The sequence below is a fragment of the Nomascus leucogenys genome, chromosome 4, assembly GCF_006542625.1.
Source record: "Nomascus leucogenys isolate Asia chromosome 4, Asia_NLE_v1, whole genome shotgun sequence".
Lineage (NCBI taxonomy): Eukaryota > Metazoa > Chordata > Mammalia > Primates > Hylobatidae > Nomascus > Nomascus leucogenys.
Genome location: NC_044384.1, coordinates 106,390,014 through 106,461,453, shown reverse-complemented (window position 1 = coordinate 106,461,453; position 71,440 = coordinate 106,390,014). Strand labels below are relative to the sequence as shown.

Below are 71,440 nucleotides of genomic sequence, written 5' to 3'. Positions count from 1 at the left end.
ATTAGAAGCACAATTAGGAAAATGTTTTATGGCTGTCATATCTGTTAATTGCCTGCTGTAGTTCTTGCTATTTTCCATGTAAATTTTGATATCATATCCAATAGTGCTTTAATTAGAGAGATGCCATGCCTAGAGCTGAAGTATATATTCTAATGCTGCTAACTTAAATATAATTTGATTTAGAAAATAGTCAGCTTTTCAGTCACCCAGCCCCACATCCAGCTCATTTCTTACTGTCTTTCAAAACTCACCTTCATTTTTACCTCCAGGACACCTCCCCACCCCAAAGCCGTGTTAGAAGCCCTTCTGCTTCTGCAGTCCCTGCTTACCTTTACCAAGGCCCAGCCACACACTGCAGTCGTCTCCCCACACGCTCTTCCCTCATTTCCATCTTACCAAATCCATGCATGCACATACTTTAAAGCAGAGATTCTCAGCCTTTATTATTATTATTATTATTATTATTATTTGGGGGGACAAAGTCCCACCCTGTCACCCAGGCTGGAGTGCAGTGGCGTGATCATGGCTCACTGCAGCCTCAACCTCCCAGGTTCAAGAGATTCTCCTGCTTTAGCCTCCTGAGTATCTGTGAAACAAAACAGCTATTTATATGTACAGATTTATGTATGCAGATTAAGAGAAAAAAGATCTGGAGAGAAATATGACAAATCCGTGACTGTGGTTACCCCAGGGGAGGAGCCTGGGATAACCACAATAAAACATGCTCTGTTCCATTGCTCAATAATGTGCTCTCTTCCATTGCTGCCTGTGGATATTTCAGTTTCAGGCACTGTCTATTGGCTTCCCACTCAGGAAGATGTGGATTTCTCCTCCTTCACCCCACAGCCCCTCCACACCCCACACCCCCACAACACAGCACAGACTAGCGAACACTCACACCACACACACTTCCCATTCCCATTCCCCCATCTTCCTGATAGTTAGCATCATATTTTCAGCCAGATCTTCATTCTGTGTTTGTGTAATCGTGACTATGTAATAATATTAACAGTGTTTAGGTAGTCATACTATATTGCATACTATAATTATTTTTCCTTTCTGCATGAAATTTTGTGTTCCCTGTAGTGAATTATTATCATTTTAATCATTTCCTTAGTTTCTAGGTACTTATCAGTAATTTGATACCCAAACTCTCTTCCACTTGTATAAATCTCCTTTCAATAAATTTGAAAACATTAGGTACTTCCTCAACTTCTTAAGAAATCTCTCCAGAGCCTTTTCAATGCTCTAATCTAAAGGGGCTGCTGTTGATGCCTGGTGCCCAGGTGTGGTCCTGGATCTCCTTCACTGTCATCATGGGATTCCCTTTGCTTCTCTCTTGGACTAGATCCTGGGCTTCCTGGATCCGTCTTTTCTTTCTTTCTTTCTTTCTTTTTAATTTTTACTTTCTTTTTAGGTGGATTACAGCCTTCAGGTGCTTCTTGAGAAAGTATATATAGGGGTAAACTTTTTTACATCTTGTAGGTCTAAAAATGTCTTTATTCCACCTTCACACTTAATTGTTTGGCTTGGTATAAAATTCTAGGTTGGAAATAATATTCCTTCAGAACTTTGAAGATCTTGCTCCATTGTTTTATAATACCCAGTGTTGCTGATAAAGTTGATTGCCATTTGGTTTCTTCTTCCTCTGTATAAAACTTTTTTACCTCTTCTCTAGAAGCTTGTAGGGTCTCTGTGTCCCTGATGTTCTGAAATTTTACAATACCATGCCGCGGTGTGGGTCTATTTATATCCACTGTGTTTGGTGGTCCCTTCCAATTGGCAACTCAAATCCATCAGTCCTGGCAAATATTCCTGAAATACTTTGTGATGATTCCCTTCTCTCTATTTTTTCTCTCTAAAACTCCATCTATTTGGATATTGGGCCTCCTTGACTGGTCCTTGAGTTTTATATTTTCTCTTTCTTTCTATCTCGCTGGCTTTTTCTTCACTTCACTTTCTGGGAGATATCCTCATCTTTATCTTTCAGCCGTTTTGACTCTTTCATTTCTGCTAACATATTTTTAATCTCCAAGAGTTCCTTTGAACTCTTGGAGATTAAAAAGGAGCTTTCTCCTGAAAGCCCTTTTTAAAAATTACAACCTGTTCCTTTTACATAAATGCAGCATCTCTTCTTATTGAGAGTCTTGATAGCTGATTTTGTTTTAATTCTTTCTCCCTCTATAGTCTCTGTTTCCTGCAAGTGGCTTTTCTTGTATTCATTTGTTGTGGTCTTTGTATTTTTCATTAGGCTTCATCAGATGTCTGGGGATCTATACACTGCCCTTATTTAAAGTGAGGCACTAATGCCATTTGGAATAGCTCTGCTTGTTGACTGGGCTTCTCAGTAGGATGATATGGCCAGATTGCTTCCTGGGGAGCCCATAACATCAATATCTCTGGGTCTTTTCTCTTAGGTTGGTCAGATGCCCCCAGAGAAGAAGTCATTCTCTACCGAAGGGAAGAAACACACCCATGGGTACCAGGGAAGGAAGGATGAGCCTCATGCTCAGTACTTCAATTTTACTCAATCCCCTGTGTTCAGCCTAGAACCTCTACCTTCAATGTGACTGGGACCTTTGGTTCAGGGACTCTCATCTCAGGAAAAGAAACTGCTCTCTTCCATCAGCTCAGGGAAGAACAGTTGTTTGGCTGCTTGCTGTCGAGGAGATCACCTGGGGCTCTAGTGGCTCTTCCCACCTTAGCCCCACATTTGCCTCCAGTTCTGGAGGAGACTTGCTGCCAATTCTTGAGGCCTTGCAGGATAAAGCAGATTTCTTCTTGGTTTTTCCCACTGTTGGCTTAGGATTCTGCCCTTTCACGTCTGCTGGATCAGTTACCACCTTTCTACTCTATGAAATGTTATGATATTGTTTCCTTTCTATTTCTCTTTTTTCCTTGAATTTTATGCTTTCAAAAATGTAAAAAAATTGTACCTTACAAATGTTTTAAAATGCTTTAAAAATGTTCTAAGAAAACCCATTATAGTAGGGTGCATGAAGGGAGTAAATCCATCTTTAATGGGAAGTCATGATTTTCCTTTTACTTGTTCATCTTTCCCACCAGAACGTGAACTTCATGGCTCCCCATAACTGATATATGGTAGAGGATCAATTACAATGTTAGGCTGTTCATCCTCATGATATCCTTGAGAGGGAGTGTGTAAATCAGCTGAGGCTAAATTATGCTGCAGCAACAAATGATCCCCAAATCTGAATGGTTAGAATAACAAGGGTTTATTTCTTGTTCACTTTACATATTCACTGTGAGTTGGCTGCAGCTCTGGCTTATGTCTTCTGAATTCCAGATCCAAGTTGAAGAAGCCTCTATTTGTGACACAGCAGTCTTGTGACAGAGTTTGAAAACGTGAACCACATGATTAGTGCTGAGCCTTCTCTCAGAAGTGGCAGGCTCACTTCTGTTCACATCTCATTGGCCAAAGCAAACCCACATGGCCAAGGCTGTGGGCAATGCAGTACCAAGTCTAATCCTCCCTCAGCACGCATGGTGAATATTTTAGAACAAAACTGCAATCTAGCATAGGAGGCATTATCACTACCATTTCTCGGACAGAGAAACTAAGGCCAGGAAGTGGTGAGACTGGCATTGAAGTCGACATCTTCCTAATTACAAAGCCTGTGCTCTTTCTATGATGTTCACTCTTTCCTTGGATCCAATTACCTCTCCTCTAGCCTGGTGGCTGCACTGAGGAGACAAGAAATTGTGTGGGCCCTGGGACTGGCTTCATGCAGCTCACTTATAGATGGCACACTCATGGAAAAACTCTGCCAGCTGCCATCCAGTTTCAAGATGACAGTGAAGCTGTTCCTTAATGTGCTGTAGAAGTGTATTAAATGTGGTCATGTGCTGGGTGCAGTGGTTCATGTCTGTAATCCCAGCACTTTGGGAGGCTGAGGTGGGCAGATCACCTGAGATGAGGAGTTCGAGACCAGACTGGCCAACATGGTGAAACCCCATCTCTACTAAAAATATAAAATCAGCCGGGCATGGTGGCACATGCCTGTAATCCCAGCTACTCGGGAAGCTGAGGCAGGATAATCACTTGAACCTGGAAGGCAGAGGTTGCAGTGAGCCAAGATCACGCCACTGCACTCCAGCCTGGGCAACAAGAGCGAAACTCCGTCTCAAAAAAAAAAAATGTGGTGATGCTTGGTTTGGTTTAGTTCAACAACCGTTCATCAAATATGTACAGAGGGCCTGTTTCTACTTTCAACACTATGCTCCAGTGTTGGTACACACAATAAATAGACTTTTCCTTAGAGAAGGTTGCAATTTAAATTTGCATTAGGTAATACTGTTTTTATTATCTTCATTTTTTTTTGAGATGGTGTCTTGCTCTGTTACCCAGGCTGGAGTACAATGGCGTGATCTCAGCTCAGTGCAACCTCTGCCTCCCAGGTTCAAGTGATTCCCCCGCCTCAGCCTCCTGAGTAGCTGGGATTATAGGCATTCGCCATCATGCCTGGCTAAGTTTTGTGCTTTTGTAGAGACGGGGTTTCACCATGTTGGCCAGGTTGGCTTTGAACTCCTGACCTCAGGTGATCCACTGCCTCGGCCTCCCAAGTGCTGGGACTACAGGCATGAGCCACCATGCCTGGCATATCTTCATTTTATAAAATACAAATTTAAAGCTTAGAAAGGTTAATAATTTGCCCAAACTTACACAGCAAGCTAGTGGATGGGACCCAACATTCAAACATACCATCTTAACCTTTTGATATATATCTTCCTTGATTAAAAAAAAAAAATTATTTGCTAGGCATGGTGGCTCATGTCTGTAATCCCAGCACTTTGGGAGGCTGAGATGGGCAGATCACTTGAGGTTAGGAGTTTGAGACCAACCTGGCCAGTATGGTGAAACCCTGTCTCTACTAAACAAACAAACAAACAAACACAAAAACATTATTATTTTGAGACAGTTTCATGCTGTCAACTCTGTCACCCAGGCTGGAGTTTATGGCTCACTGCAGCCTCCGCTTCCTGGCCTCAAGCGATTCTCCCACCTCAGCCTCCCTAGTAGCTGGGACCACTCCCTAGTAGCGCATGCCACCACACCCAGCTATTTTTTATAGAGGCAGGGTTTTGCCATGTTGCCCAGGCTGGTCTCAAACTCCTTTGGACTCAACCAAATGTGCCTGCCTCGGCCTCCCAAAGTGTTGGGATTACAGGCGTGAGCCACCACACCTGGTCTTGATTTTTTTTTTTTTTTTACAAATAATTTACACATAATAAAATAACACAGATCTTAAGTGTTCAGTGTGATGAGTTTGTACAATGTGGTTATATCCATTGTATCAATCACCCAAAGAAAGATCTAGAACATTCTTATCCCAGAGTTTCCTTTGTGCTCTTTTCCAGTCAGTTTCCCCCAACTTCCCATCCCCTAAAAGGCAACGATTTTCTCATTTCTATCACTGCAGATTCTGGCTTCCCTGGAACTTCATAGAAATGGAATTGTACAGTACATACTCTTTTGTCTCTGGCTTTTCTTCTCTCTGCAGAATGATGTTTTTAGGTTCATCCATGTTGTTGTGGGTATCAGTCATTCTTTCCCTTGTTATTCCTGAGTAGTACTCCATGAACGAGCATATCACATTTGTTTATCCATTCCTCTATTGGTGATTTAGATTGTTTTCAGTTTTTGACTTTTATGGATAAGACTGCTGTGAATATCCTTTTACAAGTGTTTGAGTAGACATATAGTTTCCTTTCTCTTGAGTAAATACCTAGGTGGGTCATAGGTAGGCACTATGCTTTGAATATGGCTTGTCTCCACCCAAATTCATATTGAGGTGTGGTTGGTCCCCAGTGGGGCAATGTAGGGAGGTGGTGCCTTTAAGAGGTGATTAGGTTGTTAACATAGATTAATCTCTTTCTCACAAGACTGGGTTAGTTCCATGGGAGTGGATTAGTTTTCACAAGAGTGGGCTGTTATAAAGCTAGGCTGCCTCTCATCTTTTTCACACATGCCCGCTTTCATCTTTTTCACACATGCCCGCTTTCATCTTTTTCACACATGCCCGCTTCCCTTGCCACTCCTCTACTATATTATGGCACAGCAAGAGGCTCTCACCAGAAGCTGAGCAGATGCTGGTGCTGTGCTTCTTGGACTTTCCAGTCACCAGAATCATGAGCCAAATAAATCTCTTTTCTTTATAAATTACCTAGTGTCAGGTATTCTGCTATGGCAACACTAAATGGACTATGAGAGTAGGTGTAGGTTTAACTTCATAAGAATCTGCCAGACAATTCTCCCAGGTGGTCACACCATTTGACACTCCCAGGAGCACTCCATAAGAGTTCTGTTGCCATCCATTCTCACCATCATTTTATGTTCTCAGCCTTTCTTGTTTTAGCCATTCTAGTGGGTGTGAAACACTATTGTGGTTTTACAGTTTATATTTCTTTTGAAAATTATTGTATAATAATCAGGTGGACTGTGGTGAGACACCTCATGTCCCAGCTAAAACAGAAGCGCAGTTTATTGACTCTGGGGGCAAGATAGACCTCCTGTTATGAGGAGGCTCTCTGTAATATCACACTTCATTCCACTTTCTATTTTGCATTTGTACCTCATTCATTAGTCATTTTACACATGTTCTTTCCACACTTCTTTTGGCTGGATCTCAAAATAACCTGAGGAACCTGAGGGGTAGACACAGTGAATTTCCCTGCTGCCTACAGAATGTTTTCATATATGACTTCAGCAGGCAAAACAGGGTGGAAATGTGCAGCCCTCACCTCTCACAGATGGGTGTTTTAAATGTAAAATTACCTATTAACATTCATAAATCTATGGAAAGACAAGACAGATCTTTACTCAGTGTGTTCTGTGTGCTTTGACAAGTTGCCTTATCTCACCCTCACAGCATGGGAAGGATGAATGACTATTGTTATTTTACAGCTGAGAAGGTTGCAAATTAACCGCTCAATGTTCCCTAATAAAGGGGCAGATCTGTGATCTGGACACAGTTTCCTGCCTTGAAAGAATCTCATAGTTTTTCTACAAGATTGCAGATGCCTTCATATAAAAAACATTTGAGGCTGGGTGTGGTGGCTCACGCCTGTAATCCTGGCACTTTGGGAGGCTGAGGTGGGCAGATCACCTGAGGTCGAGAGTTTGAGACCAGCCTGACCAACATGGAGAAACCCCGTCTTTACTGAAAATACAAAATTAGCTGGGCGTGGTGGCACATGCCTGTAATCCCAGCTACTTGAGAAGCTGAGGCAGGAGAATCGCTTGAACCCAGGAGGCGGAGGTTGCGGTGAGCCGAGATCTTGCCATTGCACTCCAGCCTGGGCAACAAGAGTGAAACTCTGTCTCAAAAAACAAAACAAACAAAAACATTTGAGCCTGATGTTTAACCCCCACCCCCCACCAAAAGAAAACCCTTCACTATTTAATAGTTATTGACACTGTTTTAAAAGCCACACTGGGGACCTTTGAAGGGATTGGGTTACTGACCGATGTTTCATAAAGGCCCCTAATCATTTTTGTGGCATCTATAGACAGACATTTTTTTTCGAAATGGACTCCATGGGAGTAAGTCAAAGGCCATCATACCTATCAGCTCAGCAGGACAAATTTAAGACTCATGGAGCACAAGTTACCCAACAAAAACAAAAAACAAGACGCAAAAACAAATCCAATGATTATTTAAGGTTCCAGGTGGCTTATGGAGGTTGTAAAAGCCAAAAAAGGAGCAATGTATCTGCTTCCACAACCAGCATTCACCCAGAGTGGTTAACAAAGCGTCCTGTGTAACACACTGGAAATGCACATCTGCTTGTCATATGTGACTCATGATCACCCAGAAGCCCACGGGTTTTGAAGATAATAGTTTGTTTGGTATTTTCAGGAAAGCAAACAGATTTTCCAAAAGCTAGAAGAGGATGCATAAAGCAGTAAGCTAGTAGGCTAGAAGGCTCTCCCTAAAGCCTTATAGATGGGTAGATATATAGATGGGTAGAATATAATATAGATGGGTAGAATACTGTACCATTAACTCATATAATCATTATCAGCAGGGCCACTTGAACCTTTAGAAATTATACAAAGAGAGAAACAGGCTGCCTGGTGAAAGTGGTAATAACACCAGGCATGACATGGTAATATTGTGATATCAAAAAAGAAAGGAGGGGGTGCATTGTGGAGCACTTAAAAACAAGATTTGTTTGGTAGAGGTGAACATGAACTGAGCTCTCAGACATCCCTGGTTTGCACATTGTGGGCAGCTGAAGCCATCACTGCTTACAGATGTGGTCACGGATGGCCACATCAGTTATTCCTCAGTGCCTGGGTAATCATGACTCAAAACACAGGATGTTTGTGGTCAAGCCATGGAAAAATACTCCCTACAGGAGTTCTCTGGGTCTAGTTTGAACCCTACCTGATGTTTCTCAGCAAAGTAGAGAGAGGACTGACAGTAGATATTTTTATTTTGTTTTTTGGACAATTATATTCAAGGTAACATCTGTCTGTTTTTTTGTAGCCTGGGCCTACTGTGCTCAGGTCCTGCTGTGGATAATGAGGGGTTTGGGCTGGCTGGTGCCTCTCACAGCTTTCTCCACCCCTGCTGAGACTCTGGCTTTCTATGGTTGCTCTTTGGCATGAGAAGGTCTCTGGGCTCTGCCTTTGCTCTTATTTCTGATGCCCTTCTCCTTGTCTGCCCCCCCACCAAGCAGCTGCTCTCATGGGCGCCCCACTTCACTGTATCTGCCTTGCCCCTTCAGATGGGCTGTGGATTCTTATGGCGCATCTGGCTCTTAAGCCACTTTGGACAAGATGCTGACTCCTGAGATTGGTGCAACACGGATTTATGGAGGGCCTGGAATGTACCAGAAGCTGTGGTGGGAATAGAAAGAGCAATAAGATAAGATTCCTGACTGGGAGGAGTTTAGTGAGATGCAGACATGGAGACAGATAAATCCATGTTGTATGAAGAATGCAAACCACCCACATGTGCACTCCTGGAGTAGTGGCTTTGGTCTGGGTAGCTGTTCCCCTGCTTCTGGGGACAAAGGAAGGTCAAGTTAGGGCAAAGCCTGGGTTGGACTCAGAGAGGTGCAGCAGTGAAGGGGTCGAGGGGGAGACTAGCCCCAGGAGATTTTCCTCTAGCACTCACAGGAGAAGCAAGGGCAGAGGCTCTGATCCAAAACTCAGTCACCTTGAGGCCCCTCTCTCAGCTACTTTCTCACCTCCAAGGCTAAGAAAGCAGGAGAACATAGAGCTCTTCCAGTGATCATGAGCAGCACACACCATTGGCACAGATGGGGCCTCCTGCACAGCCTGAGAAGGGCCAGACTCCATCCAGAGTCTCCCCTTGGTATTCCTACCAGCTGCGGTCCACTCTCCTGCCTCCAACCTCACCACATGCCATTGGAACTCCTTCCATGATTGACTTGCTGCATCCTACCGATCATTTCTGGGGCCACAGTCTAATCTCTTTGTTTGGACAAGTGTTGTGTCTTTCTTTCCTTTCTTTTTTTTTTTTTTGAGATGGAATCTTGCTGTGTTGCCCAGGCTGGAGTGCAGTGGCACAATATTGGCTTACCACAACCTCCACCTCCTGGGTTCAAGCGATTCTCCTGCCTCAGCCTCCTGAATAGCTGGGACTACAGGTGCCTGCCACCATGCCCGGCTAATTTTTTGTATTTTTAGTAGAGATGGGGTTTCACCATATTGGCCAGGCTGGTCTCAAACTCCTGACCTTATGATCTGCCCACCTCGGCCTCTGAAAGTGCTGGGATTACAGTCATGAGCCACCGTGTCCGGCCCATGTTGTGTCTTTTCTAACCCTGCATGCCTGCCTTGACCTAGAACCCTGCAGGAAACATTTAAAGAGCACTCACTATCTGCCAGGCACTGTGCTACCTCACACTGTCGTCACAACACCCCGATGAGGACAGTCTTACCACTTCCACTTTACAGATGAGCAACTGGGTCACAAAGAGGTGGAGTGACTTGCCCATGGTCAAAGTAAGTGGGGGGAACCAGATTCAAATCCATGCAGGCCAACTCCAGGCCATTGCCCTTAATGGGGCTATGCTGCCTGCAATACAAGCTGCCTACAAAAAGTTAGCAAATGAGAGAGAATAAAGAATGGGGGCTGGGCGCGGTGGCTCACACCTGTAATCCCAGCACTTTGGGAGGCCAAGGCGGGCGGATCACTTGAGGCCAGGAGTTCAAGACCAGCCTGGCCAACACGGTGAAACCCCATCTCTACTAAAAATACAAAAAATTAGTTGGGTGTGATGGCAGGCACCTGTAATCCCAGCTACTCAAGAAGCTGAGGCAGGAGAATCCCTTGAACCTGGGAGGTGGAGGTTACAGTGAGCTGAGAGCCGAGATCACACTACTGCACTCCAGCCTAGGTGACAGAGCAAGACTCTGCCTAAAAAAAAAAAAAGAATGGGCCAGACAAACATGTGGGGGCACAGGACTGGCGTCCTTGGGCTAGGCCTTGAAATTTAGGGTCCACATAGGGGTTCAGAGGATCAAGATGAAGCTGCCCAGAGATCAGAGTTCTTAGTCCAGCCCAACCTGAATTTATCCCCAAAGATATTTCTGCCGCCAAGTGCACTCACCCTGCTGGAAACACTGCAAAGTTAGAAGCCTTGACACTGCTAAACAGCCCTCAACGGCAGTTATTGCCCTTTAATCTCAGCACTAAAGCCACGTCCTTCTTGATGCTGTTTATAGCACATTTAACAATTTGATTAGTTTTAGAAATCAACCCAGCTGATGTTACAGTTAGCAGAATTAATCAGAGCTTCTAAGCAGCATTCCACCATGACTGAGGTGATAAACAAATCACCCTGTCTTCTAAGCCCCAAACCCACTCCATTTCTAAATCCTTTTGTGGCTGTTTTCAACATTCTGACTGTACAATTGTGACAGTGGAATCATAAAAATGTCTCAATGGATACATACACACACACTATATATATATGTGCATGTATACATATATATATATATATATATATATTTTTTTTTTTTTTTTTGAGACAGAGTCTCACTCTGTCACCCAGGGTGGAGTGCAGTGGCCCAATCTTGGCTCACTGCAACCTCTGCCTTCTGGGTTCAAGCGATTTCCATGCCTCAGCCTCCCAAGTAGCTGGGATTACAGGTGCGTGCCATCACGCCTGGCTAATTATTGAATTTTTTGTAGAGACGGGGTTTTGCCATGTAGGCCAGGCTGGTCTCAAACTCCTGACCTCAAGTGATTTGCCTGCCTTGGTCTCCCAAAGTGCTGGGATTACAGGCATGAGCCACCATGCATGGCCCCATGTATACATATCTATACACACATTATACATACATACATATGGACGTTTCCAGGGCAGCACCAGTTGGGCAATCCCTCTAGTGGATCCCACACTTCTACTTTTCAGATGCTTATCAGCCCTACAAAAATCAGCAGCGTGCCATTCCACACTCCCACTTAATTTTTCTGCCTGGCTCTGCCTACTTCCTAGAAGTAAATAATAGTAAAAACAAGAATGAGAATCAGCCCTCTGGACAGCGCCCGTCCTCAGCACATATCAGAAATGTCCTGGTTCAAGACCAGTTGTCACAACTCACTCCTTCACATCATACATGAGCCCCAGGAAGAGCCACTCTGAGTTCATTTTGTATCTTTTATCTCAAAATCTGCACTATACCCCTCAGGGCCAAGACTGGGGTGAGGCAAGCCAGGCACCCAGGGAGCAAAATTTGAGGAGGTGCTCACTCTCAGGGGCTGACCTTGCAATTATATGACCCTGAGAGTGGGTACCTGCTTAAATATTGCACCCTGGGCACTTTGCCTTACCCTAGTCCTGGCCTTAACGCCGCTCCTCTATGTTCATGGCATCTCAGCAATGTTTGTGGAATGATGTCCAACCTAATTCTCATCACCCTAATTGGGCTTCAGTATGGGCCAGAGCACAGGCTCAGGGTTCTGAGCTTGCTCTGCTCTTGACAAGTTGTGTGATGTTAGGCCAGTTCCATAACCTGTCTGAACCTTCTGGTTTCTCATTAGTAAATAAAGATAATTCCCACCTCCCCTACAGAGTTGCAATAAAGATTAGCTGAGACTGTGTAAGTGGCGTGCCCAACCCAAGATGACATGCAGAGTATGTGTCCATAGTAGGGGTGCTGAGCCATAAAACTGTCAGTTCCCATCATCATCGCTGATGGTGTGGGTGACATCCTCATTCACATTGCAGGGTCAAGACATAAGATCTAGAAAATGACCTCTCAATGCCTTCGTTAAAAACAATTTAGCATCTTGAATGCAAGATTGCTTTTTATTGTGCTGAAATGGAACTACATACCAGGTGTTCACCAACGAGCCCGTCTAACTGCCTAGCAACCCACTTCCTGAAACTCTTACCGGGTCCAGAGTCTAAGTGTTTCAGAAGCCACAGATGAGAAACAGGAAGGGAGCCTCACCCCAGGCAGACTACCCAGGAAACAACGAAGGTGCTGGAGGAGGAAGAAAAAGGAAAGTGGGGCTCACTCACTGCTTTCGTTTTGTGGATGTTGGACCAAAACTTGGAACTGCAGCCGGAGGATCCCTGGACTTTGGGCATCTTGGTCACAGCCTTGCAGAGAGAGGTTGAAGTTCCCCGCCATGTTCCCAGGCTGCTTGTCCTCCAGCTTGAACACCTCGGGGTTGGTGGTGGAGCCCGGGATGTAGTATTCAACCCGCTCCTCCTTCCTCTCGCAGTTGGAGAGGTTGAAGTTGAGGAAGGAGACGCTGGCCCGCAGGTGTGCAGGAATGACAAACTGCCACGTCATGAGCTCATCCTCAGGGAAGCCTTCTGGGTAGTTGGCAGACATTAGGGTTGCTGAGCCTTCACCCTCAAACACAGACTCGATGATGCACAGACCTATTGGGAGTGGAACCCAAACCAGAAAGAATAGGGAGCCATTAGACCCTGTCCTGGTTGTCCGCAGCCGAGGGGTGGGGGTATAGGAAAAATGACTGCAGTTCTCAGATCCTGAGCAGTGGGTCTAGATACTGTATATTTGGACTCAAGGCAGAGATTGGGAATGCAGACACATCAGTGGTGTGCGAGTAAATATTAAAAACCGGTCCAGTGGTGGAGGGGAAAGCCCTGACTTATAGCGTCTGCCCACTTCCATAGTGGATGTAAATAATCCCACCACAGCTGATTTCAAGCTACCAACACCAGGTGACTGAATGTAGAGTTGGGCAGTAGCACACCTTTATATTATTCCCTCCATACAGATACAACAACACAAATAACCCTGAGAGCACAGGCAACAGTAAAATAATTAGGAAGTGATGAGTTTTGAGTATTTATTACCTTTGTTTTAAAAATTATGTAATTATGTTAATTTAATTCTATTTTTTATAACGGATCTGTTTCACATCAGCTCACAAAATGCCTGAACACTTAACAGTCAGCTCTCTGCCAGGTGCAGTGGCTCATGCCTGTAATCCCAGCACTTTGGGAGGCCAAGGCAGGAGGATTACCTGAGGTCAGGAGTTCGAGACCAGCCTGGCCAACATGGTGAAACCCCCCCCCATCTCTACTGAAAATACAAAACTTAGCTGGGTGTGGTGGCACACGCCTATAGTCCCAGCTACTTGGGAGGCTGAGGCAGGAGAATCGCTTGAACCTGGAGGTAGAGGTTGCAGTGAGCCAAGACAGTGCCACTGCACTCCAGCCTGGGCCACAGACCAAGACTCTTTCTCAAAACAAACAAAAACAAAAACAAAAAACAGCTTTTATGAGCCAGTGTGAGTGAGCTCTGCACATCACTGATACGTTTACAGAAAATGTGAAAGAGATGGAAGACAAAGAAGTTAGAAATGAAGGAATCAAGGTGGGTCTGTAGAACCAATCCCTTGTCATTTTTTTTGAAAACAAATATCACATGCAAAAAGGACAAAGAGAATCACCCCCTGTTTGTTTAATAGAGAAGAGGAGGTTCACACTAGGAATGAGTGACCCTTGTCACTTATAGAAGAGCAAGATCTTCCTTTATGGTTTTTAGATCGAGTATTAGAGATTTGCTGACATTTGACCATTTCTGACCTAGAACAATGATGATCTTGTGTGTTTTAACCTAATCAGACAGTGGGAAGGGGCTTGCTCACGTTTTATAGATGAGCGGTTTGCAATGCTGAAGCCAGAGACATTTCTGGGGTGGAACCATGGTAGGTGTAAGGCCATTTTCACTCCTTCTTGCATCTTGATCCGGGACACAGTGCCATTGCTGCAGAAGGTTCCGATCCTGACCACGGTGGCATCGATTCGGCCGCTGATGGAGTGAGTGACTCCGTCTGGGCAGCTCTCACCCGGACCGATCTGCCTCAGGCGAGGGACGGAAAACTGCAGCTCTAAACCAATGCTCTTATGAGCTTTGACATCCCAGATGAAAGTTCTGTTGAGGGTAGGCAACAACGATGTCGAGGGCTGAAGCTGAACCTCCCCAAAAGGACATGGGCCCGATATACAGTCTGAAAAACAGTCACAAAAGCAATTTTGATCACAGATGCTCCAAGGCCCCACACCACTCCTCCGCCACTCAGCCCCCTGTAGTAGACTCTTTGGGGCTCCCCCAAGGTGGCCTTTACCAGGCAGGGGCACCCAGGCCCCAACTGCTGTGAGTCTTAGTGGCCAATGGCTCACAGATGTACCCTCCTTCGGGGAAGTGCCTCAGCTCGGGGGAGCTGCCTTGAACCAGAAAAGCCTGAGAGGTGTTGCAGCCCCTCATGCCCATCCCAAGGGAGAGGTGCTGTCTACAGCCAATAATGGCCTCCTGCAGGAATTAAAAAGTCTGACCTCCTTGCTTCAAGTGACATAACCTGGGTATGCTATTCATACTCCAGAGCTCCCCATGGGGTCAGGCTGAGGCTACTCTTCAGCTAAAACCACACCTGCATTCGGCTACATGCCCTGCTCTATCCTGCTTTCCTCGCTTCTGAGAGCACTTTCTTGATCACTGACTTAAAAAATCCTGTCTCAGGCTCTGCTTCGAGGTCACCAGACTTGAGACATCTCTTAACTACTGTGATTTCCAGATTAAGCTCCTGGGGTCCAGTGGGTGAAGCCAGAAGGAGGGCATTTGTAGCAAAGTCAGTGCTTTGGGATCTCCTACTTCTGTACTGAGAGAGTCACGATTTCACAATTTGTAGAGCACAGTGCCCAGATCCATCCTTTAAGACTGGTTTCCCCATCAACACATTCATCAACATAGCAAATATACTCTGAACGTGCAACTCCCCGGGACAGCTGGAATCTGGCGCCGCCATTTCTCTTCCTGCACTGCCTTAATGCTGATATTTTATAACCACTGCAGTTGAATTTCTTTTTTTAAGGCTAACAGCTAATAACATCCTTTGATATATTTGTTTCCTAAGCCTTTTAAAACAAAGCAAGAAATATTATCATCAAAGAGGAAACAAGAGGAAGAAACAGAAAGTAGGCAATGTAACATTAAGGTTGTGTTGTCTTGAGCACGGGGCATCTGAAAGGTGTGATGGACTCTGGCCTCCATAGTAATAATTTGTGAATCTTTACTGCTGTTCTATTGGGGTATTTGAAAGTACTGTCCACTCAAAATAGAATTATGGAGAATTTCAGATCAGTCTTGGATCTCTGAGGTCATCCAAGCCAGACCTCTGATTTTTGCAAAGCAGCTGTGGATCCAAGTGACTTGGGCTGGCACTTGCAGCAAGTACACGGCAATCCCAGATCCCAGGACGAAAGCTCAGCCTGTGTTTGGTCAACCCTTTCTTGCCAATGCACTACGCTGTCTAACCAATAACACAGGGTTAGATAACATGGTGACTAACGTGACTAAAATTAGACTTTGCATGTTGGTAAAGGTAGTTCCTATTTTAGGAGCTCATGGAAACTTCGATGGATTTTATATCAAGCCACCTCTTTCTTTCAAAAGCTGACCTCAAGTGATTTTCCGCTCACACCTCCAGTGTGCCCAGGGCAACATCAGCTGGCTCTGGCTAGGTTCTGTACTCTTGTGGGAACACTTAACTCTAGTAAGACAGTGACTCTTAGCTCTGGTTCCACCTACAACTCACCTGCAGGCCATTTAAAAACTACACATGTCTGGGCCATCCCAGGGATTCTGATTTAATTCTATAGCAAAATCTGGAGTCAAAAAGCCCCATCTCCCAGCCTCAGCTCTGTCACCAGCCGTGTGACACTGCGAGAGTCAGGTTATGAAAACAATTTTTCATTTGATGCTAAGAGCTTTGTTTTTTAGGATGAACACACAGGTAAGAGTAGTCAAAATGATCGGCATGCCTCGGAATCTTCTCCTGTACTCTGTCCGGTGCAAACATTTTAAATAACTAAAATGATTCCTGTCCAGAGGATGGAGAAGTATTATTTCTGAAGTGATTCACAACTCATTTTCCCCAGCAGATTTCTACTTTCATTAACTCTCTCTTTTTTTTTTTTTCTTTTTGGAGATGGCGTCTTGCTCTGTCACCCAAGCTGGAATGCAGTGGCACCATCTTGGCTCACTGCAACCTGTCTCCCAGGTTCAGGTGATCCTCCTGCCTCAGCCTCCCAAGTAGCTGGGACTATAGGCGTGTGCCACCATGCCTGGGTAATTTTTTTTGTATTTTTAGTAGAGACGGGGTTTCACTATTTTGGCCAGGCTGGTCTTGAACTCCTGACCTCAGGTGATCCACCTGCCTCGGCTTCCCAGAGTACTGGGATTACAGGTATGAGCCACCACACTCAGCCAACTTTCACTAACTCTCATGGAACTATTCAAGAAGAGATGAGAATGGAGATGTCAAATTTTATCTGATGCTGATTTCAGAATGATTGTTCAGAAAAGGCAGTGAAGGGCAGGTGGACCACTGGACCTGATTCAGTGTCTAGATTTATTATTTTAGAAATTGATATTTTCATATCATTTTCAAAAGTTGTGAGCATGGGTTTTTACTACATAGTAAGCCATGTGGGCATCCTAGGATTGAGAGACTGAATGCACTCAAAGGCTTGACTTGTGAAATGTGTCATTTGTTACATTTTTCCTTTTTCAAAGTGGAAGTCACTTACTGGTTTAACTGATTATAAAAGTAATGTATAGTTGTTTTGAAAACAAACAAAAAGACAAGTGGGTGTGGTGGTGTGTGCCCAGCTACCCCAGGGGCTGAGGTGGGAGGATCACCTGACCCCAGGAGGTTTGAGGCTACAGTGAGCTGTGGTCACCACTGCACTCCAGCCTGAGTGACAGAAAAAAAAAAAGGTGGGGGGTGGGGTGGGGTGGGGAAGTACAGAAAAGTAGAAAGAAGAAAATGTCAACTGTTCCCCTCTGCTATCCCCTATAGAGTAGTATAAAGTTAGAATTTTGGAGTTTTGGAGTTTATCCCTCCAGACTTTGGGTTCCGTATGATTGTGTGTGCATGTTTGTGTGCATGCATGTAAGTGTGCATGTGCACATGTGTGTATTTAATAGAGTAGCATCAAACTATATAAACTATTGTCCTACTATAAGCTGCATTGTTTTTAATGGAACAAAACTATTTTGGCCATCTTTCTATGTCAAATACACAAACTTACTTCATTCTCTTAGTAGCAACACACCATTCCACTGCGTTCTTAAATATATCAACGTTCTCTTTAGCTCTGTAAAAGCTTCATTAAAATTTTAATTGCAATTGATTTATATTGAAAAATTAATATAGGGGAGAATTTACACTTTAAAAATTCTTAGTTTTTCTTTTTTTCTTTTTTTTAGTTTTTTTGAGATGAAGTCTCACTCTGTCATCCAGGCTGGAGTGCAATGGCACGATCTCAGCTCACTGCAACCTCTGCCTCCCGGGTTCGAGCGATTCTCCCACCTCAGCCTCCCGAGTAGCTGGGGCTACAGGCACGTGTCACTATGCCTGGCTAATTTTTTGTAAAAATACTTATTTTTTCTATCAAGGAACATGGCATATCTTTCCATTTATTTAAGTCTTCTCTTTTGTCTTTCAACAAAATTTTATATTTTGCTTCACATACTTTATGTACTTGTTAAGATAATCTCTATATATTTAATTAGAGATTCTGAATAATGGTGACCAAGGGCATGCATATAAGCCTCCTTATGTTATTGCCTGTTTTATTGGTAATGCTGCCATATCTGATAGTTAAATATGGTATTTGCTATCAGTTCTTGATAGACGCTCTTTATTGAATTAAGAAAATATCCTTCCATTCCTGATTTACTAAGAGTGTTTTATGAAAGACATTTAAAATCTATGTTCATACTGTTCTGTAAAAAAAAAAAAGACATTTAAAGTCATCTATTGAGATGATCATATATAGTTTTTTTCTCTCTAACCTAATAATGCAAAGCATCACATTAACTGATTAGCCAGGTGGTTTATGTATATCGTCTATGGCAGATTTCACTCTGTAATAGCAGAGTTGAGGAGCTATAGTGTTCTGTTAAAAAAAAAAAAAGACATTTAAAATCATCTATTGAGATGATCATACGTAGTTTTTTCCTCTCTAACCTAATAATGCAAAGCATCACATTAACTGATTTGCCAGGTGGTTTATGTATATCGTCTATGGCAGATTTCACTCTGTAATAGCAGGGTTGAGGAGCTGTGATGTGACACAAACCTCTTGGCCCACAGGCCTAAGACACCTACTATCTGACCTTATCTGAAAGAAGTTTGCCAACCTGCCTCTAGAATGGTTTGAATGTCACAGAAATTATCTGCTCCTTGAAGTTTTATAGAACTCACTTGTAAAATCATCTCTAACTAACTCAAACTGTTCTCCCCTGTCTCAGGCATTTTTTCCAATCCCCTCCTTGGTTATTTATTCAGTTTTCCTACCTTTCCATGAGTCAATCCAGCCCATTACATTTTCTTTGAAAATCATCCACTTCCTTTGGATTTTCACATTTACGATGAAAACGTTATACACAGTCTCTTACAATTTTAGAAACAGTCTCCGTATATATTGTTAAGTCCACTTTTATACCTTTAATGCTGTATATTTGTATTTTCTTTCTTTTTTCATGAGACTAGTCAGGGATTTGTCTATTTAATTAGTCTGCAGAGAACCAGGTCTTGGTATTAGTCATTAAACGTAGTTTTTAAAATTGATTTTTAGTACTTCAATTTCTCCTTTTACTTTTGAATTCATTCTTCCTAAGTTACGGCTTTGATTGGATGACAAATAGTGCTCTCATTCTTGTTAATACATCTATTCATCCTATTTGACATGGCTCCCTTAAAATGACTGAGAAATTATAAATGCATGTTTCTCTACCTAATTATTATTATTTCCTATGTCAATCTTCTATCCCAAGCTCAAATTATGAATAATAAAACCAAATATCTATAGTTTATTTAAGTATTATGTGTCATCCATTTTTCAATCCATTATTTTATTTTATCCTCATAACTCTCTTGTTTGGTGCAATAATCCTTATTTTATAGACTAGAAAACTAAGGCATCAAGCAGTTGAATAATTCGCTGAAAGTCATGTGATCAGATCACATGAGTAGTAGCCCTGGAGCCTGAAGCCAAACCCAGCTCCATCATTCTCCAAAGCAGCTGTCTCTTCCACTGTGTCTTATGGATCCATTGCTCTATCTTTATCTCCTCAACTTCTTTTTTTTTTTTTTTTTTTTTTGAGATGTAGTCTCGCTCTGTCACCCAGGCTGGAGTGCAGTGGTGTGTTCTGGGTTCACTGCAACTTGTGCCTCCCGAGTTCAAAGGATTTTCCTGCCTTAGCCTCCCGAGTAGCTGGGATTACAGGCGCCTGCCACCATGCCTGGCTAATTTTTGTATTTTTAGTAGAGACGGGGTTTCACCATGTTGGCCAGGCTGGTCTTGATGTCCAGCTAATTTCTGTATTTTTAGTAGAGACAGGGTGTCACCGTGTTGGCCAGGTTGATCTTGAACTCCTGACCTCAGGGGATCCGCCTACCTCAGCCTCCTCAATGCTGGGATTACAGGTGTGAACCACCACGCCCGGCCTCTCCTCAACCTTCTGATTCTTTAGTCTTCTATATCAGCCAGATATTTTCAGCACACAAGACGAGCATCACAGACCTGAAGATCTGTAGCTTGTGGGCTTCTGTAGTGCTTCCTGCAGAGCCCATGTGCACAGTGGCTAAGTGCAAAGACTTGAAAGCCAGAGTACCTGGGTTCTTCTCCTGATCTGCTGCTTACTAGTTGTGTCCACTTAGGCAAGTTCCTCTCTCTGTGAACTTCTCATAGGGCTGTTTTAAAGATTAAACAAATTAAGCTGTGTAACGCATTTAGAACTCTAACTGGCCACATCAGAGCTAAATTAAAAAACTGTAGAGTTTCAGAATAGATCTTAGCTCTCTAGCGTTAGAGACTGACTTAGCATGGGAAATACAGGCAGGGAGGTGTAGAGACATTTAAAAGACATTGTCAAACAGCTCACAAGTGCCTACTTACCAATATTTTTCTGGATCTCTATGACAAAGTGATTCTCAGGACTCTGGCAGCTAAAGGTAAAGACTATTCTTTCTCCAGACTTGATGGACAACATGGTTACATGTCTTTTAGAAATGACGATGTAACAGGGTTTTGCCAGCAGAGTCGGGGTCCCCAGCTCTATGAGAACTGTAATGTTGCTTTCTCGTGGCAGAGCAATCTCAAAAGCTTCTGAAGGAAGGAAGGAAAATGAAGTGAGCAGGATGATTTAGGTCTGCAAACTGCTGTGGTCCCCGACCCCAATCTGGTTCAGAGAGGATGCCCTCTCTGACAACTTTGTTCCTTCCCTCCTTTTCTGAGAAGGAGGATGGTGCAAAATGACAGTTCTGACCTTAGCGATGAAAAAGAACCAGGATGCTGCCAGCTGGTCACTGACATGTGTTTCTTGTTTGCATTATTAATTTTTCTACAAATTGAAAACACTATACCGCATTCTAGATGTCTTGAGCAGTATGCTGTTAGATATCCCATCTGAGCAGTATTAAATAACAACCAGAGTAACCACCACACCTTTTCTCAACATGACTGTAGAACAAAGTCTACACACAGAAACCATCCATCATAGGGAGACACATTCATCTGCAAAGAGCTGCTGTCCCTTGCCCTGGGTGCTTTATATGCCCAGCACATACATACATACATACATATGTATGTACGTATGGTAGTGGGGGCTAGAAAAACATTTGCAGAAATTAGACATAATCGTATTGTATCAATGAACTTGGAAAGTTAGAGCAAAACAATGTTATTATCTCAGATTGGGGTTTAGTAAAAACACCTGAGCAAACAATATCAAGCAAGTGAGGTGCGAGTTGGTTATTAAACAGAATTGTACAAATGTCAGAGTAGGGCTCTGGTTCACAAACAAGCCCAATCTCCTTCCCATTTGCTTTGCTTGATCGATTAAGCGCTCTTAGACCAAGAAGGGAGAGCCACTTTCTCCTTAGCAGCCACTGCCCCTGCCCTATCTTGGATTCTGATTATGAGTCTCCAGGCAGCTGATGGCCTGGGAACAGCGGATGATGCGAGGATCGTCTGTAGGTGAATCCTGTGGAGGGAGGCTAGGGGCTCACAGTTCATGTAGCACCATGTTCTGGTACAAACAGCTGGTCAGGATCTGTTATGGTGCTGGCACACAAATGGTGCTGGCACAAAAATGGTGCTTGATAAGCAGTTAGTGAATGAATAGCAATCTAATCAGAAGCTTCTGTTTCCCATCGATTTTTTTCCCTCCTTGTAAAAATTTATTTTTAAAAAGTCAACCTTATTGACAGTAATTTACACACATTAAAAAGGACTCACTCGTTTTAAGAGTTTTGACAAATGTATACACTCATGTGACCACAACAATCAAGATATACAAATATTTTCCTCACCCTCAAAAGTTCCCTCAGTGCCCCTCTGCAGTCAACCTCCACTCCAAGTCCTAGAAAACTGTCAATGAGTTTGTCCTGCTCTGGACCTTCATGCAAATGGAAGCCTATAGTACTTTCTCTTTTGTAGCTGGCTGCTTCTGCTTAGCGTGCTTGTGAGATTCACCCACGCTGCTGCATGGGTCAGTAGTTTCCTCCTTTTTATTGCTGAGTACTATTCCACTGACAGAATAGGCCATGATTTATTTATCCATGCACCTGCTGAATGACATCTGAGTCCTCTTCAGTGTTGGACGAGCCATGTGCTATCATTTTACCATAACTGCTAGCCTGCACAAGACTGGATGTACTTCTGCCAGCTGCCATGAGTGAGCATGCTGTATTCCCACAGCTCAGCAGCTGTACGTGATCACACATTTGGATTTCTGTCATCCTCTTCTTGTGCCTCTCTCTCCATCCTACACTCTGCTCCAGCCCCGCTGGCCAGCTGCTCCTTACATAGTATGGAAATTCATCTCCCAACCTGTGATATGAACTGTAAATATTTCCCCCAGTTTATCATTTGCCTTTTGACCTCACTTAGAATGGTTTTTCAGGTATGAACTTTACCCTCTTTGGGCCTCTGTTCCTTCATTGTAAAATGAAGGGGTGGGGCTAGAATAACTCTACACTCCCTGGCAGCTCTGAATCTATGACCATTACCTGAGTAAGTAGGAAGCGGCTTTGTAACTGGAAGAATTCCCAACTACTGCTCAGAAGTGACATATCTCTCTGGGCACCAGGGCACCGTCATGGCCAGTTTTATGACTACAAGAGTGCTTAGGATTCCATTTTTGGGGCAAAACTTCTTGTCTTTCTGGCTTCTGCGTGTAACCCTCTCCACCTTAGTCACTGTGTTCAGGCCACCCTTACCTTCTTTCTTGAACATACCAACCTCTTTCCCACCTCAGGGCCTTTGCACGTGCTGGTCCTGACACCAAAAGTGCTTTCTCTAGAAAAAGCTGGCTCCTTGTTGTCATTCCGGTCTCAGCACAAAGGTCACATTTTCAGAGTGGCTTTCCCTGACCAGCCCACCTAAAGTGCTCCTCCCCCCGCCACCTCAGTCGTCCTGAACCCTGCACTTGATGTCCGTGAGCTCCTACAGGAGGCAGCAGGAACTTGCCTGTATTTTTTAGTGGTAGCCCCAGGACCAAGACAGTGCCTGATCCCCACGAGGAGACAAAATGTTTCAAGCCCCAAAACAGCTCCATATAAAACTATTAGTCCCTGTGTTCTTGTCTTTACCGCATTTAATTTCTCATAGACATACCACCATTCCCATATTTTACTTTGGGCTAATAAATCCTGGCAAGAACAAGGGACTATGCATCTTCTAATTAATAGCTTGAGAGAGAATACATTCTCAGAGGCAGAAGTTTTATTTACTCAAATGCTTGGTCTTCAAGCAGTGCGGCCATTTAGAATCTTCTGAGGCTGAGGGGTTCTTCAAGACGTCAGATTAAAAATGAATCCAGATCTATGTTCAGAAACCCAGTTGCCAGGTTTATATCTGAGCTATATATTACAACTCTTGTGCTCTTTTTCTGTAATCATGAAAACGTCTGTGTTATTTGTAAAAAAAATTCTTGGAGCGCTCAGTCTCTCCAAGTTGGGCTAATTCACCATTAAGTGAAGCTGAGTCCAATCTGAGGCTACAGCCCGCCTAGCTATGTTACCAATTTCTTTCTTATTCCCATTTCCCCTTCTGTCAGCTTTTTCACCCTTTATTTAAAAATTCCTGCCCCTATGATCATTATTTTAAATCAGTGCTAGACACTAAGCAGAGCTGCATTGCCTGAGGCTAGAGATGGGGAGAGGGGATGGAGTACCAGGGGGCCAAGCAGACTGTGTAGGGTGAGGGGACTGTTTTGTATCTTGACTACAGCAGTGATTACACCTCGTATACAAATGCCAAAATTCATCAAACTGTACACTTAAAATTGATGTTTATTTTAGGTAAGCTATACCTTAATAAAAAGAGTGTTCAAAAGATCATGCTTTTACACACAGTAGGAATGTAATAAATTAATAAAAGAATAATCATTACCACAGTTAAAATACGGTTTAATAATATTTTGGGGGGAGCCTAGGTATATGTAATATTTTAAATCTCTTTAACTTAGATTCAGAGAAGACTAAAGCTGATCTCACCAAAATCTCTCCACTCAGTTCTTCTCTGTTGTTTGGCCAGGTTATTACCCAAAATAATTCTGGGTATATGGCAAGCTATTCTTTTATAATGACAGTCAAAGAAAAATGTATAATCTCTACTTTTTTTTTTTTTTTTTTTGCGACAGAATCTCACTCTGTTGCCCAGGCTGGAGGGCAGTGGCACAACCTCGGCTCACTGCAACTTCTGCCTCCTGGGCTCAAGCTATTCTCCTGCCTCAGCCTCCCGAGTAGCTGGGACTAAAGGCATGTGCCACCATGCCCAGCTAATTTTTGTATTTTTAGTAGAGATGGGGTTTCACCACGTTGGCCCGGCTGGTCTTGAACTCCTGACCTCAGGTGATCCGCCCACCTCGGCCTCCCAAAGTGCTGGGATTACAGGCGTGAGCCATTGTGCCCAGCCAGAAAAATGTAAAATCTCTTTTAGAATTTTTTTTTTTTGAGACAGACTTTCCCTCTGTTGCCCAGGCCGGAGTGCAATGGCGTGATCTTGGCAACCTCTGCCTTTGGGACTCAAGTGATTCTTGTGCCTCAGCCTCCCAAGTAGCTGGGACTACAGGTGTGCCACCATGCCTGGCTAAATTTTGTATTTTGTAGTAAAGAGGGGGTTTCACCATGTTGGCTGGGCTGGTCTTGAACTCCTGGCCTCAAGTGATTTGCCCACCTCGGCCTCCCAAAGTGCTGGGATTACAGGTGTGAGCCACTGCGCCTGGCCTAGAAATTCATTTTTTAAAGAATTTTGGAAATGATGTATTCATTCAACAAACATTTTCTGGGTTCATAATCTATTCTAGGGACACAATTGGTGCAAATGACAATGATAAAAACAGCCAGAGTCCCTGCCCTTAGGGAATTAATAGCCTAGACTAAGGGCCTACAAATGGTCTATGATAAAGTTCTAAGCCCCAGTAGGTGTAACAAGGGCTCTGGGAATCTGTACTGATTGATCTATGGTGAGACGTAGGGATTTTTTTTTGGTCCATGGTGAGAAGTAGGGATTCACTTTTATTTTTTTTCCATATGGTGAGCCCATTGTTCCAACTCTAAGCATTGAATATACCAGTCCTTCCTTCATGAATTACTAATGCTACTTCTGATGTTTCTATTTTTACTTAGGATCTTTCACGCAAACTCATTTTGCAATCAAGGAAGATGAAACCTTATGAGGGTTAAATGACTCACTCCTGGTAGATGTTTAACATCTTAATATGTTTCTTTGCCCTGGCTGAGATGATCAACCCAGCACGTTCTACTGTCCAGCTGTAGTTTGTAACTATTCTTTGGTGTACCAGACCAGAGAATTTGGGCTTGAGTAATCCCCACCTGGTGTCCAGCTCATAGTTCAGAGGAAACAACTAAGCTAAAGACACATGATAGGCAAAGCTGAATTTAGCTACCTTTCCATTAGGAGGAGATGACTTTCATTATAGGCTCTTTTCTAGGGTCACAGCCAAGGACACATCACTCACATGGCTGTCATTTTTAATGGTCCCCCTCATCCTAACTGATAAATAAGTTAGCTAGAAGGGGTGAACAGGAGCAAGAAGATAATGATTCAACACCTCGTACATACTTGAAATGTGGACTCTCTCCTGATCCCCACCAATTCTACCACTCTGGAGGCACTTATTTCGCTGCAATAAATACAGTGGTAAAATCCCCGCTGCTTAAGTAGAGTAACTTGTCAGCTCATTTGATCACAAATGCTTGGATCACATCTCTTTCTTTTGCCTCCCCAGGAATTTGGTATTTCATTGGTCTAATATTTCAGAAAATCATTACCCAGGTTCAGAGAAACTCAGAGATGCTCCAGATTCTGGTGTGACTTTGAGGCCTTACGGGCTGAAAGGCATCCAAGCTTTCACTAGAGCAGTGCGTGGGCTCCTGGGCTTAGGGCATTTGGAAAACCTTACAAGGCACAGGCTTGGGCTCCTGAGTCACACACAGCTCTTTTCTTCAGCTGGCCTGCCTCCTGACCTCTCCTTATTAGGACACCTTTGTGAGTATCTGCCTCACCAGCTCCTTTCTGGGCAGGCAGGGTTGGGGGAAGAATTTCCATTTGTTTTAATCATCATTCATGATTCACCATTCATTAATCACCATATCACACATCCCTGTTATTTCTTCTCCGTGCCATCCTATTTCTTTGCAATTCTCGATTCTAGTAAGGGAAACTAATGTAGGGGAGGGAATTCCACATGATAAACACCAGGAAGTCATTTTTCTCCCAGATCTGTCAAATACAGTTTAAAAGACTGGCAAAATAACTGGCAACCCGTCTAAAATTTGTAGACGAATTGGAACAAGTTGCCTCAATTCTGGGTGTGGTTGCCTGTGGGACTTGGCTCTCATTCACCTTCTCTGTCCAAGGAAGATGGACTGAGCAGCTCCCAGCCAGGGCTGGGCTCAGCCTAGGCACCAGGAGATACATATTAAGATGCATGGTGCCCTGGAGGAGTGCCCAGGATGCCAAGGGAGGTAGACTCAGAAACCAAGAAGTGTGTGGCTGCTCAGTCACGGCTTGCATGTGAGTCAGGTTCCACTTATGGCCAAAATAGCCCTGTCCTCTCTTAGGAAGAGATCACATTGCAGACCAACATTCCATTCTCAAACAAGTCCAGCAGCTGGTGTTTCCTCCATCCATGGAGCAGATCCCTGCTTTTCAGACTGAGCATCAGATAAGTCATGATACGCTTTTAGGGGCCAGGTTTGCAAAATATATTTCATTAAATTGTGGATGTGCACACCATGAGAGCCCCAGGATGTCCAGCAGATTGGCAAGTTTATACCCTACCTCATATCCACCCCAGGGGACACACACACCATTGAAATGATTTCTCCCAACCTTTATTCCCTGCAGGGAGCAAGTGTTGAATTCACATACATTGAATGAACATTTGCCTGTCTATCTGTTCATTAGACCCAGATAGTAATTTTAGGACACCAGGGAAGTTCAAGGTACTTTGAAGACATTGAGGGTCTGCTATCAACCATCTGGGGGTGGTGGTCAAGGAGGGCTTCACAGAAGGGGTATGACTTAAGATGGGTCTTAAAGAATGGATATGAGTGTGCCAACCAGGAACTGTGAGATGACTGTCAGGAAGGACAGATGGAAGGAATAGCAGGTGCAAAGATGCCAAGATATGAAAATCATGGCTTCCTTGGAGCCACTCTGGGGAGTTTGATTTGGCCAGAGTTTTGTTTGGGTGGGTAGAGGAGGCTGGAGAAGCAGGAAAGGGCTTGGTTGTTGGCCATGGAGTTTGGGCTTCACCCACTGAGACCAGCACACCTTAGCAGCTTGGTGTGGTGGTGAAGAGTACAGATTCTAGAATCAAACTGTCTAGGGTCAATTCCTGGCTCCACCACTCACCCAGATGTGCTTCCTTGGGCAAATTCCTTAGCTTCTTGGTGCCTCACTTTCCTCATCTGCAAACAGGATAATAATGAAATTCCTGTAAGGCCTAAATGAGTTAATACCTACAAAGTGCTTAGAATGGTGCCAGGTAGTCAATCAATATTGGCTGTTAGTATTGTTGATATTATCGATGATAGCATATTACAACTACTACTAGCAGTGATGGGGCACCATTGAAGGGTGTTAAGCAGACAACTATAGCAGCAGTTTGGCTCTGAGTCTAAAGCCTACAGTCCTGGCTGGCTGGGTGGGGACTAGGTAAGGCAGGCAAGGCACTGAAGAGGCAAACCTTAAGGAGGCACTCACTGTCAGGGCGGTGCCACTTAAGGAGGCGAGTATGAGTGCCTCCTTAAATTCTGCACACTTTATCTGCCTCACCTAGCCATGGCCCTGGCCCTGATCATTGGCTATTAATAGGCCCTTCTACGTGTTGACTCATGTGACTCCAGCACCCTCACTGAGACCAGAGAAGTGACCTCACTTCTCCAAGTTTGCTGAGCTCAGGAGGCAGCTGGGACATTCTGGTTCAACCCTGGCACCTCTGCAGTCTCCACCTACCCAGGGTACCACACTGAGCTGCCCTCATAGAAGCTGCCAAGGCTGGTCAAGTTACCTAGCAGAAAAGGAGGAACTGCTGCCATTCTTTTTCTTTCTTTCTTTCTTTCTTTCTTTCTTTCTTTCTTTCTTTCTTTCTTTCTTTCTTTCTCTTTCTTTCTTTCTCTCTCTCTCTTTTTCTTTCTTTCCTTTCTTTCTTTCTTTCTGTCCTTTCTTTCCCTTCCTTCCTTCCTTCCTTCCTTCCTTCCTTCCTTCCTTCCTTCCTTCCTTCCTTCCTTTTCTCTCTCTCTTTTTTTTTTTTGTCTACCCTGGAGGTGACAGAAACTGCCATTCTTATTAAGTGAATGCAGTTGTTGGCTGATTCCAAGAAGTAGGGGGTCACCTCCAACAGAATTCATTCTAACAGTGTCTGCTATGGGAGGGGTGGGGGTGCCAGACAGTCACATCGCCAAACTTGGAGTCTTCCTAGTCCAGTGGACCTGAGGCAGTGAGGCCTAAAGGCATAGAGAGACAACTGGTTTAGACACTCAAAATCCATGTGTCATTGACTTGGCCGGGTCCATTTACAGACTGGTACATTGAGTCTTGCCAACAACAGGAAGACCACTGATCTGCCTACCTGGAAATAGTTCATTTCCACCTTCACATAAGAAAGAACTAGAACATGAATTGCCATTTCAAGGGCTAATCATTCTCTCTTGGATGGGAGAAAAACCTCTGGAATCTAGACACCAGGTCTGTCTAAATAGTAACAACAACAAACATTTAATGATTCTTTAATACGAGGCAGCCCCCTGCATATGTTTATAAATATTTATAAATCCCCACAACCACTCCATAAAGTAGGTTCTAATATTAATCCCCATTGTACAGATGAAGAAACTAAGGCTTGGGCAGGTTAAGTAATGTACCCAGGCATATATGATTAATAAGAGGTAGAGACAAGTTTTGTGCTCCAGCTCTGACACTGGTGCCCGGGGCATGATAAATGACTATTCAGCAGAGCTGGCCCCGCCCAAAGAATTCCACACACAACCAGGAACTTTCTGATGATGGTGGGTTGTTCTTACCAACAAAGTCAATTAAGGTAGAATAAAGTATTTCCAAGCTGCTGGCTCTCCAGGATATGAAAAGGAAAACATATTTGTTTTAAATGGTCCAACAAGCACACTGCATTATTGCAAATCCTCCTTCATGTCAAAGTAATTTGAAAGTATAGTTGGAATTTAAGCTTAAGATTTAAATTCCACAGAATTTGAAATGTTTGGGGCGTGATTGTTCTTTTGTATTGTTCTTTTTTGGCAGTGCCAGTTGTAAGGTTCTAAGAAAGGGAACTGGCATGGTTCCACTGCTGATGGCTCCACAGCTTCATGAGGTCTGCCCGGGGGGTGTGGGCATGGGAGGTTAATGTGGCCGAGTTGGTGGCAAAAGAAAAGCAGCCATGATTCTAGAACAAAGCACTGGGAATGAAAGGCCAGTGCCAAGTTTTAGCAGAAAAGCATGCTATAGAAGCCCTGGCCTGCAGGACTCACTTCTCTAGACAGCTGTCAATGAGACTCATGGGAAAATCCGATGCAAGTTTGAGTCAATTTCAACCAGGCTTCTGCTTTGGCTTGGCAGGAAATGCTTCTTCCTAAAAGAGACCCCCACCTGTCCTTCTGGGTGTCTGAGCTATAAAGCCTTTCATCCACTGGTTTGGAAGACAAGTAGGACCTGCCAAGACCTGCCAATCCCCCTTCCCCACCCCATTCCTTCCACCTTATTCCCATGGCTGGTTTCAGGAAAGAGCCTGTCAAGACAGCAGGGCAAATCTCTCATTCTCCTTCTGAGAAGTAAAGGGATGTGAAATGATGGCTGCTTACCAGACTCCCCTAGAAAGAAGCTGGGGCAAGGTACAGCAGTCAGGCCAAGCTGAGGAAATTTCAGGCTACTGTTGCAGGTCTGGAGAAAGGGATGGGTGGCAAGGCAGGTGACCATCCCATTCCCCAACCCCAATGGCAGGTGCACCTCCCAAATGAAGATACTGTGGCACAGGTGGCTATAAGAACTTGCCTGCCATTCTACCATTATAGGCTCTCCAAAGGAAAGGACCACACTAAACACTGCAGTGATCAGTTAACACCCAGGAAGTACTGGACATAGACCCTAGTTACCAAGAAAGGACCTGGGGAGTGATCAAGCACAACCTCCCACCTGCAGTGGGCCTGGGACACAGGACTGCACTGGGAAGTCAGGGCAGGGAAGAAGGCCCGAGGGAGTAGGACAAAGGCATGCACGGTGCAGGTGGGAAGTGCAGAGACAACTTGCTGCAAAATGTTTGATGAAGGCCGACTCTGGCCACATCTCTCAAGATCATTTTGCCATGAGTTACTGTCATGCCAGGTGCTGGCATACAAAGATGAACAAGGCTAGGCTCCAACTTCCACTCTTACATCCAGTGACCTCAGGGCTCAAGAGACATCAGGGTCCCACCCCCTCAGTGAGAGAGACACATAGTTCCCATTAAAATAGTTTACTATTTCCACAGCTCTTAGATTAATTACAGAAGAGAGTAAAACTAAGTTCCAATAGCAACGTTAAAAAGAACCATGCGCACGCTTAGTCAATCCAACTTGTGGAACAGTTTATCAACACGGGACTGTTTTGTACATTCATTCACTCCCTACTCTTAATTCCCAAGGTCCTTAAGAAAGAAAATGATATGTGATGATGCAAGTTGTTTCTTTTATTTATTTTACTTTTTTTGAGACAGTGTCTTGCTCTTGTTGCCCAGGCTGGAGTGCAATGGCACAATCTCGGCTCACCACAACCTCTGCCTTCCAGGTTCAAGCGATTCTCCTGCTTCAGCCTCCCGAGTAGCTGGGATTACAGGTGCCCAACATCATGCCTGGCTAACTTTTGTATTTTTAGTTGAACGGGGTTTCACCATATTGGCCAGACTGGTCTGTAACTCCTGACCTCAGGTGATCCACCTGCCTCGGCCTCCCAAAGTGCTGGGATTACAGGCATGAGACACTGTGCCTGGCCAAGTTATTTATTTTCTAAAGTAACTGAACCATTCCTCAAAAGCAATGCTAGCAGTTCACTGTCTGCAGAGCTTATGCTTTGAATCATTTTTCTAAAGTGGTGACAGGTTTGCATAGAACCATCCAAACTCATCTGTTGCATTTTTCCCTTTTATGATCAAAGACACATGCCATATGAGAGAGGTGGCCCTGTCTGGGTCACAGTCTAGATCACAGTCTGTAGCAAATAGACACATCTGCGTATAAACCCCTCTGAGACTGAGGCCACCTTAAGGCTCTTTGTTAATCCAAAACACGGACGTTAACATTTAATTCCAGACTGAATCACACTGTATCGGTGGAGGAATGGTTTCCAAGAGGACCACAGAGGTAAGAAAGCTGCATAATAACAGACTTTGAACATGGGAATTGCAGAATTAAATAACAAATATAACTCAGCTTATGACCACTGTAAATAATTCATGCAAGATGCTAAAATGCCACAAGGCTACTTTAAATCACATTAACATTTTATGAAATGTTAACAAGATTTATTTTGCTAGACCTTGAAGTGTGAGTCACGAGGACCATGAAAGTCACTGAGGATCACAAGGATGGCTGGAGAAGAATCAAAGGAGTGGATTAAAAAACCCATCTGTATGTACACTCAGGGACACACAGGCAAAGGCCCACAGCCCCCATCCCTCACCTGCTAAATATTTAGAAGTTACTGAATTTCCAGTGTCTTTAGTATCCCCCCCAGAGTACCTCATTCCAATGGTCCAACCTTGCCATCAGAGATTAAATAGTTGTTCAAGTTCTTCTGACAAAAAGTCAGCAGGGGGGTGGTTAAACAAGAATCCACACACAAAAGACTTGATATAAATCCTATTTATATCAAGTTGAAGAAGACAAAACCAATCTGTGCTTGTATAAGTCAGAATAGTGAACCTGGGGTGGGGAAGGTGGGCAGGCGATTAGAAAGGGGCAAGAGAGAAAATTCTGCAGTACTAGAATGTTCCAAATCTTGGTAACAAGACACAAACACACACACAATATGACACACACACACACCTAAAAATTATCCAGCTATAGCTTAAGATTTGTATACTTAAGTCTCAATAAAACAACTTTTTTTTTTTTTTTTTTTTTGAGACATAGTCTCATTCTGTCACCCAGGCTGCAGAGCAGTGGTGTGATCGTGGCTCACTGCAGCTTCGGCCTCCCAGGCTCAAGCAATCCTCCCACCTCAGTCTCCTGGATAGCTGAGACCACCAGCGCATGCCACCACGCCTGACTAATTTTTTAATTTTTGTAGAGACAGGGTATCACTATGTTGCTCAGGCTGGTCTTGAACTCCTGGGCTCAAGCGATCCTCCTGCCTTGGCCTCTCAAAGTGCTGGGATTACAGGCTTGAGGCTGTGTCCAGCCACAATAAAACAATTCTTAAAACTCAGAAAAACCATTGCTAGCTATGTGAAACTTTCTTGGATGCTGAGAAGCTCCTCTCCTGCCATCCTTCTGGGCATACACCAAACCCCTTCTGAGTCGTTCTTTGTGCCTATAAGGTCCTGGGCATAAGGTCTCATCCACAGATGATTCAAAGTCTCTGCCCTCAAGGTACTAGGTTCTTGCAGGGCTTCACGGTTCTTATTACAACAAATTGTTGTTTGCACAACTCTGAAAATTGAGAAGAAAAACCTGTTGGTTCTTCCTCATGATCTGAACCCTAAGTGCAGTGAGTTATGCTCGGGGGAGTTGCTTACAGGTGTTGCCCCTGGGCCTTGTAAGGGGAGGAGCCTCCTAGTGTGTCAAGGCTTCCTTTTTAGCAGAGACAGAGTCTAGCATTAGAAACCAATAGTACATTTACAAAGTTAGCCATAGAATTGGAAGGCATGCTTCATTTTTTTTTTTCTTTCAGTGACAGGGTCTCGTTTTGTTGCTCAGGCTGGAGTGCAATGGCACAATCACAGCTCACTGCAGCCTTGACCTCCCCGGCTCAAGCAATCCTCCCACCTCAGCCTCCTGAGTAGCTGGGAACACCAGCGCATTACACCATGCCTGGCTAATTTTTTTGTTTTTATTTTTGTAGAGACGGGGGTCTTCCTATGTTGCCCAGGTTGGTCTTGAACTCCTAGGCTCAAGCTTTAGCCTCCCCAAATGCTGGGATGACAGGTGCATGCCATCGTGCCTGGCCTATGCTTCACTTCTTTAAAAAAAAAATTTTTTTTATTGGGGTAAAAAAAAAAAACCCAACTCAATAAAATAGAAAAGGGAAAAAAGCACCTATAAATAAACCCTGCAAACATTTCTTTTTGCTTTTTTATTATAGCAAAATATGCATACACAATCTTTATCATTTCAACCATTTTAAAGTGTGCAGTTCAGAAGCATTAAGCACATTCACACTGCTGTGCAACCATTACCACCATCCACCTCTGGAATGTTTTCATTATCCTAAACAGAAACCCTGTATCCATTAAATAATAACTCCCATCTCGCCTCTCAACCCTGGTAACCAGCATCCTACTTTGTCTCTATGAATTTGACTACTAATCTAAGTGGAATCAGATAGTACTTGTCCTTTTGTATCTGGCTTATTTCATTTAGCATAATGTAGGTGAGAATTAATTGCTAATTACTAATTTGGATGCCAACCAAAAATTGACTAAAACTACATAGCCTCAAATTCATATATATTCACAGTAATCCCCTGGATTACTATGGAAAGGAGGGAGAGAAACTTGTTTAAACAAAAATTATGTCAATGACTAGAAAACTCAAAAGATGGCAAAAGGTCATGAAAAATAACGATTTCCCTGATAAGTGAAAAGCTGGTTAGCACATAATGCAGCCCATTGACCACTGCACTCAGAGACCTTACTTTGGTCTTTGTAGACCACACACTTAATAAGGGAAACTGCTGGGGGCAGGCCTGCGAGAAATGTTCTGACAGGACTGCATTTTTCTGGCTATTAAGAGCCATGTAAGATTGGGTGTGGTGGCTCATGCCTGTAATCCCAGCTACTTGGGAGGCTGAGGCAGGAGAATCACTTGAGCCCGGGAGGCAGAGATTGCAGTGGACCGAGATCACACCACTGCACTACAGCCTGGCGACACAGCAGACTCCATCTCAAAAAAAAAAAAAAAAAAAAAGAGCCATATAAAAGAAAACTTTCTCACTTGTCTGAACATAAGCTGCTTAAACTAAAAATAAAGTTCAGTTTAAAATGAGCTTTTCCAGAAGGTTATATCCGGCTATTTCTACCTTACCTTTCGTCATCCCTCAAAAGATAACACTAGAGACGGGGTGGGGTGGTAGCAGGGAAACACTTCACTACCAAAATGTTCAGCTCTAGGTTAGTTCAGCCTGCAGCTTTGAAAATCCACTCATGGGGGAGGAGCAAAAGGCAGCAGGAGAGGAGGTTCTATTAAGACAGAGACCTGTTCTGTGGCCTCCGTCACCCGACCTCACATGTGTAATACTCCCTGTCTTGTGTGTCTCATCACTTCAGTCACTTGGCTTGGCCACGAGAAGCCACCTGACCTCTCTGAACCACAAGTTTTTCATCTGCAGCATTTGGCTAAAAACATCAACTGTGCAGGGCTTTTACAAGCATTGGAATGAGACCACATGTGCAAAGCCAGGCCCTCAAAGAGTGATGGCCATGATCATTACCATTCCGACAGAGCGGGCAGAGCCTCTGCACCCAGGGGCAGGCAGAATTCTAAGATGCCCTCCAGTGACTCACATCCTTGTAGAATCTCTTCCACTTGAGTGGGGGAGGGATGGGATATCACTCACCTGATTAGGCCATGTTGAACGGTACTGTTAACTTTAGGAAAGAAAGAGTATCCTGGGTGGTTCTGGCCTAATCAGCTGAACTCTTAAAAGAGGCTGGGCTTTTCCTGGAGAAAAGGAGTTGACGTGTGAAAGGAATTCAACATAAGGGAGAGTCTCTGTAGCTAGTGTTGAAGATGGAGGGGTCCACATGCCAAGGAATGCAGGTGGTCTCTGAAAGCTGAGAGCGTCGTTGGTTGAAAGCCAGCAAGGAAAGGGAGACATCAGACCTGCAGCCACAGGAACTGAATTCTGCTACAACCAACATGCTTAGAAGAGCACCACAAGCTCCTGCTGAGAATGTAGCCTGGTCAACATCTTGATCTTAGCTTTTTGAGACCTTGCGCAGAGAACCCACCCGTGCTGTACATTTCTGGACTTCTGACCTACAGAACTGTGAGCTAACAGGTGTTGTTTTATGACACCAAGTTTCTGGCAATTTGTTATGCAGCAATAGAAAACCAATACAGAACTCTTGGCCGGGCACGGTGGCTTACGCCTGTAATCCCAGCACTTTGGGAGGCCGAGGCGATGGATCACCTGAGGTCAGGAGTTCGAGACCAGCTGACCAACATGGAGAAACCCCATCTCTACTAAAAATACAAAATTAGCTGAGCGTGGTGGTGCATGCCTGTAATCCCAGCTACTCGGGAGGCTGAGGCAGGAGAATTGCTTGAACCCAGGAGGCGGAGGTTGCAGTGAGCCGAGATTGTGCCATTGCACTCCAGCCTGGGCAACAAGAGTGAAACTCCGTCTAAAAAAAAAAAAAGGAAAGAAAAAATATATACTTTTTTTTAAAGAAGAAAACCAATACAGAACTCTTAACTAGATGGGGTACCAGGCAGGGAAAGATGGGGTGGTTTTTGTAGGACCTGCCGAGCTGCTCAAGGAAAGAAGTTTGGACAAATGCAAAGTATTGTTTGGGACGCTGAGCCTCCCCTTCTGAGCTGAATTACCACATGGAAGGTGTTATATAGATAAGCCAGCCTTTATGAAAATGTTATATCAACAAGGATTTCTAAAACATTGGATTTACTGTAAAACTTTAACATCCAGATACTGGAAAGTGACAGGAGGAAGGCAAATGAGTGGGTCAGAGGGAAGGTGATGATATGGCCAAGAGGGTTTACGGCTGGTCATCTCACCTAGACCTGTGGGCTGAGCAAGAGCCCCAGACAAAAACCAGAGATCAAAGAGCAATCCAGCGGGGAGCCTGGCCTTAAAATCCAGAATCCAGAAGAGGTAGGCTGTGTAGGCACTGGCGAAGGCTGAAGGCAGGTGGGACAGGGCATCTAGGAATGACAGCAATAATTTAGCAGCTGCCATTTGTTCAACCTCTGCCATGTGCCGGACACTTTCTACACATTTTCTTTAGGTAAACTGTTTAAATTCATACTGGGAAGACACAAAGCTGAACTTCAAACCCAGGCCTGCCTGATTCCAAGGCCCATGCACCTTCTGCTCCTCTAAGGTCACAAGCTGGGCAGCCTGGGACCACGGGTTTGCCCTGAAGCCCAGCTAGAGAAGAGCAGTGGTTAGAGACGTGTTTCAGCTTGTACCATTCAACACCAGCAGCAGAGAGGAGTGCTGGAGTTTTCTGTCCTAAACGCCACTCTGACTGTCCACCTTTCCCTTTACACTAGTGAGGGGGCTGCAGTGCCTCCGGAAAATGTTCTGCAGGTAGGAAAGAGGCTAGCAGCCCTCCAAGACGAGAGTCTCTCCCTAGCGTGGGCCCTTCCTTGGCCTATAATCTTGCCTCTGAGTCCCCCAAACTCTTCCTCATTAATCACAAGCCCTGGGCAATCCATCAGGAACAGCATCTGCTCCTCCTCCATCTCCGATGTCCTCACCACCTCCGTCACTGCCTTCACTTCCGATACTTTGGCAGCAATCCATCCTCTGCTTCACTGTGGTCTGACGGATGACCACCAGCTGACTCACTCCCTGCTCCTTTCTTGCTACCCTGGAAGGACAGATTGCAGCACCCACCCACGGCAGCCAGGGTGTGAGAGGAAGTGACCATTTGGGATGTCAGCTTCCCCACTGAGCGGTTTCTCCCCATGGGAGAAACCCATGTTTTTGAGGCCTTAGATCTACTTCTTTTTTTTTTTTTGAGACGGAGTCTCAGTGCAGTGGTGCGATCTCTGCTCACTGCAAGCTCCGCCTCCTGGGTTCACGCCATTCTCCTGCCTCAGCCTCCTGAGTAGCTGAGACTATAGGCGCCTGCCACCACACCCGGCTAATTTTTTGTATTTTTAGTAGAGACGGGGTTTCACCGTGTTAGCCAGGATGGTCTCGATCTCCTGACCTCGTGATCTGCCCGCCTCAGCCTCCCAGAGTGCTGGGGTTACAGGCGTGAGCCACCACGCCTGGCCCAGATCTACTTCTTTCTTAACTGCAAAGCCCCAACCTCTTGATCACTCAGGAAACTTGACTGGGGAGTGTGGGTGTGTTGCCATCCCAGGGGCCAAGGCAGCCAACTGGGAATACATCCCTCAGTTTAAACCTTCTGTTTTAGGGACTAGGGATTAACACCATTTTTGTTGTTGCTGTTGTTGTGTCCAGCAATCTTAAAGTGGGCGATGGGAGAGCAAACCACACAGCCTGAGACGGCAAACAGGTTTCTGAATGAAACCCTTGCAAGTGACCACAAGCCAGGTCAATAACGTGATTCCACAGCACACCAGGCAACCCACGAGAAACAGATCAGCAACACAATGCGGCACACTCCAGGACATCTTTGGGGCCAGACACATGCCTTCCTCACCCAGAGGGCCCAGGGCAGCCTCCAGGAGGTGTTATGTCAATGAGGATGTCCACTACAAACCATTCTCCAAAATAACCTACATCAGAAGTTGGTTACCTTTGAAAGGTGTTATGTCAATGAGGAAGGCCATTATGGAAGATACTATATCAACAAGGATAGTCATGGTGGAAGATACATTCACAAGGGTGACTGCAGTAAAAGGTATTGATGTGGAAGGTGTTAAGTCAATGAGGACAGCCATTATAAAAGGTGTTTGCGCATCATAATGAAGTTACAAGAACAAGGACAGTCATTATGGAAGGCGTTACATCAACTAGGATGGTCATTATTGGCAACAAGACAGTGTCAATGTTGGGACCAGCCAGTGATCTGAAGATGAATATGCCAAAAATTCAGGGATATGAAAAACTAAGTTGAGGCACCAAGAATGCTGAGATGGGTTTTGAGAAGCTTGGCTCCAAAGCACATTGTGTGGGTGGATGGAAAAAAAAAAAAAAAACAGATGGTTCTTCCTGAAAGAGAGAGAGATTGTGGGGCAGAGCACTTTCTGCATTCCTTCCTTACAGTAGAAGTTGGCCCTACTGCTAACAGCTATTGCCAAGGGAGGAAAAGGAGGCTTCGAACAAAACCCAAGCTAGAAAATTTGGAGTAATCAAGAATTTAATCCTCATTAGACTATATTCTGCTTGCTCTTGTAGGCGATCTCCAGTTATAAATCAGATATTGAAGGATTAACTCTGAATTGCATCTTTTCAGATAGTGGATCACTTAGCAAGTTGTCATTTCAGAGATGGTGAGAGATGCCATTTTAAATATAAAAATAAACATTGTGGGGTTATTGGTAATTAATAACAGAGCTATACTTCTGCTCCAGGGCCAAACTCGGGGTTTTGTTAATGATGTCCCACAGACCTCAGGCACCAGGAGAATATTTTATTCTCCTCTTTCTCTTGTCTTGCCTATAGAAGCTTATATTGCAATTCTTATACCTACATCTTTTGCTTTACTTATTACACTGGAAAGTGTTGCAAACCAAAATATGAAAGGCAACATAGGGAAGAGGGTCTTTGTTGAATTAGAGGGTGCAAGCTCTATCAAATACTTTGTAATTTAGGTTTTTTCAAAACATACAAAACGGAACTAGGCCAAGCCCCCTAGGCCATCAATTTGTAGCCCCTGGTTTACGTGTTTGAATCCCTTCCAGATGGTGAGTCCTTGGAGAGCAAGAGATAAGGGCACACAGAGCTAGATGCACAAGGGGTCACCAATATCTACAGAATGAACAGAATTTGTTACCAAAATGACCTTGGACTGGGCTAGATCTTTTCAAGACCTTCTAAGAATTCAGGGATTTGAAAAACTAAGTTGAGGAACCAAGAATGCTGAGTTGGGGGCTTTAAGAAGCCTGGCTCCAAAGCACATTGTGTGGGTGGATGGAAGAAAAAAAAGCAGATGGTTCTTCCTGAAAGGGAGAGAGACTGTGGGTCAAAGTACTTTGCTTTTCATGAACCATACTCCTTCCTTACAGTAGAAGTTAGCCCTACTGCTAAGAGCTATTGCTAAGGAAGAAAGAGGAGGATGGGAACAAAACTAGCTAGAAAATTTGGGGCAATGAAGCATTAATCCTCATTCCACTATATTCTGCTTTGCTCTTACAGATGATCTCCAGTTATCCATCAAATAATAAATCAAATTTTCTAGGCCTGCTCAGTGCTAGACCCTAAAAGTAGATAGGGAAAAAACAAAACAAAACAGAGCACAGCAAGTTGCTCTTCATGAAAAGCTGCTCCAAGTCGAGAAGTCAGTTTTTTGGTCATCAACTCCTCAATTCCTAGCAACTTAACACTTCTACTCCATCCCTTCTACACAACCAAATTCTTGCAGGAAGTAACTTTAGGCTTTCTTGAAGATGGGGTCTATACTTGAGAAATTTGTTTTAATGCAACAAAAATAGTGAGGGCTATATTCATACCTGGCTTTAAATTGTTTTTATTTTTAAAATATTTTAAAGGCAAAACTACAGTGATAGAAGGCAAATCAGTGGTTGCCAGGGGCTAAGGGGTATGGATTTATTACAAAAGAATCTGGAGGAACTTTGCAGGGTGATGGAAATGTTATACCATGCACTTGACAGGACCCATAAAATTACACAATTGATACTGGTGAATTTGATGGTATGTACTTTATATCTCAGTAGAGCTGAAAAATATTTTTACATTTAGATAAATAATATATGAAGCACACAATATAGTAAAACAAAATGTAAAAAGTCATTCTCTTACCCTTGAATCTGGTTCTGTTCCCATAGGCAACCACTATTACCAGTATTTGTGCACTCTTCCAGAAGTAATCTATGAATATGCAAGTGTGTATTTATATACCATCCCTATTTCATTTTATTTTGCCAAAAGGTTGCATGCCATACGTACTGTTCTGATCATTGTGTTTTTCTCTCCATATTCTAATGATGAGCATTTGGGTTGTTTCCAGTCTCTAGTGACTAGGGCAAGGAGGGGAAGATGCCAGTGGGACATACCTTCCCACCAGTATTCCAGGTTCCTGCTTGGAACTTGAGTTGTATTCCCCATAGAGGCAGAGGCCAGTGAGGCTAGAAGAAGTTATGTTGAGGGTATAGCACCATTCGGGTTGTGGTGGGCTTCTGCAAGATGATCCAAGCATTGCTTACAACTTGAAAAATGTCTTCTAGCCTGGGTGCAGTGGTTCATACCTGTAATCCCAGCACTTTGGGAGGCCAAGGTGGGCAGATCACCTGAGGTCAGGAGTTCAAGACCAGCCTGGCCAACATGGTGAAACCCCATCTCTATTAAAAATACAAAAAAAAAAAAATTAGCCGGGCATGCTGGCACATGCCTATAATCCGAGGTACACGGGAGGCTGAGGTAGGAGAATTGCCGGAACCTGGGAGGCAGAGGCTGCAGTGAGTCGAGATGATGCCACTGCACTCCAGCCTGGGCAACAGAAAAAAAAAAAAAAAAAAAAAAGTCTTCTATGTTCCATGAAGATAAGAACTTAGCCCTGACAGATGTAGCCCAAGGCTGAAGTACCTGATAAGACTGTCAGAAACTTCCAAGCCAGTTCCAGAGTAATCCTCCATCTCTCAGCAGAGATTAAAGGCCAGGGCCCTCCCAGGTTTCCCTCCATGGAGATCTAGCTCTAGTTTCACAGACTGGCAAACTGCAGCCCAGTCTTGGCTAATAACACCCGGTTGTGAAGATAGCTGCAATCCCCAGGAGACCACTGAGGTGTTCTCATTCCCATCTCAAATGTAATTGAGCATGACACTTAAGTTGTTATAAAACTGGTCCAGTCAGTTCCTTGGCTAACAGGAAATTCATGTGTGTGCAGGCACTTGCTCACAAAACATTTTTTTAAAAGTTGTTCTAGTGTCCTTTAGAATAACTTCATAGAGCTTTTCACTGAGCAGCTTCACTTCTAGGAATTTCTTCCACAGATATCCTTACACGCCCCCAAAGTCAACTGCACTGGGACAGTAACCAAAGCACAATGTGTAGGTAGCAAAAGTCAAAAACAATCTTACTGTCTCCCACTAGAGACCTGGTTATACAAACTATGATAGCCTATAATTTTGGCCCAGGTTGTCTGCCTATTGAATATCTAAATGTTCTTCTTGGACCTGACTCAAATAATCAAAGTGTCTTAGTTCGTTTTGTGTTGCTATAAAGGAATACCTAAAGCTGGGTAATTGATAAAGAAAAGAGGTTTGGCTGGGCGTGGTGGCTCATTCCTGTAATCCCAGCACTTTGGGAGGCTGAGGCCAAGGCAGGTGGACCACCTGAGGTCAAGAGTTCGAGACCAGCCTGGCCGACGTGGTGAAACCTCGTCTCTACCAAAAACACAAAAATTAGCCGGAGGTGGTGGCAGGCGCCTGTAATCCCAGCTACTCAGGAGGCTGAGGCAAGAGAATTGCTTCCCAGGAGGCGGAGGTTGCAGTGAGCTGAGATCGTGCCATTGTACTCTAGCCTGGGCAACAGAGCAAAAACTCCATCTCAAAGAAAAAAAAGAAGAAAGAAAAGAAAAAGAAAGACAGAAAAGAAAAGAGGTTTATTTAGCTCATGGTTCTGCTGGCTAAAAGGTTCAAGACTGAGCATCTGGTGAGGGCCTCAGGCTGCTTCCACTCACGGCAGAGGGCAAAGGGGATCTGGTGTGTAGAGATGACATAGCGAGAGAAGAAGCAAGGGCACGGGGTTCGCGCTGGGCTCTTTTTAACAACCAGCTCTCTAGGGAACTAACAGAGTTAAGAACTCACTCACTCCTGAGGGATCCACCCCCATGACCCAACACTTCCCGTTAGGCCCCACCTCCAGCACTGGGGATCAAATTTCAACATGAGATTTGGAGGAAACAATCACCCAAACTATAGCACAAAGTCAAGACAATTCTCACTAACTGAGGAATTTGTTCTAGGCCAGACTAGTGCACACATCATTTCACTCAGACCCCCAGCCAGCCTCAGGGTGCTGCTGTCCCTACAGGTTATGCAACTTGCCCAGCTCACCTGGTTAATAAGTGGTGGAGTCAGGATTTGAACCAAACTTTGACCAACTCCAGAGCTTGTCTGAGTGAGGCTGTCTCCAAAACACTGGAAAGGCAACTCTGAGTCCAGTGAGGTCTTTGGCTCCAGTCCTTCCATTTCTCTGCCCTCCTCCCTCCACCCATTTCCAGCTGGGAAGCTAAGCCCTTTGGGATGTGCAGTCTGAGGACACGGGCACTGTTGCAGTGAGCAAGAACTCAGAGGCAATAGTGACCGGGAGAGCCTGGTGTTTGTATCCTTGAAGGTGGCCCAGGATGCAACTCCAGCGAGACTTGTCAGCAGGGCAGTTGATGTGAAAACAGCCCATCAACACAGGCTGAACCCTCCTGACACAGTGTCCCTAGACAGACTCCAGCAGAACACAGAGTTCCAGTATGAGCAGCAGTGTGTAATAACTCATCCCACTATGTTGTTTGGTTCTTGGTGTGTACCTCTCCACTGTGGCTGGTGGCCACTCTGTAGGAGTTGAATGTCTACTTGTGTCCAAGAGATGCTGAGTCCTTCAAACTCAGAGGCTTCATCTTACCACCTCTGCATTCTCTGTGATGTCCCAGAAACCACTTGCCTACTCTAAGTTGTTCTTGGGGTTAAACATTGTTTTAGCCAAACATCCTTGTTTGAGATGGCCAGATGTTCCTGCCTCCAGATCAGTAACAGAAGGCATCTCTTTGGATGCATATGACATATGCCTGGATGTACACCATTCTAGCTCAGCTCCCAGCTGGACCACACGTTGTCAAGAATTGAAGAAGCCCTCTCATGGCTCCAAGGGTTTTGTGACATGGCAGATGCCAAGGAAGTAGGCAGACCCAAAATAAAGACAACAGCCCAACTTCAACTTTATATAATCTTTGGACTGAGGGAGTTGATAAAACTCATTTCTGGAGACTGTATTTACCCAGACAAAGGCAGCAGATTGTCACCTTGTACATTTTTGCATTTGGCACATTTCACCCGGAACCCTTTGATCTTCTGTCATTGAGGGTAGGATCATTTGCACTTTATTTAAAACCTAAAGAAAGCTACGCCATCTGTGCTCAGGGAACAGTTTTAGTTTTCTTTTCCAGACATTCTCAAATTTATTATTTAAGAATATTCACACCCTGAGGGGAGGCATTTACTGGCCTTGCAGTCCTATTACCGAGCTGGGTTCTGGAGTCATACTCCCGGGGCTGCCAGCTCAGCATCATTACATACCAGCTAGGGAACCCTGGCGAGTCACGTCACCTCTCTGTGCCTACTAACAGGAAGTTAGTAAGAGTAATTGTTTGAGGATGGAGAATTAAATGACACGCAGACCTACTCAAGACCACCTCCCCCATTTACATTCTCTCAGGAGAAAATAGCTTCATTTTTATCATTGAACACTGTAGAACTTACGTTTCATCTATCAAAGTTATTTTTGGCCAAGGTCTATTTCAGAAATGTGTATATTTACATCTCCAACCTCAACATATTTTAAACAAAATTATGTGCAGAAAGTCTTGACTTATATTCCAAAAACACTAGGATCAAGAATGTCAGGATCTGGCTGCGCGTGGTGGCTCAAGCCTATAATCCCAGCTCTTTGGCAGAGCGAGGTGGGTGGATTGCTTGAGGCCAGGAGTTTGAGGCCAGCCTGGCCAACATGGTGAAACCCCACCTCTACTAAAAACACAAAAATTAGCTGGGCATGGTGGTGCACGCCTGTAATTCCAGCTACTTGGGAGGCTGAGGCATGAGAATCACTTGAACCCAGGAGGTGGGGGTTGCAGTGAGCCAAGATCATGCAACTGCATTCCAGCCTGGGCAACAGAGTGAGATTCTGTCTCAAAAAAAAAAAAAAAAGAATGTCAGGATCGAGTGAGGACACCCCAAGTGTCAAAAATGTCAACAAAGGGAGGTGCCCTACGTTACTGCACACAAAGCAACTGTTTGCAAACAACCACGTAAATGGTTTGGTAGTCCTCAAGTGATGTCTTAAGCACTTTATGCTTAACAGGATTGGTTAATTATATACAGGTATCTTCCTGTGTTTCATCACGCTTTCAGAAACTGTTAGAGGTTTTGCATCGCTGTGCAGTGGATTGTTATAATTTTTCCCACACAAAATAATGAGATGTATAGTGTTGCTTAGTGTTTCATACAGAATGTCTGGTTTTCAGGAATGTATTACTGATGTTAATCAGAAGATGCTTATTTGTAAAATCCTCAGAGGAGTGGCTGGCACAGCAAATGCTCAATGTGTTGGCTATCACAAGCAGCAGTAGTAGTTAATACTTTTAAGAACTGATGGACCAGATACAAACCCAAGGCTACAAAGAGGCAAGGGAAGGAGCCTGGCTCTCCTTACCTGGTTGTCTAGAATGCTGCCAGCTGCCCGGGAGATGACGGGCAAATTACAAGGTTGTGGGAAGTGGTTTGAAATAATTTGATTGTGGCATAATTTTTATAATTTAGAATGATAATTAAGGGATATAAACTTTTCTTTTTTTTTGAGACAAAGTCTTGCTCTGTCGCTTAGGCTGGAGTGCAGTGGCATGATCTAGGCTTACTGCAACCTCTGCCCCCTGGGTTCAAGCGATTCTCAAGCCTCAGAGTCCTGAGTAGCTGGGATTACACGTGTGTACCACCATGTCTGGCTAATTTTTCTATTTTTTAGTACAGACGGTGTTTTGCCATGTTGGCCGGGCTGGTCTTGAACTCCTAACCTCATGTGATCCGCCCCCCTCAGCATCCCATAGTGCTGGGATTACAGGCATGAGCCACTGCGCCTGGCTGGGTATAAACTTTTCTTAACCACCAAGGCAGAGAACCCTAGCCACCGGTCCCCCACATCAGTGGTCTTATCATCTCCCACTGTCCTACCCACCCTGACCTCAATCAGGGGTCTTTCTGACCAGCAGACTCCTCTCCCTACCCACTTCCCACCTCATCCTATCCCATCCAAATCCAGGTCAGCACTGCTAGGCAAAAACGCAGGTGAGGCTTGTGTTATAAGCCAAGGGACCCAGTTCTGTTTTCTTTTGGCAAAAAAGCACTGGTGAGCTATTAGTACCATCCAGCTAGGGTGGTGCTTCTAAGACTCTCGAGTCTCTACCAATACTGTCCAGATTCTATTTGCCAAATTGGAGGGAGGAAAATGCTTCTTCCGTAGATGCTGGTGAAACAACAGCGAGGAGAGCCTGGGAGAATGTGAGAAACAGGCACTAACACACTGATGGCTGGAAAGCACACCAGGACAGGCTCTCCACAGGCAACACGGAAAGACGCATCCAAAGCCCTAAGAGCCTGTCTACTCTTCATCCCAGCAACTCTGCTTCCAGAACTGTAGCTGGACAAAATAGTTAAGAATGTGCAGAACATGGGCGCAGTGGCTCACGCCTGTAGTCGCAGCACTTTGGGAGGCCCAGGCGGGCGATCACCTGAGGTCAGGAGTTTGAGACCAACCTGGCTAACATGGTGAAATGCCGTTTCTACTAAAAATACAAAAAATTAGCTGGGTGTGGTGGTGCACACCTGTAATCCCAGCTACTCAGGAGGCTGAGGTAGGAGAATCGCTTGAACCTGGGAGACGGAGGTTGCAGTGAGCTGAGATCCCGCCATTGCACTCCAGCCTGGGCAACAAGAGTGAAACTGTCTCAAAAATTTAAAAAAAGAGTGTGCAGAACAACACAGCCAAAGAACACATTCTTAGATATACCAAAATGGGATAATCCAGTTGATACTATTTTATAACCTTGGCAACATGAGGATAATGGTTCATCCTTTCATGTCATTTTCTAGTCTGTGCTATGTAATTTCAAGTGCCTTTTCACTGAATAGACCTATTAAAATTGATACAAGCAGGTGGCTATTGTTGGACATGTTCTATTTTTAATAAGAAAAACTGGAAGCAACCTAAATGTCCAACAACTGGGGACTGGTTAAAGCCATATAATGGGATGATCCCATTTTTGGTATGTGCACATGAGCATGCATACACATACATTAAGAAGACTGCATCAAAGTGAATAAGGCAGTTTGCTTATAGATACTTTTTTTCCATTTTGGTTATATTTATTGCCACTTTTTCTACAATAACTATATGCTACTTAAAACATCTTAATTATTAACTTCCTTCCCCCACATTGATAGCCAGGGAGAACACCCAGAAGAGTGTGTGTGTGCACATGCAAGGCGTGCAACCATCATAGATGAAATGGCAGCATCTGAGGTGAGCCCTAGGGCTAACAGGTCTGACTCCAAGTCATGCAAATCTGTGGGGATGTGGGGGAGGAGTTGGGGGAGACTCATCAGCGCTACCAGTTACACATTCCAGACAACAGCCAGCAGCTCCTCATTTGAATCGGAAACAGAATGAACACCCACACTCGCCCAGGGAGTGTGAACATATCATTTGATCTGTCTGCTCACATTTTTGGCAAGAGACAATGGTGGCAAGATTGGGGTCACTAACCCAGACTCTGGTATCTGAGTGGTTCTTAGAAAGCAACCAAATGGAGGTTTTCAAAAGGCTATGATCCCAATGTAACCAGTGTTTCACTCTTGGAAATGGGGGAGTTGGTGGGGATAGCAAAGTCACACAAACACACGACACCAAGACACAAACTTTCCTTTACCCTTCATCTCTGCAGTGACACCAAGTTCATTTTTACTCTGCTGAGTCTTTCTTTGTTAAGAGACTTCACAGATTTATAAAACAAATCCACTGTGCCAGGGCTCTGGCTTTCTGTATCCTTTCAGGACAGTCTCCAGGAATTTCTCAAAGGCCTTTGCCAGTTAGATCCTCAAGATTACAGGCAACTGCTCCAACGACAAAAGCTCTCAGTTCAGCCTGATGTACTCTCAAAGGGCCAGTTCCTGAGACCATAGGGAGGAACTTAAGAAAGCGAAAGGGAAAGTTCCTAGGCTTCTACCTATTTATATATTGAACCATGAGACAGGGCTCAGCCAGTCAAGGACTTCCTGGAAGGGACTCCATTGGAATTACTCGACCAAAATGGCAGCCTTCCCAGATCACAGGGAGAAATGAGACCAGGAACAGAGGCTCTCATTATTAGCAATGCCTTGATTTACACCCTGTTCTTACTGGAAGAGTTCCCCGCTGTTGTCACAGAAAGCCAAAAACATCTCAAACAATTCCCAGAGTTTCAATACAGTTCCAAGACTGGTAGGCACACATTTTTCTCAGCACACATATACACATATTTTCACTTCCTTTTTATTCTTAAACTAATTCTTTTTCTTCAAAGGGAATCTTGGAAATTCAGTCCTAAGAAATTATAGTAAATATTCAGCAGCTGGGCACAGTGGCTCACATTTGTAATCCCAGCACTTTGGGAGGCCCAGGTGGGAGGATCACTTGAGCTCAGGAGTTCGAGACCAACCTGGGCAACACAGTGAAACCCTGTCTCTCTCTCTCTCTCTTCTCTCTCTCTCTCTCTCTCTCTCTCATATATATATATATATATATATATATCTCCATGCCATGGTTTAAATGAAGTTTTAAATTTTCTATCTACTATGCAGCAATGTCACCTGATGCTGGAGAATGAAACAGGAAGTATTCCTGGAGCTTATATTGATATTTTAGAAGCTCCTGTCTTGTATTTATAATGATGGCAGTCACCGGGACGCCCAAATTCAACCTCACTTGCGTCCTTTTATTCCTTAATCTAATTTAAACCTGCCAAACACAAACCCACCTTAGATGCAGAAAGGGGAATCAAACCCACATGGCTTCCTGGAGAGCTCTATTTAAAAAACACAAAACCTGTACTAACCTCGCGAAACCGGTACTAGCCTCACATCAAGTTCTTACATGAAGAAACCAGGTGATTTACTATGTTCTAATATATCCAGGGCCCACAGGGCATTTCCTGGCTGGCACAGGTCACTGGGACGTGGCGGTCCCTTCCCCCAACCGAAACAACTCGAAATTCACACACATCCCCGGAACAACATCCTCCTGCCGCCAAAGTCCACTGCCAAGAAATGCAAGGGGCGCGGGAACGTCCAGTCCCTGCGGCGGCGCAGATGCCTGGGGGCTTTCTCTGGGACCCCTAAAAGAAATCCGGGCGCTTTTATTTTGGCACTAATGCTCTTCAACTTTAGGAGAGGGGGAATGCAGCGTGCGGACGGGAAAAAGGGGATCTGGTGGGAAATGCGGTCATGAAAGCACTTTTCTTGCACCTTCTCTCTGGACAAGGCCAGGAGGTAGAGGGCGAGCCTGGAGAGGAAAGATCTCTTCCCACACCCTGCCTGGGTGTTTTCAAGAATCCCGGCAAGGACCCTGGGGCGCACGGCGCGCCACCTTGGACCTGTCGCCTGGGATCGGCTACCGGGAGCTCCTTTTCCCGCCTTCTCGGCCAGCACCGGGCTCATCCTCCCGGACCGGGAGGCTCCCCGATCGGGGACACTCTCACGTGCCGAGGGCAAGGTTGACTACAGGGGGGCAAGGCCCACGCGCCCGACGCGGCGCGCGCAGGAACCCGACAGTCCGGGGGACCCGGAGCCACCGGCGCGTTTTGACTACGCCGCCCCCGCTCCTCACTCCGCACACCCCGCACCCTCCGCACCCTCCGCACCCTCAGCACCCTGCGTCCCTCGGCCGCATCTCCGCCGGGCCTCAGCTGGCTGGCTAGCTCACCACTCCGCGCCACCCGCCTCCAAAGCCCGGCACTCACCTGCCCCGCGCGGCAGGCGCGCCGCACCCAGCAGCAGAACCCCTAGCAGTGCGATAGGGACCCCGCAGTTCAAGCCGGCCATGACTCCGTGGGGGAAACGGTGGTGGGGCCTCGGCGGGGAAAACGACGGTAGGGAGCGGCGGCCCCAGGCGCCCAAGCCTGGCGCAGCTGCGCTGCGCCCTGGCTCACTCACCTGCGCGCGGGCGGACCGGCCCGAGCCCCGCCCTGCGCAGCAGGAGCGCGAGCTGACCGGGTGCGTCTCTCCTCACTTTCCTCCTCCTCTTCCTGCCTCAGCGACCGCCTCTCCCGCCCAGGGTGCAGGGCTCCCGGCACCAGGTTCCTGGGTCCCTGCTACTCCCCACTGCGGCGTTGGGGCGGACTTGTCTCCACCTTTCCGGGCTTAGTCGTCCTTCCCAAGTCTGAGAATGATGAGGTCTTTTTGTCCAGAGTCGCGAAGGTCGCCCATAGAGGAAGCCAGTCTACCTTCCATTTTCTGTCCAGTCTACCTTCCCTTTTCTGTCCAAAGACCATTATGCGCCTCGTTTTGGAGAAGAATCCTATTTGTGGGCCACCCAAGCCCTGGATCCTCTGCTACCTGACTTGGGCCAGAGGTCTGTTGGACTTTAAAGCCGGTGGTGGTACAGCTAGCATTTGCAGGACGGTGAGCCTGCAGCCTACTCCACACACATCACCTGCAGTATTTCCAGACTCACAACGTGCCCAAGGTCCCCAGGGTAGCTAGTAAATTAGAGGCAGTTGCACCACTTTGTTGAATTGTGAGTAGAGTAGTATGTATCCCTTCACTGAGCTGTGGATGGAGTAGTATGTGCCCTTCTCGAGTTGTATTATAAATGGAGTTGTGTGTGCAGTGTGGGCGTGAAGCATTCAGGTCAAACGTTGGGCTGGAAAATGAATGAAAAATGAATGGCGCTGGACTCCTTTTCCAAATCCTCCCAGCCGCAGGTGTGCCATCTGCCTGTCTTCAGAGGCCTTGTGGGTTCTCCTTCCACCCTGCGGGCCATACACCAAGTCCAGGCCACAGTGAGAGACTGCGGGTGGTTCAGGAGTTCTTAGCTAGCAGACCTGGGTTCTGCCAAAATGACTCCCTGGGACTACTTATGTTCATGGATAGCCAGAAGCTGGGCCAGAGTCACCCAGAGCAACCTGGGAGGCTTGGGACAGGAACCAAAGCATGTGCGACAGCATCAGTTTACAGTCCAGTCCCAACTTCCGCTTAATTCTTGCAGGCACTGAGCCTCTCCAGGCTGCCCCAATCCTTCTTGTGGACGGGGGTGGGAAATCATCTCCTACGAGCATCACCCCTTCCTTCTCGGTGTCCTTAATCATGAGAATAGGGCTAGCTCTGCCCTCTGGGAGCCCTCAGTCCATCGAGGGAGGCAGAACTTGGAACATGACCCTGCCCACACCCCCACCTCTGGGAGGGCCTGTAGTGTGAGCTAAAGGGGACCTTAGATGTAATCTTCTAGTCCACTTCTGTCCTTGTGCAGACAAATGGGAAAACTGAGAACTAGAGGGAAGGGAGAGGATGAGAAACGAAGGGAGGCTCTTGGTTCTCCCCACTGAATCGAGGACAAATTCATCAAGAGAAAGAAATCTTGACAAAAATCTAAACACTCTTTAAAAATATTTATGCTGACCAGGAGGGTGAAAGCAGATTTGTCTTTTCTCCTGATTCTAAGCAGGCGTATATATCCCAGCATCTTTTCCTAACATCCATAACACCATTGTTTCCCACATACAGTAACACCCACAACAGTACTAGAATGGCAGTGTATTGAATGCAAAATATCAGAAGTATTGCCTGACAAGTTAAGTCTAAGGAACAAGTTATTTCCTTACTATTTCGTCTCTCCAAAGTTTGCTTAACTGTCTTTCTTGGGATAGTTGACACCAGCTTTCTGAAAATGGAATGAGAGTCACTAATTCCCAAATATGAAGCATTGGTGACGGTTCCAGAAAGTAGCAGAAACGAGAAAGAAGAAAAGTAGGGAGGCACTTCAGCATCCTTTGCATGACAACCCAACTACATAGTTGAAGTAAAGATGTCCTGACATACTGTCCTGGTCCTCCAAGTGGAGTGTGAACAAAGCATTGCCAAGGATGGACATGTTTTGTCTTTACAAACGTGGCTGAATGGAAGGAGTAAATTTTAAAAGGTTATTTCTGTACTGGAAAGCAACGTAGGTAATTATAATCTAGTGCTACATAGAAATGACAGATTGAAAGGTAAATTTTCGGCTGGGTGCAGTAGCTCATGCCTGTAATCCCGGCACTTTGGGAGGCCAAGGTGGGTGGATAACTTGAGGTCAGGAGTTGGAGACCAGCCTGGCCAACATGGCAGAACCTCATCTCTACTAAAAATACAAAAATTAGCTGGGTGTGGTGGCAGGCGCCTGTAGTCCCAGCTGCTCAGGAGGCTGAGACAGGAGAATTGCTTGAACCTGGGAGGCGAAGGTTGCAGTGAGCTAAGATTGCACCATTCCACTCCAGCCTGGGCGACAGAGTAAGTCTCTCTCTCTAAAAAAAAAAAAAAAAAGGAAGGTGAGTCTTAAAACAGACTGTCCCATCTAATTTTGACCTCTTCTGAAACCCTGCAAAGGCTATAAAACAGGGATTAAAAAAAAATTACATAAGTCTACAAAGGTGGGAAGAACAGAGAAGACAACAGCAAAATCACCCTGGAAGCTAGATAGCAGCTGGACTAGTGGTAGCTGCCTTAGGAGCCTGCAGATGGCAGAACCCTAAGCCAGTAGTGGAGAAAACTGAGAAATAACACTATTAACACAGAAATCCTCAAAAAAGATCCTCAGGAAATGGCAGCACAAGGTATTCTGGAACTGGAGGGTGAAAGAGGAGTTAAAACAAGAAAGGCTGGGAGAAAGCTGTTTGAGAAGTACTGTGGTTAGATCCCAGAACCCATCCATCATTACCCCTGTCTGGGTAACAGCCACTTGTCCAGCTTCCAGTGTTGTTCGTGAGAAATCCAAAACCATTCCCATTTTTGTTATTTTCTTTGAGACCCTTTTCTTGCCTCTAAAGCTGTAGAATCTTCTTTTTGTTCATTGGTTTCTGAAATTTCACCATAATGTGCCTTGATGTGAGTCTGCCTATATTATCCATCTTTAGATCTTGACAAGTTAGAGGGTTGGTAAGCTTAACAACTTTAGTGTTGTTTTCTGGAGAGATTAAAACCTAGGGATGTGGGCTGAGGGATGCCAGGCGTAGCTGACGGCATAGGAAACATTGTAAAACTAGGTAAATAAAGGGAAGATATGCATTCTGAATGCTGAGATCCCCAGCTGTCTGGCCCTAACCTGCGTCCAAGGATGAGACAAAAGGGCTTTGTTATCCATGTTGGGGATGGAAAAAGTCTTCTTCTGGGGAGTCTGACCAGCACAGGAGGAAAGACCCAAACATATGGACATTTGACCCTCGTAAACGGGCCAACCGGCTTCCTACCATGAGGCTTTCAATTAAGCCCCACCAATTTAGCTTTTTAATATCTCATTTTAATTTTAATTTTTATTTATTTATTTTTTTGAGATGGAGTCTTGCTCTGTCACCCAGGCTGGAATGCAATGGTGCGATCTCGGCTGACTGCAACTTCCACCTCCCGGGTTCAAGCGATTCTCCTGCCTCAGCCTCCCAAGTAGCTGGGACTACAGTCGCACACCACTACGCCTGGCTAAGTTTTGTATTTTTAGTACAGATGAGGTTTCACCATGTTAGCCAGGCTGGTCTCAAACTCCTGACCTCGTGTGATCCACCCACCTCAACCTCCCATAGTGCTGGGATTACAGGTGTGAGCCACTGTGCCTGGCCAATATCTCACTTTTAAACATGAGCAATCAAGATTTCAGGATATCTGAGGAGAGCTTCTAACATAATAGAGTCAAAGCCAACAAAGTAACCAAACCGAAAAAAAAAAAGAAAGTAAGAGAAAGAAAGAAAGAGAGAAAGAAGAAAGAAAGAAAGAAAGAAAGAAAGAAAGAGCAAGCAGCAACCTGAAAGAGACTATACAAAGAGAAGAAAATAAAAGGAAGCAAAACAAAACAATTACTAACTCTCTTAGAGTGATGTAGGCAACTATAATTTGGTGTCAGACAACATTATGAAGCAGGAACAGCATGTTACACAAACAAAACAAGGCCAGGTGTGGTGGCTCACACCTGTAATCCCAGCACTTTGGAGGCCGAGGCGGGCGGATCACCTAAGGTTGGGAGTTCGAGACCAACCTGACCAACATGGAGAAACCCTGTCTCTACTAAAAATACAAAAAATTAGCCAGGCATGGTGGTGTGTGCCTGTAATCCCAGCTACTCAGGAGGCTGAGGCAGGAGAACCACTAGAACCCAGGAGGCAGAGGTTGCAGTGAGCTGGGATCGCGCCATTGCACTCCAGCCTGGGCAACAAGAGCGAAACTCCGTCTCAAAAACAAAACAAAACAAACAAAATGATTCAGAGAACCACAAAAGAATTCTTGGAAATGAAAAAAAGTGATTGTAGATAAAAATAATAATAATAAATAAATAGAAGAGTTAGAAGTGCTCCCAGAAAGTAAAGCAAAAAGACAAAGAGATAAAAAGTAGGAGGGAAAAGTAAAGAAAATTTGAGGTCCAGTTCAGAAGATCCAACATCTGAAAAATAAGTTTCCTAGAAAGAGCAGATGAAACAGAGGAGACGACATCATCAATAATATAATTGAAGAAATTCTCCAGGCCTGAATGACATGAGTTTCCAGATTAAAAGACTCATGGAGTGTCCTGCACAATGGATAAAACAGGCAGACTCACATCAAGGCACATCATGGTGAAGTATCAGAAACCAATAACAAAAAGAAGATTCTAGGCCAGGCGTGGTGGCTCACGCCTGTAATCCCAACTATTCCTGAGGCTGAGACACGAGAATCACTTGAACTCAGGAGGCGGAGGTTGCAGTGAGCCGAGATTGTACCACTGTACTCCAGCCTGCGTGATGAAAACAAACAAACAAAAAACAAACAACAAAAAAGAAGATTCTGTAGCTTCCAGGGGCAAGAAAAGGGTCTCACACAAAATAACAAAAATCAAAGTGGTTTTGGATTTCTCGAGAACAACACTGGAATTTGGAAAACAATGAAGCAATACCTTCAAAATTCTGAAGAGAGATAACTTCCAAATTAGAATTCTATACCTAGCCAAACTACCAATTAAACAATAAGGTAGAAAAAGGGCACTTTTAAACGTTCAAGATCTTAAAAAATCTCCAAACCTCCTACATACCTCTTCTCAAGAAAATACTGGAAGATGTGTTGCATTAAAACAAAAAATGCATGCAACACAGGGAGGAGTGGATACAGGTTTGTGGGGGGTAAACATAATCATCTTAAGAAAAAGAATACAAAGTTACAAATAGAAAATCAAGTGTGGGGCCAGGCACGGTGGCTCACACCTGTAATCCCAGCACTTTGGGAGGCAGGGGTGGACGGATCACCTGAGGTCAGGAGTTCGAGACCAGCCTGGCCAACATGGTGAAACCCCGTCTCTATTAAAACTACAAAAATTAGCCAGGCATGGTGGCACACGCCTGTAATCCTAGCTACTTGGGAGGCTGAGGCAGGAGAATGGCTTGAACCCGGGAGGCGGAGGTTGCAATGAGCTGATATCGCACCATTGCACTCCAGCCTGGGCGACAGGGCACGACTCCTGTCTAAAAAAAAAAAAAGAGAGAGAAAGAGAAAGAGAAAAGAAAAGAAAATCAGGTGTGAAAATGATTACTGTGTTTAGACTGAGGAAAGAAATCTCAATGAATTACAAATGGAAAAATATCACAAATGTTCCAAAATCCAGAAAAAATAACACAGTATTTTTACTGTTCATTGTCTGGTTCAACTCTAAGTCATTCTCCAGGTCATTTTGCAAGATGCATCAGATAAGATGCAACTGATATGTTGAGATCCATAAGACCTGTGAATTCACATGCAGAAATACTCACTGTCCATAGAACCATTATAGTTTTGTGCCCTACAAATACAGAAATTCCTATAAATTCCATTTGTGTGATTCCTATTAAATATAAAGATCAAAATAGTATAGTGCATTCAAAATTATACTGCTGATTGCCAATTTGTTTCTGACAGAAAAAAACGCCCATCATTTTTGATAAGCCATGATGAGTTGCATGTTCTGCTTAAAATTTTAGCTTTGATAATTGGAAAAATTTTCCACAGACTAGCTTCTTCTGGATCTGTACATTTCACTTTATTCCTCCTCCTCCACTGTGTACATACTCTGGGTGTTGGACACTGTAGCACAGGTTCATAATGTAATATCACCTCTGGCCTTGCTCCTTCTGGTCACCTCACCTTGTGAGTCAGCCCAGCGGATGGGAGGTGTATTCCTAGAAGCCATTACTGCAATGTGAGAACAAGCAATGGCTTAACTATACATGAATGTGACCATGAATCAAGTAAATATATCCCACCAAACCCCAATTATAATAAATGTATGTCTGAGTTAACATCCCTTTAGCCGGATCCCAAAATGCCCACAGCCACTCAATGCTACGTTGTATAAGGGGAAGTTTGATGGAAAGAAAGTGGAGGGAGGGCTTTTTTGGCAGTCAAAATACATGCCTTTGCAAATTTGACAAAGACCTATGACCAGGGAAGCACACTGGAGCTTTCTTAGCTTCTTTGTGTATTTGCCTCTAGATATATGAAGTACAGATACAGCCCAAGGGAGAGTCAAGGAACTCCCAGGGTGATGTGCCCCAGACTTAGAGAGCCCAGCATCCAGACCAAGTCAAGCCATAAACATATGGCCAACTACACTGGGCCCTGAATTCCGTAGCCACCCTTCTCTCCTGAGCGAACAGATGAGCGGAGTTAAATCAAATGGAGCCGTTGCTTTTAGTGATGAGATTCTCAAATAATAATGGTGCTTGGTTAAGACCACCCCCCTGCCCCTGACACAAACCTGTGCTCTGCAAATGACCTTGAGCCACATACACCTGAAAAAGCACAGAGAAGGAGCCTGCTCCAGCCCTGGATACCTACCTTGCTGTTTACATGAGAGAAGAATAAACGTCTCTTTTTTAAGCTTCCAGTCACTTGTGCCTGAAACCCATCCTAAGGCAGGCATAGGAGATTTTTCTGCTGCTATGGAAAATGTAAGGGAGAGCAAACCCATGTGATTCACTGCAAATAAAGGACTTGACCTAAATGGGTAAGATGGAATGGCTCAGCAACTATGAAAGTGCATTCTGCAGTCAGATGTCCTGGATTCAAATACTGTCTCTTGCCAGGCACGGTGGCTCACGCCTGTAATCCCAGCAATTTGGGAGGCTGAGGCAAGCAGATCACCTAAGATCAAGAGTTCAAGACCAGCCTGGCCAACATGGTGAAACCCCGTCTCTACTAAAAATATAAAAATTAGCCAGGCATGGTGGTATGGTCCTATAGTCCCAGCTACTCGGGAGGATGAGGCAGGAGAATCACTTAAACCCGGGAGGTGGAGGTTGCGGTGAGCTGAGATTGTACCACTGCACTCCAGCCTGGGTGACAAAGCGAGACTCCATCTCAAAAAAAACAAAAACAAATACAAATACTGCCTCTGCAACTTTACTGGCTTGTGCCAACTCCTTTCACCTACATGTGCCTCAGTTTCCTCATCCGTGAAGTGGATCCATGAATACGGTGTTGTAAAGATTAATGAGGTAATATATGTAACACATTTAGCACAGTGCTTGGCACATAGTAAATGCACAGTAAAGTTAGCTGAGATTGCCTGTGTCATGAGCAAAGGACGAAAGGAGTGGGTATCAGCTTGGTGGGGAGGGAAGCTATGGAAGTGGAGTGCAGAGTTCTGGAAAGAGAAGGCTACAGACAAATTTCTTCACAGTCTCATTCAAATCTGAAAGTGTCAGCTCCTCAAGGCAGGAAGCTGTGTCTGTTTTACTCATCTTTGTATTTCTGGAGCTGAAGATAGGGATTGAGTAAATGTTTAACAAATAGTTGGGGAATGAATGAACTCATTAGCCAAGGATGTGTGGATTACCCCACCAATTGGGCCACTGAGCCCAGGGAGCTCTTTGAAACTTGTGACCCTGAAAAGATGAATGCACAGTTCATTTTAAAGAGGGGGTAGGGCCCCTGGTCGAATGTGGTCATTGTGGCCATGTTGGGTGTCTAGCAGCCTCCCTGGCCTTGTAGGATGGGCCAGAGTCCGGTGGACCAGAACTTTATCCAGTTTGAACAGAGGATGGAAGGAACATCTGTCCAAATCAGGTAACTTCTCTGAAACTTTCCGTTGATTAAGCAAGTTAATAAAGTTGAGATTCTTTCAGTGCACAAATAACTCTTGGTGTCACTGTCAATGCCAACTACGGTTTGAGGGAGAAAACTTCCCATTCACAGTTTGAGCAGAGCTTCTTTGTAAGCCTCAAAACAGAAGAGTTTGCCATTGTCTCAGGATGAGATAGAAGTTCCTTGGGATTGACTGACTTTGCCAAGTAATTTGCCCAACAGTAACCACGTGGTATAATTTCAGTCTTAGAATGAGTAAGACAAATAAGAACAATCCTTGCAGAGCAGCTAGTCATGCTGCCGCAGATGGGGTCTGAATGAACTCAGTTCTGCATGACTCAGGAACTCGGCAGCAGGCAGCTGAGCACCTTCTGAGGTCACCACAAAGCGACCAGAGGCCTGGGATCCATGCACCATCACCTCTTCAAACTGTACCATCTAAGAGGTCAAGCTGAAATGCCCAGGGGCAAAAAGAGAGGAAGAGTATAGATGTCTACTCCTTTCTTAAGCTTGTGCAACTAGCTCTCAGTAAGTCACTTGCCCACAGGGTAGAGAGAGCCGTACCCTGCCCATCCCTGGAGTCTGCACCACCCTCGGATATGATCCATCCGCATGTCAGGCCTCTGCTTGCCAGCCTTGCTTCTTTCTTTTCTGTGTGTTTCCTTGAAATTTGGGAGGAAAAGAGCTTTAGTCGCGCTCTCAGGGATTTTCCTCCCCCTGGAGAGGGAATTGAGTCATATCACTGTTGAGCAGGAGGACTTGGAGCTCATCTGGTTGCCCCCTCCCTGATGGATGCAGGCCTGGGAAGGGTGACACAGTTGAGTCAAATAGCAGGTGACCTTCAGAGCAGAAGCCAGGTGTCCATCCAATAGTTCATGAACTTTCCTTTCTGAAAAATCTTGGTTCCTGGCTGAATGCTCTGGCTTGCGCCTGTAATCCTAGCACTTTGGGAGGCTGAGGCAGGAGGATAGCTTGATGTTAGGAATTTGAGACCAGCCTGGGCAACATAGTGAGATCCTGTCTCTACAAATAAATTTTAAAAATTAGCCAGGTGTGTGCCTGACCCCCTTTTTAAAAATTGTGGTACAATATGTATATAACATAACATTTGCCATTTTAACCATTTTTAAGTGTGCAGTTTAGTGGCATTAGTACATTCACATTGTCTTGCAGCTGTCACCACCATCCATCTCCAGAGATTTCCCTTCTTCCCGAACTGAAACTCTGCACCCATTAAACTATAACTCCCCTTCCCTGCTTCCCTCCAGCCCCTGTCATCCACCACTCTACTTTTTTTTTTTTTTTTTGAGACGGAGTCTTGCTCTGTTGCCCAGGCTGGAGTGCAGTGGTACAATCTTGGCTCACTGCAAGCTCTGCCTCCCGGGTTCACGCCATTCTCCTGCCTCAGCCTCCCGAGTAGCTGGGACTACAGGTGCCTGCCACCATGCCTGGCTAATTTTTTGTATTTTTAGTAGAGACGGGGTTTCACCGTGTTAGCCAGGATAGTCTCGATCTCCTGACCTCGTGATCCACCTACCTCGGCCTTCCAAAGTGCTGGGATTACAAGTGTGAGCCACTGTGCCCGGCCTCTACTTTCTGTCTCTATGAATTTGCCTATTCTAGGTAGTAAATGGAATCGTATAGTATTTGTCCATTTGAGACTGGCTTACTTCACTTAGCATAAGGTCCAGATTCATCCATGTTGTTGCATGTCACAATTTCCTTCCTTCCTAAAGCTGAAAAATATTCCATTGTATAGATACACATACACACCACAATTTGTTTATCCATTTATCCATCAATGGACACTTGGATTGTTTCCACCCTTTAGTTATTGTGAGTAATGCTGCTCTGAACCATGGTTGTACAAATATCTCTTCAAGATGCCGTTTTCAGTTCTTTTGTGTATATACCCAGAGTAGAATTGCTGGATCATATGGCAATTCCATGTTTAATGTTTTGAGGAACCCCATATGTACTCTTTTTAAAAGGCATAACTACAACGCCATCGTCACACCTACAAATAAATGAATCATGACTCCTTAATCACACTTTATCCAGTCACTGTCAGGTTTCCAATTGTCTTATCAATGTTATTTTAAAAATATTTTAGGCCAGGCATGGTGGCTTATGCCTGTAATGCCAGCACTTTGGGATGCTGAGGCGGGAGGATTGCTTGAACTCAGGAGTTCAAGACCAACCTGGGCGACATGGTAAACCCCATCTCTACTAAATACAAAAAGTAGGCAGGGGTGGTAGTGTGTGCCTGTGGTCCCAGCTACTAGGGAAGCTGAGGTGGCAGGATTGCTTGACCCCTGGAGGTGGAGGCTGCAGTCAGCTGAGAAGGTACCACTGCTCTCCAGCCTGGGCGACAGAGCAAGACTCTGTCTCAAAATATAAATAGATAAATAGATAAATAAATAAAAGTTTCGTTGTTTGAATCAGGATCCAAATAAAGTTCCTGTATTACAATTGGTTGGTATGCCTTTCTTAAAAAAATAAACTTAATTTTGGAATCATATTTACAGAAAAACTGCAAAGGTACTACAGAGAACGCTCATGCACTTGTTCGCTAGCTGGTTCTAACGTCAATATCTTGCATATTACTGCATATTTGTCAAAACTAAGAAAATAATATCAGCACTTTACTATGAGCAAACTCCAGACTTTATTCAAATTTCACTCCTTTTTCTATGAATGTCCTCTTTCTGTTTCAAGATCCCATCCAGGACCCCACAATGCATTTAGTTATTGTGTGTCAGACTCCTCCCATTGGTGATAGGTCCTCAGGTTTTGTTTTTCATGATCTTGAAAATTTTGAGGAGTAGTGGTCAAGTATTTTGCAGAGTTTTCCCTCAATTTGGGTTTGTCCAATATTTTTGTCATGATTAGCTGGGATTAAGACACTTTGGGAAGGCCAAGCATGGTGGCTCATGCTTGTAATCCCAGCACTTTGGGAGGCTGAAGTGGGTGGATCGCTTGAGGTCAGGAGTTTGAGACCAGCCTGGCCAACATGGCAAAACCCCGTCTCTACTAAAAATACAAAAATTAGCCAGGTGTGGTGGTGCATGCCTGTAATCCCAGCTACTTGGGAGGCTAAGGCACGATAAATGCTTGAACCTGGGAGGTGGAGTTTGCAGTGAGCCGAGTTTACGCCACTGCACTCCAGCCTGGGTGACAGAGCGAGACTCTATCTCAAAAAAAAAAGGACTATTTGGGAAGAATTTCACAGACGTGATGTGCCCTTCTTGTCATAGTGCATCAGGGGTACATGATGTCCCCACAGCATCTCTGGTGATGTTAACCTTCATCACTTGGTTAAGGTGGTGTCCGCTAGGTTTCTCCACTGTTAAGTTACTAAATTTCCCCTTTCCATACTCTGTTCTTTGGAAGTGAGTCACTAAGTCCATGATATGTCTGTAAATCTATTTTAATTTATAAAATAAAGTCTGTATAGAGGGGAACCTTCTCTATTTTTTTTTTTTTGAAATTTACTTGTTGAGGAAATCAGGTCATTCATTTGTCTCGTACTGTGTCCTGCAGTCTAATGTCATTTTACATCTTCCCTTGCCCTCTGTATTTCCTGTAAGCTGGTATTTGGAGCTGGAGGCCTGATCTCCTTCCTGTTTGATTCCTTCAGCAGGAACACTTCATGAGTAGAGTTGTGGACTTCTGTCAGGAGGCTCCTGGTGTCTCTTTTTTGTGAAGTTAGCAGCTATTGATTCTCAACGTATTGCTTTGATTCTAATAACACCTTTAGCTTCCCTCAGGACTTACCTTATCAAAGTACTTTCCTAAGTGAAGACAACTCATTTTCTACCCCCATTGCACATAGTATCTTCAGCAAATCGAAGTTACTGCCATGGTAAAGAACACCGTTATTTTATGTACAATTAAGAAAGAAGAAAACACTGCAAATTAATTTACAGTACAATGCTTTCTTACATTGTCAGTATAATTTCGAGGCAAACTGAAGAATACCAAGGGTGAGTTATCATTTTCCTTTTTAACTAAACTCATAGTTTTATTTTTCCCTCAATTGAATCTCATTTTCTAGAAGTCAAGTCAACATCAGTGGGAAGCCTCTGCTGATGGAGGTCTGGTGTGCTGATGGCAGCCTGTGCAGCATGGGCGTGGGTCACACCAGCTTTAATTGCATGACTTTGGCCCTTCCTTCATCTACCCCATGGATTCAGCAGTTTCTCCTGTCCTTCCTTGCATTGCTTGGTGTGTGGTCTGTTCTTTTGCATGCTTCTCTGTGACAAAACAGCTTATTCTAATTCTGTGTCTTCAGCATTCTTGCCTAAGTCCCATAAGCACTTGGTTATAGCTTTGCGAGAAAGTATAGAATTGCAGCCATTCCTCTAGTGACAAATATTTGCTACTCTCCTATTAAATATCTGCCCCACTGCTGCATTTCCATGCTTTGCTGCACCCACACCAACTTTTAGTTTCCACATTGAATCAGGTTACAGTCTCTTTGATGGTATTTTATTTTAGGTTCAAGGGGTACACGTGCAGGTTTGTTACATGGGTAAGTTGCATGTCATGGGGGTTTGGTGTACAGATAATTTTGTCACCCAGGTAATTGGAATAATGCCTGATAGTTTTTCAATCCTCACCCTCCTTCCATTCTTCACCCTCAAGTAGGCCCTGGTGTTGGTTGTTTCCTTCTTTGTGTCCACGTGTACTCAATGTTTAGCTCCCACTTATAAGTGAGAACACGTAGATTTGGTTTTCTGTTCTTGTGTTAATTCACTTAGGGTAATGGCCTCCAGTTCCATCCATGTTGCTGCAAAGGACATGATTTCATTCTTTATTATGGCTGCATAGTATTCCGTGGTGTATATGTACCATATTTTCTTTATTTAGTTCACCGTTGATGGACATCTAGGTTGATTCTATGTCTTTGCTATGGTTAAGAGTGCTGCAGTGAACATACATGTGCATGTATCTTTACGGTAGAATGATTTATATTCCTTTGGGTATATACCCAATAGTGGGATTGCTAGGTCAAATGGCGGTTCTATTTTAAATTCTCTGAGAAAACGTCAGTACTTTTCACAGTGGCTGAACTAATTTACATTCCCACCAGCAGTGTATAAATGTTCCCTTTTCTCTGCAATCTCACCAGCATCTATTATTTTTTACTTTTTAATAATAGCAATTGTTTGATGATTTTTTTTCACATGAAAATTTATGGTTTATTAATCTTCTTGTGAAAAATCCACAACAGCCACAGAGAACATCACTGCAGCACCTTTACTCCTTTGGCTTTTTGCCAGCACCAACATTGGCCTTTGCAGTCCCCCTGACTTTCTTCATTCTGTTCTTGTGTTCCTCTCGTTGCTTTCTTGAGGTCTTTTTCTTCTCATACAGGCCAAGTCTTGCAAGTCTATGTGTGGGTTCATTTTTCTTTGCATAATCCAGGGAATCGTAAATCATGCCAAAGCCAGTTGTCTTGCCACCACCAAAATGAATTCTGAATCCAAATACAAAGATGACATCCAGCGTGGTATTGTACATTTTGGCTAGTTTTTCCCAAATTTCTGTCTTAGGCACTGTTGCCTTCCCGGGGTGAATGACATCAATGACCATTTATTTCCTCTCAGTAGTCGGTTGGTCATGAACTTTCTAGTGCGGATAGTTACCGTGTCGTTCATGATGGCGGTCTAACCTCAGATAGCCAGGGAAGAAAAAAGCTGATGATACTTTAAATGGCAATTAAGCTCCATAGCTATAGAACCAACCATGTACATACTTCAGTTGAAGGTGATGCCAATATGAATAGTTATGGCCAAATGTCGGCACACACTATCGTAACAACCACGTCAGAGATGCCCGACTGTGAAAGGCTGCCCAGTTTCAGAGATGTTACAAGTTTTTAGGCTGGGAGCAGTGGCTCACACCTGTAATCCCAGCACTTTGGAGGCCAAGGTGAGCGGATCACCTGAGGCCAGGAGTTCAAGACCAGCCTGGCCAACATGGTGAATCCCCGTCTCTACTAAAAATACAAAAAATTTAGTCTGGTGTGGTGGTGGGCACCTGTAATCCCAGCTACTTGGGAGGCTGAGGAAGGAGAATCGCTTGAACCTGGGAGGTGGATCTTGCAGTGAGCTGAGATCACGCTACTGCACTCCAGCCTGGGCGACAGAGAGAGACTCCACCACAAAAAAAAAAAAAAAAGATTTTTAAAATGTGCATCTTAGAATCAATGAAATACAGGTTTCTGGTTAGGTGGGTGGCAAGAACCCCATTTTATTTATCTGGGTGAACTTCCCACAGAATGTAGCTCAGGGCTTACATGGTATTTCAAAAATATTTGTTGTTGGAATGAAGCCAGCAGTTAATCAATATATATATTTATTGAGCATTTACCAGGAACAAGGTCTAGTTGGAATGCATATTTGAAAACCCAAACCAACCCCTTTTTCTTAAAATAATAATTTGATTCTCTTTATCCTTATTACATTTCTATAGCTGTTCTTAGCCAAATTGAAATCTACTGCTATGTCAGTGGGCTTTTTGTTACTTTTCTGCTTGAGTAATAAACGCACCCAGCTGGCCATCCTAGATTTTGGAGAGTTGCACTCCCTCTCCTTAAGGGTGGAGTTTGAGTTTCTCTTTGAATCAGCCTCCTGTGTTTTTCTCCATCTCTTCTTCCCTTCCTGCCCTTTCCCTCGCCTTAGTTCCCACCAAAGGTCTACCTTCTGAGGTCTTTCTTCCAATGTGTCTTGGTGTTTCTCTCTTCAGATTTAAATACTCCCAGGTTTTGGGCTCAGTCCCCTGTATGCACTCCTGTTTCTTAAATCAGCTTATTCCTAGCTGACTCTACAGAACACGTTCTTGCTGGGATGCTCCGGTAGAAAGAGGTCTGTGGAAATGCATGCAGTGAACAGCTCATTCCTTGCCCCCTCTTCCCATAGTGCATGTGAGCATATTGAACACTCTGACAAGTCCTGTGTTAAGGAGGCTTGTCAAACTCAAAGATTTCCCAAATGCATTTCACCTTGAAGCCTTTTGCCACATTATATTGATTCAGTGACACTTTCTTCCTCTTACATTTGAACATTTCTGAAATTCGGATGCATGTTATAGCTGATCAGATAAGAACACAGTGGCCAGGTGCAGTGGCTAATGCCTGTAATCCCAGCACTTTGGGTGGCCAAGGCGGGGGGATCACTTGAGGTCAGGAGTTCGAGACCAGCCTGGCCAACATGGTGAAACCTCATCTCTACTAAAAATATAAAAATTAGTTGGGTGTGGTGGTGCACACCTGTAATCCCAGCTACTAGGGAGGCTGAGGCAGGAGAATCTCTTGAACCCGGGAGGTGGAGGTGGGAGTGAGCTGAAATCATGCCATTGCACTCCAGCCTGGGCAACAGAGCAAAAAAAAAAAAAAAGGACACAGTGTGTGTTTTTTTCTTCCTTAGAGGTACTTGCAACAGCGGTGTAAGATACATCAATGGTATTTGAGATGGATAGGGTATTCATGGTTCATCTGTGGATATTCTTTTGAGCCAGTGATAAGAGTACTCTGTATTAAGAAACCCAGCTGTCAGCTCCTGAAGCCCCATCTCTCTTTCCCTACTGCATGGCCTTCTTCCGAGGTATTCTTCAGTGTAGTGAGAAGCCCACATTCACAGAGCTTGCTGCCTGGTCTCCTCTGCTTCAGACAATGACCTTAACATACCTTTAGTAATGGGTGAAAGTTATAGTCCATTTATGCAAACCGGACCTGTCCATGGTCTAACAGTATTTAAGGGATTGGCACAAGTCTTATATTCATTCTTTCCAGACCTTTCCAAATTCACTCCGCTCCATTAAGAAGATGTGCTTTAATGGGCTGTTTTAAAAAATAAAGCTGACAGCTGTTTTGAGATTGGATTCACATACCATGAAGTCCACTCTTTTGAAGTGTACGACTCAATGATTTTTAGTATGTTCACAAGGTTGTGCATCAATGACCACTATCTAATTCCAGAACATTTACATCACTCTATAGGCTACTGAGGGAAATCAAAATATTTCACTCCACAATATACTTCTTTGACATATTTTGAGATGGCTGTTCAGAGGGTCTGCAAACAGAAGTAGCCCTGCAAAGCTGTCATTTGTGGTGGAGATTTGCATCCGTAGAGAAAATTTGCATTGATGCAACTAGAGTCACCATTCTTTCTATAATCTCAAGACGGTCTATACACTTCTGCATCCCATTGTGGGGTTTGGGTAATCACGCTGTGATTCCCAGCCTCCACCATGCACCCTAATAATACATTTCTATGCTTTTTCTCTTGTTAATCCGCCTTCTGTGAGTTCACTTTTTTGCAAAACTTCAGAGAGCAAAGGGGATGTTTCTTCATTGGCTCCTCTACTGCTTTTTCTTTTTTGGGCTGTTGTTTGAATTGTTTTGTTTTGTTTTGTTTTGTTTGGAGACAGAGTCTTGCTCTGTCCCCCAGGCTGGAGTGCAGTGGTGTGATCTTGATCTCAGCTCGCTGCAACCTCTGCCTCCTGGGTTCAAGCGATTCTCCAGCCTCAGCCTCCCAAATAGCTGGGATTACAGGCGTGCATGACCACGCCTGGCTAATTTTTGTATTTTTAGTAGAGATGGGCTTTTGCTATGTTGGCCAGGCTTGTCTCGAACTCCTGACCTCAGGTGATCTGCCCGCCTCGGCCTCCCAAAGCGCTGGAATTTCAGGCGTAAGCTACTGCGCCCGGCCTGGATTTTTCAAGTAATAAAATATATTTGAAGGGTCCAAGGCTAGTCCCAAGAAAAGTGCCAAGAAAGAAAATAGCATAAACAAGAAAGTGTTCAGGAGGAAAACTCATACCACCTCCAAGGGGTATGAGGGAGATGGGGTGAACTTCATCAGTGGCAGGGGTAGTTTTTTCTGGGAGCATTTGTTTGTTTGGGCCTCCTGGGGTTGGATGGGGTAGGCCAAACCACTCATCTTTGCTTAGAAGTCAAGAAGGGTCTCCAGGCCAGGGGAGGCTCCACTGCTCCTGTGATGCTCAGAGCACTTGCTGCAGTGTGCTCTTTCCCAGCAGGGACTGACAGGGCAGGTTTACTAAGACGGGTGTGAGTCTTGGCATCAGGCAGGCCTGGGTCTGAATCTGCCAACGACCTGCTTTGTGACTTTGCACAAGTTACTTTGCAGCTCTGAGTTTCAGTTCCCTTATCTATAAAATGTTCATTAGAGTGTCTGTTTTGCAGTATTGTACTGAAGATTCAAGAGAATACTTGCAGGGTACAGACAGAACCCTACAATCGAGGCCGGAGGACGCAGCCATCACCTGTACATGGCGGCATCATGGCCATCCATGGAGCAAGCCGTAAAGCTTCCTTCAAAAGCCTGGAACAGGCGATTTAGGCAGCACGAAGGCAATTAGGAAAGAGCAGGCTCTGGGAGAGGTGGGGATGGGTTTCAGTGTCTGAAGGGCCATTCTCTTGAGGCAGGACTGGAATTCTTGTTTGTATCTCTACAGAGCAGAGCTCTGGGTGTGGTTTGGATGTTACAGGAAGAGGACTTTTAGCTTAGTTCAAGGAAGAGCTATTTGTCCAAAGAGGTACTTGGGGTGGAGAGAATCATCTCCTGCGCTGTGAAAAGTTTGCAACAAATGCTGGGTGACTGTCACCCGAGACCACGCTGGCCTATTCTAAGACACTGACTCTCAGCTGCAGAAACTCACAGCCAGTTGGGGCCAACTTTGGAGCAAGCCAGGAAGCACATGGCATATGATGTTTGTCCATCTTCAAGTTCTCTCTCTAATGACCCTGTTCCCTGGCCCACTGTATCTCCCACCAGAGCTGATCCTCTCTGGGGCTGGCCCTCGTGGGCCATACACACCCTTCCCTTCTCTGCTATAAACACTCACATTGCTTTGGTGCCTGGATCTCACTTGTCATGAGGGGAATCAAGACCAAAATTAATCCACACCGAAGTGTGAGAGACGGACAGAGTCTTACAGCTGTTATTCATCCCACTCCCGCATCCCAGTATTAATGTAAAAAAGAAATACCATTCCCTAGGACCTACTGTCCCATAAGGAGATTCCTGCCCAGAAGTAGTTCTCAACCTTAGCCACCCATTGGAATTACCTGGAGTTTCAAAAATATGGATGCCTGGGTCCATATGGAACCCAGGGATGGGATTTCACTGGGGAAGGGGAGGACAACAGGGAGGCTGGGCATTGGAAGTAACTGAAAACTTCTCAGGTTACTAACATGCAGGCAAGGGTGAGATCCCACAGTGCTGGAGCATCACCCTTGTCCCTAGACACTTTGGGTGCTGCAGCATGCTCTGCTCAGAGGTTGGTGGCTTTTCTCTCTTTGGGGTGCAGGTCTCCTCTGCTCCTCTGTGAAATGCGCTTCAGGGCTCCACTCCCCACAGCTTCTGGTGCTGCCAAGTGTGAGTGGCTAAGATAGTCTCCTTCAAGAGTGATGTATTAGCAAGCCCCACTGGCGACCGATCTAAGCCAAGTCCTCCAATCAGCTGTGTTAGTAATGAGATGTGTTACTGTTCTAAGGGTACACACTCGAAGACCCCCTGCCTTCAAATCTAGCCTACTGTTATGATCTTTACCCTCTATGAGCCTCAGTTTCCTTACATATAAACTGGAGATAAATAACTGCATCTACCTGATAGGGTCTTTATAAGGACCTAATAGGACCAAATAATGGAGCATAGTGCCTGGCACTCAATGAATACTTGGAAGCATTCGCTATTATTACGAACACAATTTTTTTTTTTTTTTTTGAGACAGAGTCTTGCTCTGTCACCCAGGCTGGAGTGCAGTGGTGTGATCTTGGCTCACGGCAACCTCCGCCTCCTAGGTTCAAGCCATTCTTGTGCCTCAGCATACTGTTTGTCTTGCCCTCAGGTTTGGTTTCTGTTGCCGCTGTTGTTTTCTTTTCCAACATCATAAGCCTCTTGCTTATCTTTCCATGTCTGCACACAGGAAGCAGCATCACTTGTTTTTCATGTCCTGTGCATCGAGGCACACTTTCTGCTCCTCTTTGTGCCTCCCGCCAGCCAGGCCCACAAATGGTAGGACTTGTGCCCCAGGCTGCTGTATGAGTCAGAGTCAGGCAGGAAGCAAATGGCAACTTCACTGCGGTGACTGAGGAATGCTTAACCAACGCGCCGCCGTTGACAACAGTGTGGGCTGGTAAAAGGAAACAGCCGGGAGCCCCACAGCGCCGGTGCCATCACCGTTTAGTGTGACTGTGCATTTGACTAAGTCACAAGAGGCCAGGCCTGTGACTTGTCTGAGGGAAAAAACCGCCAGAAAACCAGGTGTCTGGGCTCCCAATCAGTAATCTTCATTGGGTTTGCTTTGATTGGAAACAAACAAAAAAAAGCTTAGTTATTTAAATTCCATTCATGAATCTAGGAGGGAGCTTAGAAATTAGCCTTTTCCACAATCAAGACCAATTAGTCAACTCTTCTATTGTAAGTTTTCATCATTTTTCTGTTTACCCAACTTACAAATTGCTTTTTAAGTCATGACTTGAAGATTTATTCCTGGCAAATGTTTTTAAGAGCAAAAATTTGGAATCAGTGTGAGTGTCCCCAAATAGGATAATGGGAAAGTAAATGAGGATACATCTACTCAGTGGAAAATATCTTAGACTGTATGAAGAGTTTGCAATAAAGTGGAAAATGCTTAGCTGTTATGTTCAAGAAAAATTATGAAGCCTAATTTATTTACAGTGCCATCATAATTATGCTAATTCATATAGGCACTGAAACAAAAAACCCTAAAACTTACATAAAGAAAAATAGACTGGAAAGGAAGACACCAACATGTTACTGATAATGATTATCTTTTTATGGGTGAAGTGTGATTGAGTTTTATTCACTTCTCTCAATGTTTCCAAATTTTCTCCACTGGTCATCTAATACTTCCAGAATAACAACAGCATTAACTACAAGATCACAGTTCAAAGAAACAAAAGTCACTGAGATAATTTGACAAGTGGTCTATATCTAGAGCCATTAATATACTCACAACTTCCGACCAAGTCATTTCTCTTAGAAATCTGTCCTGAGGAAATAATTCAGCTCTCAGAAAAAGCCCCAGGCAGGGAGATGTTTACTGCAGGGAAAAACTGGAAACCACCTAGATGCCAAACACTGTAAAAGTAGTTAAAGAAAACAAGGTTCAGCCGCTTGACACCACTATGTATTCATTAGGAAAGAAATTGATGACAGAAAGCATGCACTGTAACACTAAAGACAAAACTCAGCATTCACAATTAAATGTGCAGTATGATAACAGGGTTTGTTTATTTTTATTTATTTATATTTTTTTTGAGATGGAGCCTTGCTCTGTCACCCAAGTTGGAGTGCAGTGGCACCATGTAGGCTCACTGCAACCTCTGCCTCCTGGGTTCAAGCAATTCTCCTGTCTCAGCCTCCTGAGTAGCTGGGATTAGAGGGGCACGCCACTACACCTGGTTTTTGTATTTTTAGTAGAGATGGGGTTTTGCCATGTTGGCCAGGCTGGTCTCGAACTCCTGACCTCAGGTGATCCACCTGCCTCGGCCTCCCAAAGTGCTGGGATTACAGGTGTGAGCCTCCGTGCCCGGCTATAACAGGGTTTTAAAAATGCTATAGGTGTTGAAAAAAAATACTCAAAGAAGACAAGATGAATGGTTATCGATGGTGGGGCAGGGTGATGAGATTGTGTGTAGTTTATTTTCTTGATTCAGCATTTTCTGTAATGTACTTGTCTGCATTTATAACTTTAAAACATAATGAGTAATCAAACAATTATTTGGTTCCAAACCACAGAGTCCAACAGGGAAGGCTGATGGAGAGCAAGCCCCTTTGTCGGCAGTAGAACAAGAGGGAAGGAGCCATTGAGGAGGGACTGATGAGATCTGACTAACTCCAGCACTAACTAAGCAGTGAGTGGGTGAAAAGAAATTGCTGGGCCTTGCAGGGGTCGAGGTGGGGAATGGAAAGATAAGGAATGCAAAATACACAGTTCCGCGGAAATCACTCAACAGTCAACAGACCACTTCTGGTGGACGAACATCAAATTCTGTCAAATCCCTCCTACCCTACAGGTCAGAGAGAGGGGGGCTGAGGGCAGCCTCTAGGCGACCTGAAGAGGGGACATGCCCAGTAGGACATAGGAAGCCTGAGTGCAGGGGTCAGTACTGCCAATCTTTAACAGAGGATGCTGGGATTGACCAGAGCGCCCTGAGGCCACAGTGTCCAGCTCCCAGTGTCTGTGATTTGCATTGCCCTTTTCTCTTGAAATTCTCTTCCTCATCCTCCACGGTGTGGCCAAAACGGCTTCCCCTCTGAGGCCTTCCTTCGTTTCCCCTGCCTGGACGGCACACTGTTTATATGTGGGTCTACAGCTCAGTGCCACAGCTCAGAACTGATTTTGTTCCGTCTGAAAACAGCGGAATATACACCTGTCAGCTGAAGAATGGTTAGGATGTTCCATATACTGTGCTTGGTTCCCAGTTGTCCCGGGTTGGGTTAGAGCCTGGGTCTGTGTATTTGTGCTCCAGTTACTTCATGCTGCATAATAAACATTCCAAAACTTAGGGGCTTTATTTTGCTTGCCTCTGTGGTATCAGCTAGGGCAGCCAGAAGGCTGGGGCAGGAATCTCCCAAGGCTCATTTCACTAACGGCTGGTGACTGGTGCTGGCTGTCAGCTGGGACCTTAGCTGGCACTGCTGGCTGGAACGCCCACGAGTGTTCCTCCCTTTATGGCCTGGGCTTCTTCACAGCGTGGCGGCTGGGCTCCAAGAGAGAGAAAGGAAGAGAGAGAGAACACGTCAGACAGGAGGAAGCTGTATTTTCTTTTATGACCTAGCCTCAGAAGTCACACAATGTCACTCCCCTGTGTTTCACTGGTTAGAATCGAGTCACTAAAAGGGACTCATAGTCAAGGGAAGGGGAATGAGGCTCTACCATTTCCTAGGAGGAATGTTGCAGACATGTCTTCAACCCCCACTGTTGGCCTTTGTTATATGCCTCTTTTTTGTACCTAACATAGAGCTCTGAACAGAACATTAGGCAAAATTGCTGGTTGAGTCAAGTTGCCTTTTGGATTGGTACAGATCTGGGTGCAGAAGATAGATTGGAATGAACACACTTCCTTCCCATTAAGTCATTCAGAAACACAAAATGTTTGGAGAAGTCAATCATTTTTTGCCTCCAGCTGCCCACAAGCTTGGGAGTTGACTAGGTCAAGGTTACTGTCTACATTC

At 44.6% G+C, this 71,440-nt stretch overlaps 1 protein-coding gene and 1 pseudogene across 1 annotated transcript; both read right to left on the bottom strand.

Annotated features, from left to right (window-relative positions):
* Positions 1–12,293: 12,293 nt before the first annotated feature.
* On the bottom strand, positions 12,294–49,118 carry CDCP1 (CUB domain containing protein 1). Its single transcript, XM_030810191.1, has 4 exons — positions 48,899–49,118; positions 20,455–20,664; positions 14,136–14,498; positions 12,294–12,897 (listed from the first exon to the last, which is right to left on the bottom strand). The coding sequence occupies exons 1-4, from the start codon at positions 48,978–48,980 to the stop codon at positions 12,521–12,523; spliced, it is 1,032 nt and encodes a 343-aa protein (XP_030666051.1). The 5' UTR covers positions 48,981–49,118; the 3' UTR covers positions 12,294–12,520.
* Positions 49,119–62,465: 13,347 nt separating this feature from the next.
* Positions 62,466–62,866, bottom strand: LOC115834717 (annotated as a pseudogene).
* Between the last annotated feature and the right edge of the window lie 8,574 nt (positions 62,867–71,440).

What these genes read in the sequence shown, in the direction of transcription:
- CDCP1 (XM_030810191.1), bottom strand. Translation starts at nt 48,980, where the DNA reads ATGGCCGGCTTGAACTGCGGGGTCCCTATCGCACTGCTAGGGGTTCTG. An exon ending in GCGCCTGCCGCGCGGGGCAG is followed by an intron (nt 20,665 to 48,898) that starts GTGAGTGCCGGG and finishes TCCTTCCTTCAG; the next exon opens with AAGCTTTTGAGATTGCTCTG. An exon ending in AAACCGCTCATCTATAAAAC is followed by an intron (nt 12,898 to 14,135) that starts GTGAGCAAGCCC and finishes CACTCCCAATAG; the next exon opens with GTCTGTGCATCATCGAGTCT.